Source organism: Haemorhous mexicanus, chromosome 1 (genome assembly GCF_027477595.1).
Source record: "Haemorhous mexicanus isolate bHaeMex1 chromosome 1, bHaeMex1.pri, whole genome shotgun sequence".
Lineage (NCBI taxonomy): Eukaryota > Metazoa > Chordata > Aves > Passeriformes > Fringillidae > Haemorhous > Haemorhous mexicanus.
In genome coordinates, this window is record NC_082341.1 from 143,710,580 (window position 1) to 143,782,668 (window position 72,089).

Genomic DNA, 72,089 nt, shown 5'->3' on the forward strand with positions numbered 1-72,089 from the left:
CTCATACCATTTATTTTTCCAGTAACATACTATTCAATCTCATGATGATTTCTGACTTAATGACTGACAGGTAGAAAAGGTTCAGAAATATGACTTAGGCATGGACAATGACTTAGGCATGGTGTCTTGCTGGTAGATGAATTACCAGGTGTCAGACTATTCAGTAGGGTCTTTAAATAATGGCTTATTTGTACAGTCTGCTCTGCCCTCTGTCACATTTGATAAGGAAATAGTCCACTTAGTTTATTGAGATTTGAACTGCAAGCCTCTGCAGAGAGTAATCATACATTCTTAGGGCATTTTCCATCCCAGCTATCTCATGCTATTATTGAACTTCGCAGTTTGTTGCCCATGTTATTTGTAGCGTGATTGTACCTTTTATTTTTTCTCAGAACACTTTCTGTTCACTGTTGCTCACAGAAATCTCCAAGACTGCTGCCCATGTACAAAGTAAGGCTGCACAGTCCAGACTTCATATCTTAGAGAGGAAGCTCCTACACTTACTGTGTTCACTCAGAAAAAATCTGGTTTTCTCTTTTGGTTTTCCAGGCCCTGTAGGTATCATATTTACATCTGGCACTCTTTTTTATTTGAACCAGAGCCAAAACAACTAACCACAGGCTGAATATTTGTACTTGTAGATGATAAGCCCTATGAGTTGGTTCTGCAGTGTGATTTTCTGAATGAAAAAATGCATAAAAAGAAGGGGGATAAAGGGTCTGTTATTGGCCTAGAAAAAGTAGGATGTCCCTAAATGAAAAGATTGGTTGAAAAGAATCAGAATTTAAGGGAATGTTGATGCATCTCAATTTCAGTCTCCAAAGCTACAAGCAAGAAAATGAACCACATCTCAATGACCTGTAAAAGAAACTGGGGTATTGATTACTATGAGCTTGAAGCTGATCTAATGAAATAATTTCAAGAGATGTGAGCAAACAGCTGGAAGAGGGAAACTGACGGTGAAAAGATCCTGGGATAAACTGTTCATCAAAGTAACAGCAGCTGCAGAAATATGTTAAATTTGTTCAAGTTTCAACAAGAATAGACAACTGCTGACCACTGTGGCGCAAAGGAAAAGGTGGCTGCCAAAAGGTTATTCGTCAAAGGTTATTAGCCATGAAACATCCACAGCATCAACAAAGCAGATCCTCTCTTCTCAGTAGCTCTCACTGGGACTTTTGCCACTTCTGGGAATTTGTGGAACAGAGGAAAACCAGTGACTGGAGGTTTTGCTGATCTGCACATTCACACAGAGGGATCCTCAGCTGTGGACAAGGCTGCTCCAAGTAAGACCCTGCTGGTCCTGTTGTCACAGCTGAGATGCACTGGGGAACTTCTGAGACCGGTTCCAGGACTGCTGGTTCAGTGGATGGTGGGGAAGCGTCACAGTTTAACCCCAGCTGGCAGCTCAGCCCCACACAGCCTCTCAATCAACCCCCTCGGTGGGATGGTGGAAAAAACAGGAAGTGTTAAAGTGATAAATATTGTGAGGATTGAGACAAATACCATTTAATAGGTAAAGCAAAACCGTGCAAACGAGCAAAGCAAAACAAGAAACTGATTCAAGCCTTCCCATGGGCAGGTGGGTGTTCAGATATTTCCAGGAAAGCAGGGCTACGTCCCACATAACAGTGACTTGACAAATGCCACCCCTCTGAATGTTCCCTCCTTCCTTCTTTTTCCCCCAGCTTTATACACTGACGGTGACACCATATGTTACAGAATATTGCTTTGGTCAGTTGGGGTCAGCTGTCCCAGCTTTGTCCCCTCCCAAATTCTTGTGCAACCTCAGCCTCCTTGCTGAGTTTTGTTTTCCTGTCTTTGATGTGTTACTGTAACGTTGTCAATAATTAAGCTAATTTTTGATGCAAAATACGCCCCTACTAATGGAAATACTTCATTTATCATCATTATCATGCTTTTTTCAGTTTTCAAACTTATGCTGCTGAGAGAGCACCGAGGTAATCCTGTGTATCTTGAGAGTGGGACACAGAAAACAGAAAGGCCACAGCAAGGTGCTTGCTCACCTACTCATCCCTCCACAAATCCATGCTTTTCCTGATAAAGTACTTTACAAAGTAATACTTTAGACCAAAAAGATTAAGCTCTTGAAACGAAGGAAGCAGCTGAGTCACAGCTTGGTGGGCAGTGGGTGAACAGTAACTGGGAAAAAAAAAGCCTGTTTAATATCACATACAATACAGGATATTGTAGGATATGCATATTGTTGGTAGTCAATTGTACAATATGTAAAATATGCATATTTTTCATATTGTACAATTGACTACCAACAGCCTATCCACATATACACACCAGTAAATTAGATGATACTTAATTTTCTCTATCCCTCACAGAAGAGTAAGAGGCTGGATCAAGTCACTCAGAAGAAGCATGATTCTCAAGAGTACCCAGAGCTTCAGTTCAAAGCTCAGATCAATAAAGTATTCCTGTGCCCTAGAATAAAGACTTGTAAGTATGTACTTGCCACCTGATTCTCTTTGTAATATAACCAGGGGGTATGTCTCAACAACTGATAATTGGAAAACACCACATGTGAGAAATCACCTTCCTTCAGAAAGGAGACAGCCAAAAATAGAACTGAGCAGATCACAGCCCAGGGCGCTCCAGGATCTTTCCACATGAATGAAAGCCAGTGAAAATGAAATGGCAGAATCAGAGCTGATGACTGCCTGTCTGTCTGCTAGATGTGACCTGAAAATAGATTTTATAACATTTTCATCTACTATCAGAATTCAGGCTGCATATCTTTGTTACCTGCACACAAACATTTTAGAGGGAAATGGGTGGGTCTTTTTCTGGCCGTGCCTCTTAGCAGGTGTGAGATATCCCCAAACCCTTTGGCTTTATCTGCAGTATCTGCTGTGCATCTTTCTGTGCCAAGCACTCCCATTTCACATTGAGCAAATAATTTTAGAAGTAACGAAACTGCCATTTCCATCAGACATGAATGATGTGCTAGCCCTGGCTTGCTGCTGGAAAGCAGAGTCCACTGTGCAGGTTGGAGCTTGGCTGGAAGAGGTGGACACAATGGGTTTCAAGAAAGCAGTGGGGTTTTAAGAGCAGGAGACCAAACCCATTGTGTGGTTTAGTACCCACCTTTTAACAAGCACCAGGGCTGGATGACTGCAGGTTTGGGTTGGACAAAATATGTCAGGAATCTGAGGGTCTTCATCCAGGAATGTGTCTGGACATCAGACTGACACAAGCCTCTGTACTTCAGGGTAATTTATTTCAGTATCAAGAGCATTTTTGTTTTGCTTCTGATAAAGTGTGAGGAGAATCATCAGAGAGGCATCAGAGACCCCCACCATACCTAGTTTACCTGCATATCTGGATGGAAGCATAGTCCAAGGAAACTGCAGTTTGTCTAAGGTTATTTTTAATAACGAACAAAAATCTCTTCCAATCTCCTGCTCTTTGACAGCAGCCAGATCCGTTTCTCACTGGAGTTTTTTCAATGTACCTGTTGAGCAGGACAGCCTGACTAGAAGAAATCTGAGGTGCAGGATTAGAGGACAGGTTTCAGTTACAGCACTTGCCCAACTCACCTGCCTTCACCACAGCAATCATCTTGAGAGGAGGGTGACCATGGAGATTTCAACTGGACATGGAGACAATAGGCAGACAGCAGCTACAATAGGACAACAAAACAGGAAAATAAAATAACAAACCAGTGATCAGTCCTGAACCATGATATTCACCCAGCAGCCGATCTTGTGCCTGTCTTCAGAGAGCAAGTGGCTTCTGACTGCAATAGGCAATTTGCTCTGTCCTTTCTAAACCCTGAGAGCTGCCACTGTTTTTTTCTGTCTTACTCAACATGCAAAAAAATCAAGGGATGGTCTTCCTTCTCTGTACTGGGGGTTTAATTATAATTTGGAATTTGTAGTTCTTGGTAGGTTTGTTTTCCTGGGGAAAGAGATCCCCTTCTGTGCTCCTTTCTCCAGTAGTGATCATGGTGTGGGTGGTGGGTCAGATGAGGAGGTCTCTGCTTTGACTCCCTCCTCCTCTGACAGCTAAAGCAAAACGGCAGCACATAGGTATTAAAAAGGCAGGAGGTCAAAGCTGCACATTAAATTTATCACCAGGCTGTTATTTTTATATAGTTGGGTCATCCATCACAGGGATGTTTTCTCTAAATGAGTGAAGCGTGTGGCAAGCTGCCCTTACAGTTAAGGGCACATATAGAAGTAACACCTTGTCCTAATTTTTGCCAGAAATCTCCAAGTATATTAAGAACAGAAGGAGATGTTTTTCTGACTCCACTTACTGTAGCTCCCTCTGTTTTATAATAACCCTGCATTGAAGGTGGGACATGAATTCGATTCATTGCACGTCATTTATCAAGTTTGCAGTGATTCACAGAAGCCATACCTTTAGGGATGGGAAGTTCTGATACTCAGAGAAATAAAAGTTAATATCTACTTTGCTGGTGTAATGGAAAATGTTATTGCTTTCAGAAACATATTTCAAGTTGGGAGACAAGGGTTTTAGGCAGATCTTTTGGAGAAAATTGTGGTTTATTGAAAATGGATATAAAAGTAGATTAAGCCTCTTCCCATACATTAATGCAACATATTTTGGAGTGTTCCAAGAGGTCTTGCCAGCTTATGAAAAATCTGAGCTTGTATAACTAACAGTCAAATTTACCAGGGGACATCCTACAGATAAGCCCAGTGTTTGCATTAAAGTAGCCTGAACACTGGAAAGTGTCTGTAAAACCAGGCAAAAGAAGATGAAACTAGATAATTTGAAAATGCATTCTGACTAAAAAAAAAAAAAGAAGTATGACAAACACCCTGGCAAAAAATCTCAAATTCTGTAAAATGTTGTAGCTGCAGTAACTTCAGCAGACAAACTGGAACTGATCTTGGAGACATAAGCACAGTTTTGTCTTCTGCTCTTCTGGCAGTGCCTAGATAAGCAGGTAAGATTTGGTACCATTGGCTGATAGTTAGGTAATGTCTCAGAGAAAAACACCATCCTCTGGTGTTAATGCTCTGCTTGCTTGCCAAGGGACTTGCAAAGCAGAGAGGGCAGGACATCACCAGTGAACTTCAGCTGAGGTGAGTCCCCTCCTGAGACAGGATTCTCATCACCAAGAGGGTCTGAGGTATCCTTCTCAGTGCCATGAACAGATGCAAAGGCAGGTCCAGCACAGCTCTGACTTGGGCTGTAGTTGGCACCACTGCTGAGGGGGTTGACTGTCCTGGATGCTGCTCTGGGATGGTGACAAAGTACATCAGACCTGCATGAGCCTCCAGTAATAGACAGGCTGAGAAGTGACAGCTTCCAAAAGGTAAGTAGTGTCTTTCTGAGGAGTATCAGGGAAGGTTGCTGTTTTTAATCTAGTACCATAAAGTCCTTCACTATAGGAAAACTGTTACTTCTCCCCAATGTTATTGTAAACAAATCTCTTCTGACCAATGTTCCTAATGCTCACCAATATGAACTCCTCTACACAATTGTCCCAGCTCCAGTGCACATTAATGCCACTGTCCTTGCCTCCATCCTGCAGGTCAGTCAACATCTTCCTGTATTTCACACATGGCCAATACATGAATGGCTCCCTCCCAGAAGGCTTCCTGACACAGCTGTATTGGAGCTAGATGTTTTCCTCCCTGCTACTCCTAAGAATAAAAGCACCAGGTTCTTCCATGCATCCCCACGTTCCCAGACAACAGATTGCATTTTGTACCAGAGAACAGGCTGTGGAAAGAACACTCATGGAGGCTTTCAGCTTGATGGACAATCAGAAAAACTGGAACACTGCTTCCATTGAATCTAAAAGAGAAAACTAGAGACAGTGTTTTATATAGGAAAAATGCAGGAAAGAATTCTTTTGTGCTACTGGAACTGGACTTGTGATCCTTCTCTAAGCTAAGCAATGCTGTCAATAACAGATCTGGGGCAGAAGTGACTTGGAATGGGAATTTGTGGGTATGGAGAGAGAAAAATTGCCAGAAATGATGGTAATAATAGAATCAGAGTTATAGAATGGTATAAATTGGAAGGGACTGTAAAGATCATCTCATTCCAACTCCCCTGCCATGGGCAGGGACACTTTCCAACTCAATGCCTTGTCTGATTTGGCCTTGAATGCTTCCAAGGATGGGGTCTCAACAACTTCTCTGGGCAACTTGTCTCACCACCCTCACAGTAAAGAAATTATTCCTATTATATAATTCTACCACTCTTAGGAGCACAGCTCCTTCATTAGGAATTTGATGTCTCCTGTCACTGGGAGTTGCCACCACATTCTTAGTGTGTGGATGACCTTGGCCTCTGAGATTTCAAATGAGGACTCCAAAAAAGCTAGTTAACCTAAATCTAAATCAAGCAACTGGACAATTACTTTCAAAGTTTTGGCACATACCTAAATTAAAGGGGAGCATTGTTTAGATGTGGTCTAACTAGCCGGGTAAAGAGACCTGAGAAAACTCTTTTGCCTGGAAGACCTTTCAGATATGAGGAGAGAAGAGAAAGAGAATAGAAAGAGTCTCAAAATCTGTTTTGTATACAACGAAACCCCTCCATGGCAAAGAAAGCATATGGTACGAATGCAGAAACTCATTAGAGCAGACCTTTGGGAGACACTGTGATTAAGCAAAACAGAGCCAGATGAACATTTGAGAGAAACAACAAATTGCCAGTGCTGGAGAAAAATAACTGAAAGCCAAATGACTGCAGTTGCAAACTCACGGAAAGGATATTCAGGAATGTGATTTCTGGGAAAGACTTTTTCTGAGAAAAGTTTCTGGCTTTTTGAGACCAATCCAGACATGGAGGGAGTAGGTTAGCTCAGTCCTTAGTGGTAAAGCAAGGAGATATTTAGGTTGTTAGCAAGGAGCTGATAATATTTTTCTGTGTTTGTTTCCACCTCATAGTACTTGAAATATTTCAAGAATTTAAGAGTCTTCCCTGGGTTGCTCAGCGTCTTGATCCTTCTTTTTACAGTGATATCTTCTAAAATTAAAATATCCTTGCAGAAATGTCATGAAGACAACTATCCTTTCTCTTCCAGAAGGGAATATGGAGTCATGGCAAAAGATTTGACCTCACACACATCCTTCAGGCACCAGGAAATGAACTGCTTGCAATATTTTCTTGACTTTTTGCCCACGGTTACATGGCTTTCATCAAGAACTCATACCTACCAGACAACTAAGTTTCTAAACACTAAACCTGAAAAAGCTCTAATTTAGCTGATTGAAAGAAAAAAATTATGGAGAAAATACAATTTGTAGAGGACTGTTTTAAATGCTAGCTGCTTCTACTACATTTAACAGAATCTATGACCTGGTTATAAGAGGATATGTTTTAAACATGCACAGACTACACTATGGTGGTGATTTATCAAATTATACATTCTGCAATCAAATATGTCCTGCTTGTTTGCTATTTGTACCTTTTGGTTAAACTGGATTTCTCTATCCTGTGTTTGGAACAGAATTCGTTTGAAAAACATTAATTAGAAGCTAAAGCTTTCAAATTGTATATAGTTTTTAAAGTAGGTATGTTCAATGACCTTCAAACACTTTTTTTTCCTTTAATGTCAGACCCAAGTTTACTGTAGCAAGTTATGTTGGTGGATTTAAAACTTGGTGCCGACTTGATACTTCTCCATTGGAGTAGGTGGAAAAGAATAATGGATGAGGATTCATTACTCACATCTGTGTAACATTCAGGTGAAACCAGCTTGATTTTGCTTAGAAGTACCTTGTCCTGGTACTCTAATCTAAGCCTTTCCCAAGTGACGAAGACCTGATTGTGCATCGATGACTTTGGTGCAAGGCCTCTGTCATAGCTGTGAGGCTCCTGGTGAGAGATGATCTCTCCACCCTGCTCCTCACCTCTGCCACTGGCAGGTTTTGCTGTGATGAAGAACAGAGTAGTGGCTTTCCTCTGCAGCTGTGATCTCGGGATGTAGGAGAGCAATGTCAGGCACACAGCTCAGTCATCTTCACAGGGCTCTCTCACATGGCCTTCACCCTCAGCAGGCACAACTGGGCTTTCTTACTAGAAAATTTCCCAGGACAGGCTGGGAAATTCCTCTGCTGGATGGGAAGGAGGAGAGTGGAACTTCATAGTCCAGGTGGCTTGCCAAGTGCCGTTCATGGAGGAGTGTTTACTCCTGTGCCTTGCACAGTCTGCTTCTGTGGAGCTGGCAAACCCTGAGTCCAAGGCTGCCAGGGAGCTCCTGGCAGCTCACAGCTGACTACCAGACTTGGGGCCACTGCATAACAGCATCCATTTTCCCTTTGGGCAAAAGAACACTCAGGACAAGGTTCTCACTTGTGTAGCCAGGAATGGCGTGTTTTATCCAGTCACTACACTACCACAATCCAGCAGCTGTGGTGCCCTTCTCATACAGTGCTGCCTCAACCAGGCACAACCATCCATACCACATCCCATTTTCTTCACAGATCACAAGTACTGCTTTGCCATTTACTCAGGCATTTTGCTGCTTAGCTTCCCTTATCGAAAGGAAGAAAGTGTCAAGTTCAAAAACTTACTGTCGTTTAGTTTTTAACTAAAACCACACACAATAATACAAAAATGAGGAGAATAAGAGCGTGTAACTGTGAAAATCTAGAAAGTGTAGTCTCACCTTTCCTTCCAGTATGGTAAGCTTGTTTTGGTTCTGGTTTTCCAGTGGTGATACCTTATTTTGCATGTGAGGTAAGGATGTGCTTTGCTTTGCAGAAATGTTGTAACAAAATCACAGGATCAGTGAGGTTGGAAAAGACCTCTGAGATCATTGAATCCAACCTATGATCAAATACCACCATGTGAACTAGACCATGGCTCAAAGTGCCACATCCAGTCTTTTCTTAAATACCTCCAGGGACTGTGACTCCATTATTTCCCTGGGCAACCCATTCCAATGTTTAATTATCCTTTCTGTCCTTCAATTGAAAATGTCTTGGCCCTCAAATTAGGCAGAAAACTTTGTTACTGCTGAAAAACTGGGCCTCAGGGATGACAGAAGCAGAGAGGGGTTTTGAGGAAAGACCACAGAGACAGCATGTTCATATTAGAACTCATGATCTATTGAGCAGGTGGGAAACTTTCTCATATCCTTGTCCCAGCAGCCAAACTGCAGGCCCTGTCTCTCATCCTGCTGAATCCATCTCCACAGCTGGCAGACCTTATGTCTCCACCTTGTTTGCCACGAAAACAGTTCTCTCACTTTCAGTCCAGCCTTAGGGATTCAAAGTCCTATTGCTCTATTATATATATGCCCAGCACATCTGGCTGGGTTTGGTACCTGCTGTATTTCCCTCAGGACATGAATGATCTGCATGTCACACTGAGCCAGAAGGGTCCTTTCCTAATCGAAATGGCAGTACTAGGTCATAAGAATAAAGTGCCATAAATGCAGAATAATTTCATGTAAGGCTGTATGTGCACCCCTCTTGCTGAACTTAACATTGTTCTCTGTGGAAGGCTCATCCTCCTCCTCCTCCCCAGCTCTGTCTGTTGAGAGTAACATGCATCAGCCTCCAGGGAACAGCTCTGAGCAATCGGGTCAGGAGTACAAGTAAAGTCTTCCTGCACAGCTGTGTGTGCACTGGGGCCTGAGCTGCTTGCTCAGCTGTGCCTCACTAAAAGCAGCTCGTTGGTGATCAGCAGAACCTGCCCAACACCTGCAACACTCCGATGGTCACATTGCCCTGCCAAGGGAATAGCACAAGAGAGATGGGAATGATGGTGGCTTTGTTGCTGACATGAAGATGATGTAAATATTCCTGATAGATTCCTCTTGCATGTGGTGGGTCTGCTCTTTTGGGGCTTGGTTTTTAAACTTTTTTTTTATCAGAGAGCCTCTGTATGATTCCATAGGCTCAGTGGTGAAGGCAAGAGATCCCAGGGGTCCCAGCCCCAACGCACACCCCAGGGAGCAGCCTGCCACAGTTAATGAACTGGAACTGCTTCTCGCAGATGTGGAGATGAAACTTAGCACTGGAAGCACTGGTGTCTCCTGCACTTATTTCAGTCTCCAGATATGATCAAGCCTGCAGCTTATGTTGCTAAGTAGCTGCCACCATAACAAATCTTTGCGTGCCTTTTCCAGCTCATTGCTGCCCCCCTCAGCATCAGCAGGACTAGGTACAAGTTTGCATTCATGTAATTACAAAATGCAAAATGGTACCATTAGTTTATTTTCAGGGTCTCTCATTAGTTATTTGACCAGAGAAACATTCCTAAGCATCAAATTTGGCTTTGAAATCCAAATACTAAGCTGATTCTCCTTCTATTTTTTCTTAAAACATTGACTGTGGTTTCTTATTCCTTAAACATCAGCATTTCTTTTGTTTTGGAGATTAGTCCCATAGTCAAGAAATATGAGAAGCAGCTTAATTTGTACAAAGACAAATTTAGCTGAACTTTTCTGCAAAAATGCTCAGCAGTGGAACGTTTTATGGTAATCTGATCCCTTCGTTTCAGAGTCGCAATCCAGTGCGATGTGTGGTACACGCTGCTGGTGAATTGACTGCGATTCTGGCTTCCTCTCCAGTAACGTGAGGACTGGATATATTAACTTGCACAAAATGAACAGAAAATTAGTGCAGACACATCTGCTGGCAGAGGCTGGGCTTGGGCTCTGTCATAGAAATACCTGATTTCAGGGAGGACTTCCAACGTCTGCCTTGGAAAAACAAGGAAAAAGAATATTAGTAAGTGGTGTGCAAGTTGATGATGAACAGGCCAGTACACACTTTTAGCCAGGGCTGGGACTCCTGAATTCAAACTGCAACTTTGTGAGTAGTTTTCTTAAACTGATTTAACACACATGCAAAGTTGGCACAGCCATATGAAAAAGAAATCCTTACTCCTTCCCTTCTCTATTCTCCTGCCTGGTGCTTCTTGTGTTATGCTGGCACAAGTTCCTGTGTGGCTGCCCAGTGCACAGGATGTAGAAATTGATCCAGCTGGGGAAAAAAAAAAAAGTGTTTCTTTTGGTGGGTTTTACCCTGAATCAGTTCCCAGTATCCCCAAACCTAGAAAACTAAATGTACACATAATTGCCAGCACTACCTGGGCACTGCAAGGCAGTGAAGGAGAAAGTGTTTTAAGAACATAGCAGGACAGTTTAATTTAGAGAGGAGTCCCTGCATGGAGAACACCACTGGCTTTAAACCCCCATCTGCTCTAGAACGATGCCAAATGTCATGAGCAACTCTCTGTTTCTCATCACATGTATTCTTGATCAGTGTCAAGCATTTATAAACATGCATGATTAAAGGTCAACCGCACATCCTCAATTATTTACTGTTAGTTTCAGGCTATGTTATGATCTTTAATGTTTTTATTGAAAACAAAATTAGGCAAACAAGAAAAGCAGGGGGGCTGGAGAAAGTAGAACATGTAGAGACCCAGCTCATGACAACCAAACTACCTCTTGCATTTTTTTGGCTAATTTGAATATTCTCTCCTGAGATTTTGTAATTTTTTAAAATTCTTCATGAAGATGTTTTAAGCTAAAACAAATATAAAACCAGGTCCTGTTATAAGAACTAGAGAAAATATTCCCTTCTACCTCCTGTTCTTGTCTCTCCCATAGCTTTACTAGACCTTTGGAGGTCAGCAAGAAATGAGGAGAACTGTCCTTTTTCCCTTGTATGTTGGGACAACTTATTTCTTGGTAGTTCAGCTTTTCTATATGTTCATGTTGCAGAAATTCACAGTATATTCACTCCAGCCGCTTCTTGGAGGTGAAATAGAAAAAAGGTCTGAAAAAGCACAAAGATAAACAAAACCACTTGAGCAAAGATACACAATCTATGGACCCAAAAAAAGATTTAGAAACAGAAAAATTGACCTTAACCCCACTTCCCCCAAAAAAGTAATATTAAGTACCATGACACAGACTCAGGTGTAGCAGTGGAACAACAACAGGGAGCGAAAAAAACCCCTTGGAACTTTGACTTCCTTGATTTGCCAGTGTAGGATGTCAGCTAGAAACAGCCGAGCAGAAAATGCAATTTTGTGTCCAGAGAAGATGGGCACAGATCAAGATCCTCAGCACCCTATACCTGACCCTCCAACAAAGTCCCTCAAACAAAATTGCACACAACAGCTGCTAGTTAATTCCTTAATAAGCTGGTTTAAATCATATCTTGTGAATTAGGAAGAATCCTCTACTCATACTCTTCCCAGGAACAGAGCAGTATTTAACCTCCAGCTGTAGATAACATCACCTGCCTTCTTCCCTTCCACCCCAGATGGAAAAAAACAGAGCAGTTTCACTTCAAGGTGATCACACACATAGGGCAGGAATTCATTCAATGACTCCATCTCCTTGAAGAAATACTTCCTTAGAATTCTGAACTGTTCTCCTTTTTACACACCAAGGAGGAGTAGTTTGGAAAGCAGGGCATGCATAGTACCCCCAGTGTGAGCAGATAAACTTTGCAGACAGAACAAAACTGCCACCACCGGGAAGATGGAGCACAGAGAAGCATTCACAGCAGTTCCTTCTCCTCACTGCTGCAGTGCAGCACTACAGCCAAAGGCACTAGAGCCAGTCCAGCCTGACAGCAAAGCAGTGAAGAACACATTCTACAGTAATGCTCTCGATCAAATCTAAATCCTTCCCAAGACAGCTTTCTGGAAAGAGATGTTACTCACTGAGCTGCAACAAAAATGTCTTCTATCTAGTAAACACTAAGTGAATGCTTATGGGTAATTTCTTTAAAACCATTTCAACATTTGTTTGAGGAGGAACGATAATAAAATGCAGATGCTTTACTTCTTTACCAAGATATTGAAGCAGTTAAAAAAAAAAAAACAGCAGCAGTCATAGGGAAAACAATGAATGCTGTGCAACAGAGAGTCCTTCTCCATCTCATCAACACCAGTGCTCTATTACCATTCCTTAGACGTCATTCAACAGCTGATCAGTGCATTACCACAAAGCCCCCTTCCCAAGAAATGCAAGCCTGTTGGTACTACTTGTAGGCCATGGTCAGAACTAGTAACAAATCCTGCACATGATAAAGCAGAGCTTGCATTCAGTGTCCCAGATTAGTGTCACCAGGCATACGTTTGAGCAAAATCAATTTATCATGGGTGTTGATCACAGTGGTATAACAAAGAGCCAAACTGGTGATAAAACTGTACTAGATTATTGATATAATCTCTTGAGATAAGGAAAGCCAGAAGAACTTTCATCCTAGTCCAAATGCCCAGATTCCCACAGTTCTCTCTCAGAGAGCTTGAACCAAAATTATTAGTCACTTTTCCAGTGCTGCACCTGCACACACACACACTTGGGCTGGCTCAGCACAGGCCAGCCTGTACCCCACAGGAATTACACATCCTGCCTACAGGAATTACAGCACACACGGGATGGGTCTGGCTGCCTCCACAGGTCTCTCAAAAGCAGGACAGTCCCTTGTGTGGAGGCCAGACTAAGCCAGCTCACTCGGCCTGTGTCAGTCAGAATTCACTGCCCCTCCATATATAAACTCTAGAGGTAACCAAGTGACTCCATGTGCTGCAGCCACAGGCTTGGATCCAAGAGTCTGGATGTACCAGGAGGAGCATGTAACTTCAGAGGCACTGACATACATGCAGAGGCAATTCCAGAAGCAAGGGAACAGCAGAGCTGAAAGAATCCAAGCTGGAAATGTTCTGGCATTCAGAAGGGACGGGCATGCAGATGAATCACATCTAATAGACAGTCTCCCATAATTTTCCTTTTCCTAAGACACACATGTCTAGCATAGAATCCTTGAACAAAAGCACAGTACAGCCAGTAGAGTAACACTCCTTCCTAATGGTAAGAATTCTATTTACATATTTGAGTTTAATCTTTTAAAGAGCTAAATCTTTCCATATCTAATACCAAAAAAGCCAATTTCTTAGTGCTCAGCCTCTCCTACATAAATGGGAGTTGTTCAAACAAGATACAGAGCTAATACATAACAGCTTATAACACAACTTTTATTAGAAAAGTTATACATAACAGCATCAACTATTTTCAAGAATATTAACTTTGAAAAGCAACAAAAACAGACTAAAAATGTGTAACAAGAAACTAATGACCTTTCTATAATTAAACATTCAAGTTATCTACAATGTCTCTTTTTACAAAGGAGAAAATTATGGTTTTACAGGCACATCATGTTGAAAATAAAGCTGCAGTAACTTTTTACAATTAACTTTTCCAAGGATTAGTAAAACATGGTCATCATGTAGTCTCAGAGTTTTTTAAACATTCACAAAATTTTACAGTTGAGTATACACTGAAATTTAAGAGTCCCAAAATTATTTCACAAAAGTGCCAACATTAAAACCAGAACCTTCACTGTGAATAATTTTGCCCTAAAAAAAGTTAAGACAGGTCTCCATAATCAACATATTCACATAATGTCTGGTGCTACGTGGTCTAACAGTAAAGCTTCATTCTCTAGAAATAAAAATCAAACCGGACTTCTTTCACAAAACTGATAAAATCTTTTGAATATGGGAGTGTACATTATCAGAAAAAATTGACACTAAAACCATAAATATATCCAAAGAGCCATTAATACACTACACAATTAAGTGGAATTGTGCCCATCTGCACTCTATATTCAAAGTCTGATGCCCTTTTGGTACAGGTGGTATCTGAATTTAGCAATTTTTCTTATTCTTACTGTCGGATGCTTGCTTAATAAAAAAATCAGATAATTTACAATCTAGAAGTCTGTTTTAAAAAGTCTGGAGTTTATATACAGCTCTAACAAACCTAAAGCATTATGATTTCTTAAATGGTTAAATGACATAACTAGTTTTCATTTGTCACTTATTAACAGTAATTAGCCATTATCAGTAGTGGACCATAACAAGGTGATAAGTGAAAAGGAATGTTTCATCTAAAACACTTCACATGTTCTGTCCTTTTATGTATCACATAGAGGAAGTGCTTTCCACAGACACTCGTTTCCCCTTAGCATCAAGGGCTACAAAAATCTGACTGCAAAAATGCAGTGACACAGCAAGCTGACATATCAGGCACTACCTTTCATATTGGCAGCTTTAAGAGACCCACGGTATGCACAAAGATATAGAGAAGGGGAGAAAAAACTACTACTATGAGAAGCAGACCGAACGTTTCAGATGAGTTTGGCAAAGTTTTTAATCAGACAAAAGGTTGGCCATTCAGATTTACTTGTATAGGTTAAAAATATCTCTACTGAATCAACTAGTCAAATTATTGAAAGACATTTTCATTGATACTCAACATCACATGCACCAATATTGCACACATCTGCTCTGAGCTGCTAAAACAATCTTTATCTGGGTGCTTGAGATGTCCGGTTTCTGCAGTTGGAACTCAAGTCACCCAACCCAGCCAGCAGTTTCACTAAAAATTTGAGTGGTAAAGTTAAAATACAAACCCCAAAATAATCCCAAGAGAAAACCAAGGACTTTATACAGACAATAAAATCTAAATTTTCTGCAATGGTCTTGTGGGCCCTACGGATGGGGCAATACACGCACGCACTGGTGAGAGGAGCGCTAGCTCTGCTCTAGGGAACCATTCAGATAATGTGAAACCTGGGACCAGGGGTGGCAATGATGTCACTGTAGGGCTCCTCCTGTGTCAGCTCTATAGCTTGCTGCTTTTTCAGTACCAGGAAACTGTAGAACTTTGCAGCTGCTTGTTTTCTATTCGTATTTCTGCACAGCTCAAGCAAACTGATAGATTCTGCTCCAGTCTTAGCAAGAGCTCTCTGAAAAACACAACATTGATACCACAAGTTAAATAGAGAACTACACAGAAACAACAATGTCTCTTGGCAAGATTCTGTTTGTTGTTAACCCCAGGACACAGAGGGATTTAGAAGAATAGGAACATACAACATGTACATGAAAATTTCTTTATGGATCTTAGCTAAATGAAACCTAGTAAGCTTCCCAGGGATGTGTGAAAAATCATTCTTTAATCTGCTGAATGTATTCCAGAAACACTGTTGTATAGCACAAGATTTTATTTCTGCAGCAATAGCTAACCAGTCTTTTTTGACTACAGGACAATTTTTTCTTAATAGGAATAAAATAAAGAAAAATCAAGCTTTATTTCTCAAAATAAATGTAATTCCAAAAATAATAAAGTAAAATTTCAAGAGCTAACATTCTTTAAAAGATGCCTAATTTCCCAAGGTGAAAGCCTGTTTATTTCTAAAACTCCTCTTAATACCCAAAGTCACTTTGAGAAAATCTAAGTCTTGGAAAGATTTAAAAAAAACCCCTAAAAACATCATGCTAATACATCTTTTTGCTGGCCAGGACAACAACTGAAGTGTTCAATTTAAAGCAGATCTGTCCGTCCTGCAATGAATTTCAACAAGATGAAAAGATATTTGGCTGGTAAACCAAATTATTTTATATGAATCAGACCTTAACTCCAAATCTCATTGCAGATTTCATGTTTCAGCCATCCAATGTGATGCTCTTTTGGGTACATGGAAGAAAAAACTGAAAAAAGCTAATTATGGCCAAAGAGAATTCTAAAGCTCTCTTCAGAAACTGTTATAAAACATTCAGAGAGGAAAACATTACACAACACTACCAACTCAACATCTGCATACTTTAAAATTAAAAAAGCTTTAAAATAATTTCTAATCAGGTGTGCTGATTTCGTTTGGGCCAGAGTTAATTTTCTTCACCACAGCTCACATGGTGTTGTTTTGCATCAAGTAGGCTGGAGGTGCACAAGGAGCTGGGAGGGAACACAGCCAGGACAGCTGACCCTAAATGGCCAAAAGGATAATCCATGCCATATGGCATCATGCTCTGCATTTAAAGCTGGGCAAGAGAAGAGGGGGGTGTGTGACCATTTGGGATGTGGCATTCAGTGACAGCCAAATCTCATGAGTTGCCAACATGTTTAAGGGAACAAAGGAGCTACAAACCAGGCTGAAAGGCCAAGGTAGTCCAAGAGTATGTGAAGGACAAACACAGAGACCGATAAGCAAAGGAGCAGTTTGCACTTCACTTCAGAGTGAACACTGTGGTGTTCAGTCATCGTATCAGAAAAAGCCTCTTTAGTTCCAGCAAGCAAGAATCCATCCTACAGACAGGTATGTCTGTGCAGACTGAATCCACATGCTAGACATCAGCCAAAGTCACTTTCCACAGTTGTTAAAGAGATTCAGCTTCTCATAGCATGAAAGTTTTCAAACTAGCCTAGACAGGAAGTAAACATCCTGTACAATGGTGTTATCCCTAGACTCTTATGAGGGTTTGCCTAAAGACACACAGCAAAAAGTCAGAGGCACTATGATTTCATCAAAAATACAGTCAGCTATTTTATAATTTAAATTTCTGGGAATCTTAGTTGCACATGGAGTGTGGACTTAAAGGCTGAAAAACATTTAGGTGAAAAATTTTAATTCAAATATTCTCTAATTAATAAGTGAATTATAAAAGTATAGATTTCATTTTAATACAATTATTTTATACTGATTTAACCAACTTACAGGCATTCTTCCCCCTCTAAGATAACTGGTATTTTAGGCTGTAACACCGACTGCACAGAAAGCTCTTTCTTGACATTTTAACTCAGCTCAAAAGCATCAGTGGACACACTCAAAAGCTACTTTAAGAGAAAGCAAATGATCATGTGTACCTGAAGGCCATGGAGCATTTGTTGAGTCCTCTTGTTCCATCTCCTTTCTTCTTGATCCTGATCACCCCCTGTGCCGTCTTCTTCCTGGAAGCAGGTGTAAAATAAAAGACATCAATGAAGTTTGTTACCATAGGATATTAAATACTGTAGCTAAAAGACAAATTATCCAGTTTGAAGACATGGCTGGTTTTCTTGCAAAAAGCTACTTTCATTAAGTAGCACAAGCTATTTAAAACAGATCACACCACTAAAGTTCAAAAGTTCTTATCTAATGCATCATAAACACATAGTGGTTTAATCCAGCCATGGGTGAGAACAAGGGAACACTAATTCAAAACAGAATGTATATGTAATTTAAAAAATTAAATAATATAAATATTATTAAATGGTTATGAAATAATTTAAGAATCACATTTCCAAGGGCCATTTATAAGGACAGACAAAAGAGTTATTTCTTATGCCTTTTACTGAATCCACAGTCAAACATTCATGCACTTCTGGGAAACACATAATCTGATTATACACAGAACTCTTACTTCTTCCTCCTCCTCTTCCTCTTTCTCCTTTTCCTTCTCCTTCTCTTTTTCTGGCAGAAGTTCTAGCTCTGGTATTAGCTGGCAGATGTTTTGGGGCTCCTCTGGAGGCATTTCTACAGGTGGTATTTCCAGCTGTTGTGATGGTTGATGCTTTAAGAGCACACAATACAGTTAAACAAACAGAATCATTTTGTCAGTTTTTACAATAGAACGATGGTGCTACAGACCAGTTTAATAAAATCCAAGTATATAATCTTAGCCATTTGTCAGGATTTTTCATTTTTGAAAACCAAAAACCAATTTTGTTTTGCTGTCCATATGTGTATTTTCAATCCTTTAGATTCTACTCAAACCAGAAATTATGACACCATTGTAAAGTATAAAGGCTTTCCAGTAACTTCACTTATGCCACTGATCTCAGTCATTGGATCAGCACATGCAAATTTAAAATCCCACATCACCAGATGCAATGCTATATGAACACACTTTAACTCACTGGAACTAGTCATCTTCAAAATATTAAAATGCTGTTCTCATCAATACAAACATGAAGGAATTAAAACACTGGTACCTAGCAATACACTAGACTCCTTGAAGGCTTTTACTGGAGGAAATAGTATAATTTCTGTATCCTACCAGCATTTTAAATGTTTCAGTAAGCTTCTCACCTAACAAAGGCACCAGAATGATACCCAGGGACAAATGTTCTGATACTACTACAGTGAATCTCAAAGGACCATAGAAAGCTAGGGCCTCAAATCTGTGTCATTTCCTACTCAAAGACACTGCTCACTTTTCATTCCCCATAAAAACTAGTAAAAGCTTACTCACAGGTAACACTGGCTCTGGTTCTACTTGCTGCAGTTTGCGTTTGACACCGGTCTGAGCTGGTGGGGGTGGCATAACCGACTCATCCAGGTTGGTTCTGCTGCCTTCCATCATTGACTCTTGCAAACGGCTCGGTTCTTCCAGAATAGGTTCATCTGTATTCCACAACAATCTTCTTTTAGATACTTAAGAATGGATTTTGGTACAGTTTCTAATAACAATCTACTATTATTTTAGAATTGAGCACTCTCTCAACAGCCTGCACTTTTAATCCACTGGTTCAAGCAATTCCTAAGCATCCCCTATTTCTAGGAAAAAAAAGTTATGTCAGAGATTGCATCACATCAAGCTAAACAACCATTACAAAGCTCATTGTTTCATACATAGTCTTTGATGACTTAATACAAAGCACAGATAAAAGAGGAAAAATATGTTCTGAGGGAAAGCAGAGCATCTTTGACAAGACACAAACCAATGACATCTCGTTGCTGCTGTTGCTGTTGCTGCTCCTCTCTGGGAACTTCTGGGTTTTCAAAGTCTTTAAGGAACTCATCAAGATTGTCAGCTTCTCCACCTTTCCTCCTCTTTCTCAGGTCTTCTGGTACCAGAGGTGTAAGACAGCGAGTAAAGAGCTACAAAGGAAACATTACATTATTCACTACTGCAGTTCTCAGTGCTCTTTTATTTCATTTTGGATTAAGTAATTCTGGCCTATCTTTCTTTCTCAGGTTTTAAGCTCCTCTCCAACAGTACTAACTTCTAAAAATTGATTTACCTTTGTAACTGATAACAGTAATGCTCAAAATATTTACCTTAGTCATTTTAACATTAATTACCTTAGTTATATTAATATTAATATAGTTTTTTTCTTCCAATTATGAATATTGCTATCACTATATCACTATTTATATGCTGACATTTGCTATACATGAAGCACAATTCTGAATATAGTCCATTTAAAAATGAACTTGCATAAAAACATTACCTTCAGTAGTCTGTTATTCCACAAAGGCTGTGCAGGCAGAGAGAAAAGCTTTTCAACTCCACCAGTTTCTTTCCACATCATCAATTTTTTAGTAGGAGGTGCCAAATCCAAAGTAGTAACAATATCAGAGTAGTCACTTAATTGGGCTCGAATAGTCTTGCTGTCCAGTTCTTTCACACTGTCCACAATCAGCTTTCTCTTCCTCTTTGCTTTGGTTTCTTTGACTGTTGAGATTTTTAGCAAGCAATGAAGGTTAGCTCAAACAGGTACCAAGCTGTAAAAGAATCCTGCAAGTTCTCTATAGGTCTTACCTGCCCATATATAAAGCTGCCTCAGGAATCTAAGGCAACACTAGCTTTGGGAGAAAGATTAAAAGATATGTACAGCATAAAACGTCAAATACTATGAAGGCTCTCCCATAACCTACAAATTCTTCTGCAAATTTAAATCTACCTAAGCCTCAATGCCCTCAGCTGCACATGCCTCTCTCTCCCATGGCTTGCTTGATAGGCTGGAGCAAACAGTGGCCACCAGGTTGAACAGAAGATTGAGCACCTCTCTTATGAAAAAGGCTAAGAGAATTGGTTTTGCTCAGCCTGGAGAAAAGGGAGCTTTGGGGTGACCTAATTGTGGCCTTCCAGTACCCGAAGGGAGCCTACAAGAAAAACGGAGGAGACTTTTACAAAGACATGTAGTGACAGGGTAAGGGGGATGGCTGCCACTGACAGAGAGTACATTCAGACTAGACATTGGGAAGAAGTTCTCTACTGTGAGTGTGGTGAGGCACTGAAACAGGTTGCTCAGAGGAGCTGTGGATGCCCCATCCCTGTCAGTGTTCAAGGCCAGGCTGTATGGAGCTCTGAGCAACCTGATCTAGTGGTAGGTGTCCCTGCTCATGGCAAGAGAGTTGGAACTAGATTCATGATTCCTTCCAATCCCAGCCATTCTATGACTCTAATCACAGATTTAAAATACCACACCCACTTTTTCCCCTAAGCCCTACCTGAGCTTTGGTAGAGTTAATGTGGGTGGTTATTTTAACTGTAAACTTCTGACCCTGTTCTAGGATAACACGACTGTGCTCACAGCCTGGTACTCTGCAGCAGACCCTGAAGCTCTGGTAAATGCTGTCTTTGCTGGACCAGCAGATGAGCTGGTCCCTGCTGCCAGCCCACCACAAGAGGGCAGTGCCAGGGCTCTCCCACTGGCCAAGCACAGAATCAGGGCCTGGAGTTCAGTCTAAAAGCACAGGACAAGCTACTTTCTTTCCAGATATTATTTTTTTAATAAAGCAGGGGTCAGTATATAATGAGACAAACATAGTATTAGTTAAAATAAGCAAGTTTCTTGCATTAAAGAAAAAGATAAGGAAAATCCCTACTTAGTAGAAATTCAAATACCAAGGTGCACCTCCTGAAATCAGCAATTCATTAAAGTTACAAATCACTAGAACAGCACTGATTCTCAGTGCAAACAGTCAGTCCTGCCCTTCAAACACAGCGTATCAAGAACTGTGCTGCACTACAGATACCATATTAGAATCAAAGACATGCTGAGCTCCATTTCAACTCAGTGCATTTTAACTAGCATGTTTATCTAAAGCTACAGTATCATGCTGTTATGTGCACTGACTGCCGAAACTACAAACTAGTATTCTCTGACACCATCCATGTAAGCTACCTCTGGAAGGTACTGGAGGGCTACTAATAGAATAAATGGAATTCAGTACTTGATCCCTAGTTTCTCTCCCAAGTGAGAAGCAGAGTCAGCAGCAGTGCTAGACATTAATTTCCACTCCATCAAGGTAAGGTGGTCTCTGACAAACTGCACAATACTCCCCAATAGCTCACTCACCAGTTATGTCAATAGGCTCCAGAGCAAAAGCTTCCTCTTCATTGGGAACGAGCGTTGTCTGGTCAGTCATGGTTGGTAAAGGCTCCACTGGATCGACCGAGTCCGGGCTGTCTGGGCCCCCCACTGCCAGTGACAACAAGAACCTTGCACTAGGTCAAAACATTAACAGGCTCTGCTACCCCTCCCATCCCCACCTCCACACCTTCAGGTGGCTTCCCACACTTCATACTTTTGAACTTAAAATGCTTTTAAGGAATTAGAATCCAAACTACATGAGTTGAAAGTAACTCTAGGTCTGGTCCTAGATCATACTCACTTGATACATTATCATCATCATCCATATCATCGTGGGGAGGCTGCTCTGGCATCATTACTCCACTTTCTGAGAGTGCAGGTGGGTCATCAAAAATACCACCATCATTATTACTAAGAAGTTTGTCATCTGAAGAAACCATATGAAACAATCAGTTCTGCATCCACAAATTTATGAAATAAGTACAGACAAATTTACAAAGAAGTACAGACAAGTTTATTACAACACAGATGAAGACAGTGCAAAAGTTAGAAAGTACTTTCAATGCTGACATAGAAGAAAGTAGCTGTGCTCTTTCAAAGAGCATTTCAGCTCTAATTCTGAGCTTACAGATAACATTTATTACAATAGACTTGCCACATATTTGCATCTTACATCTAATTTTTTAAATATGCCAACACTTAATATGCTGCGAGTCATCTAAACTGCTGTAGTACTCACAAACGAGAATATATGCTCAGTGCACATACACACACACATACACACACATATATATATATATACATACACACACACAGTGAGTATAAATACTCACTGTACAAGGCAAAACTTTTACAGGATCTGGCAACAAAGGAAACAACTTATCCAAGAACTAATTAATTAAGGCAGGAAGTAGAATAGAGGAAAACAAATTTCTCAAACTTACCCAATATTCCACCATCATTTCCTTCCCCAAAATTATCATCTTTGTATTGGTCTTCATATTCCAGGTGATTAGATTTCTCATTGAGGTGACTGGTGCTCTGTTCAGGTTCCAGGAGGAGGTTAGAAGCACTAGTGCTCACCAGCATGTCATCCTCAAATGCACTACCTTCTCTCATCATCTCACGATCATCCATCCCAAAGTCACCTGCAAGAATACAATTGCACTGCTCTAAGTGCTAAAAAATTCAAGATGCAAGAGACCTACCTAACTGATCAACAAGGCCCATATGTAAGACCAAACTTCAATTCAATTAATCCTATTTGCAGAGTTAATGACAAGATGTAAGGAATTGTGACCAGCAATACCATAGCAAAAAATACTGTTCAAACAATTATAAAAATAACTATCTCCTTTTCAAGCATTTTATTATACTTATTTGACTTGATATTAGCAAGATCCTACTAAACTTTATCTGCACAGAAACCAAAGAATTCAATGGAATTCAAAGACATTGTGCCTTATGCCTCAAGGCTGGGCTTCAATTACAGGGAACAAACCAATACCCAGTCAACACCATTTTTAGATTATTCTTTCAAAACCATTACTGAATTATGGTTTACAATACTGTAGCTTAGGAACCAGACATTCAAATAAAACTGTCTTTTGGTTTTGATTCAGATGTTAGATTACTGTCCATGAAAAGATATCTAAAGTAGCAAACTTGTCACCAGTGACTGATTCAGCTTTTAAAATGTCCCAATGGTTTCTGACTGAGAATATGCTTATGATTAAAGGAACAGCTCACTTCATATTCACATCACATTTTGAAAATTATAATTGTCACAGTACTTCAATGATTAACTTGACTGAATATTCTTCAGCTTTTCTTTCTGCCTATTCTAGGCAGCTAGAAGTTTGCTGAGCATTAGAGGACAGACTTTCTGGAAAAATTGACATGAACAAGCTAAAAATTAAACATACAAAACCACAGCATGTTTGATCTAATTTGTTTAGAATTCATTGGGCATTCCACAGTAATTGCAAAACCATACCTTACAATAACTGAAATTAGCTAGTAACACATAACAACACATGAGATCTTTACCAAAGTCATTATCCTGAAGGATACTGATGTTGCCTACTTCTTCTCTCATTGTAATTTCTTCCACTCTACTCTGGTTCAAACTGAACTGCTGAGCCACATCAATATCACTTAAACAAACAGAAAGCAATTATTAAAAATCTCATTAAAAAACAAAGAACAGATAAAGCCTGCTGAAATAAACATGACATTATTCAGTAAAAAACAATTTTCCATTCAAGTCCATTATTAAAAAAAAAGGTGAACAATGAATAGAAACTACTACTTAAAACACTGAGACCATTAATGGTTCAAACCTATCATCCAAATTGCATCAGCTTCTGGGAAATGTATCAGTAACCTCTCTTACTCCTTGCTGTGCTGGGATTACTAATTTCAAAGGCCAAATTAACAATTAAGAAAAACCTTCCACCCCTTCAACTTCAAAACCTATTAATATAGTTTATCAAACACTGTATTTTGCACCACTACCAAGTTAACACCCTTTGTGGTGTATTAAGGTACATTTCTTATAAATACACAGAAATCTTTTGTAGTTTCAAATTAGTATATACTTGGAATTTAAACTAAATTGAACACTGAGTAAGCTGGATTCTAAAAACTCTGTTATGAATAACTCAAATTAAAATTAAAAAGACTCATATTAAAAAAATAAAATAATAAAAACCATCAGTTTTTTAAAGATTAAGACCTATTCAGATTGTATATGTGTTATATGTAAAAGTAACCCATAAGTATTAAGATGTTTTAAGAATTAAAAGTGCCACTTTAAAAGGTCACCAACATCCCCATAAAACTGATCTTGTCCATCTTAAGGATGTATGTAATGTAGGGTGCCTTGCACAGAAGAAAAAGAAAGTTTTAATAGGTATCTGAGTTTTTGAAAAGCTCCTGGAAGAACAGATTTAACTTCAGTTAAAGTCAATGCTACTATGAACTTAAAATCAACACAAAAAATGACTGTAAACTTCCTTATCAGTATATAAAAAAGACCTTAGAATAGAAGCTACCTATAGGCTATTTTTTTACACTCAGCAATGAGTTAGCTGTTTAAAATCAGGTTCTCCTCAACTAAAACCAATTCTCATTGTCATGGAAATAGAAAAAAACCCAAGCTTACTCTAGATCAGGGAGTGGTTGGTCAAAATCGTGAAACTCCTCAGGTAAGGTAATAGCATTATAAGCAGCCTCTCTGTTTTCCTCAGGCAAATCAACAACTCCTGCAAGGAAGAACACCCAGACATGAGTTCCCATTCCTTACAAGCACAGCATTTTTCACCGTGCCATTAGTGTTTTCTCTCTGCATGGGCCTACTGTCTTTAAAATTGCTGAAATGAACTGATGCTGAGATACCTACAAAAAACCTTAGATAATGGCAGTAAGTGAAATTCAAACTAAATTCAAAACAAATATCCTCAAGCCTTTGCACTGTCTGTATAAAGTAATGTTTGTGTAGCACTATGTACAGCTGTGCAGCCAACACAGGCATCATATATTTCACAGCACTACAGGTACCTGCTCCAAAATAATTTTACCATGATCCATGGTATGAGCTGCAGGGTTCTACATTGCAGTGGCAGCACAGTGTGACTACTTTGCTACTGGTCCTTTATTCAGTTCCATCAGCTCCAGAAGTCCTGGAACAGATCTGATTGCACTTGGGGCTCACTAACTCATAGGCTTCTGCACATAAAAGAGCTGTATTACCAAAACCACACACATACCTTTTCTTATCCTCCAGAGATGCTTACTCTTATTCAGCAGGCATTCTCAGAGCATGAATATCAGATTGGGCATCACAAAACCAGTGCCAGCAGTTGGTCCCTCTGTTTTATTCAAAGTCTTAAAAGGTCAGGGCACTTGAAAGTGCATGGGAAATGCAGGTTCAATTCCTTCTGTAACTTGCAGAAGATTTGAGCTCTATGCTCTGCCTTCTGACCCAGACATACAACACAGGCAATTCTGAGGTACAGATACTTCAGAAACACTCTGCTCACTGTGCTCCCCTCTGCAATGAATAATCAAAGAACCACTGTCCATAGAGACCAGGAACAAGCATGAGTCTGTAGCTTACTCATCATGGTACTTGACTAGGAATGAAGACATCTAGTCCATCCTTTCAGGGCTGTTCAGTATTTTTACTTGTCTGCTGCTTAAAATGAAACATGTAAATGATTCTCAGAACAGAAAGACTCAATGCCTAAGGCAGAAAGCTGATAAACTGAAAATAAAGACCAGTGAGTGCCTCAGCTTCTGTCAGGCCAGCATGCCACTTTTTGTACACCTTAAGGTGCTTCACCTTTGACATGCACTCTGTTAGAAGAGGGAAAATAGACTGCCTTGTGATATTAAAATTATATTCTTATTATAATCCAGGTAAGTTAAACACAGTAATAAACAAAAAATTAGCAACAATCAACAAATTGCCACTGAAAGCTACGTAAAATTCAGTACTTGAATTCAGTGCCTGAATCACAACCTGTAGATCAGGAAATGAAGATAAAGGCATTACATACCTTAACTTTTCTCAAGTAAATGCCGCACTGGCTTTCAAGAGTTGCCTTTTTAAAAAACTAAAAGTCTCCCTCAAGTCCAGCTTTTAAATCTATTGCACTCACTAACTTAAAAAGGTGGAATATGATTTATCAGCTGGGAGCATCCAGCAGCATCACTGCCACAGCTACACTTCAGCTGAGAAAAAGTTCCCCACTCCAAAATTAAAGAAAACTATCTATAAAGACTTGAAAGAATGAAAGCCAAATAATTATATTAATATGGCACCCCATTTTAATGGAAAATATTTAGGTAAGCAACTACAGAGTGGGAAATTATGTTGCAAAGATACAAAAGGAAAGCTATCTTTGATGCCAACATTACAGTCCACATTATTTTCAGAAACTATAATGTGAAAGTGGTAAAAAACCAGCTTACTTTCACGTTTCTTTTATAACTCATAGCAAAAGAATCCTGATCCTTGATGGAAACCAGTCCCCTTCTGTGCTTCTATTCAGTGGGGCACTGGCCTTTTTCAGACAGAAGGTAAAAACCATGCAGTGTATTTCCATTTAACATCATACACCAGCCACAGCCAAAACTCTAAGTGGGATTTTACTGAATCAGCATTGATAAGAGAAGTTTTTGTTCAGAATTCAGTTAAAAGATGTTTTTCAGCAGACAACTCAGTCAGCCAGCCAGCTGCAATAATTACTTCGCCTATAACCTAGACCTTTATGTAATTATACAGACATAAGAAGGCAGAATTGTATGCCTTCTTAATAAATACATTTATCAATGTAGCTTTTCAGAGAGCACTTAGATAAAGACAGATACCTGGACGAAAAGCCATCTTAATCTTAATGAAAGCCTCATTACAGTCTGCAAGAAGATATTTTGCTTTCCTGTGGTAGATTCTAACAACGCCTAGTAAAAGATGTCCTGAGGTTCGAAGTGCCATCTTCACCTAAAAACACATTGCACAATCAGTGAATTAGATGTATCCTCAGTATTCCCTTAAATGACACCTCAGTCAGCTTTACATGAATTTTCTCAATAAAATCAAATGTCCAAAACAAGTATAAAAATCAGCAGAAATCTGAAGTAACAAAGAATGTAAAGTCCACAGTTTGAGATGATACCCCATTATGTTATTTATGGATGACCTAGCAAATATCACTAAATTAATAGCAGCTCACTCCAGGAATTCCCAACCACTGCTCTGTCAAGTTAAAAAATAAGTGACAAAGCCTACTTTTAGCATATCTTTTCTACACCTTTGCTACTTCAATTGTGGAAAAAGTGAAAAATCCAAAGGTTGGGCAGCGATTTGATTAAGTAAAACCTGGTTAAAAACTATTAGCTACCTCTCTATGTTCTGTCCTGAAGTGAGAAACAGTGGAAGATGTGGAGTGCCCATAAACAAGCACTGCCACAGTAAAACAATTTTAAGTTCCTTTCCTCTTCAATCTCACTGCTTTACTGGGTAATGAAGTATCTACTTTGGGAACATAAAACTGAAAAAAAGTAATTCACAGAAGGATTCTTTTTTAAGTATGTTAGGCTGAAAGAGCATGAAATTTGTGTTGAATGGTACATGGAATAATTATCTCACAGAAAGAGTAAGCTATACAGGATTTAACATCAACCTAAGAATTCAAGATTTTCATTTCCTCCAACATCTTTTTAAAATTTCAGCTAATGAACTGTTACACACAAAGTTAAATATATGAAGTGCCTATTAGTTTCTCCTTTCTCTAAAAGAATGCTCCAGCTCAGTAGTGAGGCTATGAACATTATCTTCTTCCTAAATCCTTCTAGAAGTGATAATGAAACAAATCATTATTCTAGAAGAGTAAGCATCTCTGTGATTGTACAATACACTTTCTGCTTACACTTAGCAGTTCTTCTAAAATTCAGAGTAGCACTATAAAAACTGTTAACATTCGTATCAACCAAAATAAAAGATATAAGTAAGTTTTCTTTTGTTTTCAAGTAGCTGCTTTTTTAATAAGACATTGCCATCTGTAAAGTGACAAAAGTCACAACTTGTACCATCAGTTCTAAGATGAACAATTTCATTGTCATGAGTAGTAGAGGGGAAGAAAAACATGTAAAAACATCTAGCTACTTAAAATTTCCTCCCATTTCACAACAGAGTAATATTTCACATCCAGACAGACCTTTTCACCTTTTAAAATAGCAACATTAAGAACTTTATTTGCTTCAGTGACCCAAACAGTAATTACCACCTGTACAGCCAAGTTCTTTTCACTACAAGGTCACAATGACAGTGTAAACCAGATACCTTTGGGGAAATGATGCTCTCCACGCTGCTCTCCAGATTACATTCAAACACATGGGCTTTGGTCAGCTTCTTATCCCAGTGGGCCGCCAGCCAGATTTTGGCCAGCGGCCCACGTTTGCTCAGGACAAAGTGGGCATAAAACATGGTCCCAGATGTCTAAAACAAAGTGCAAACCTGTAAAGAGAAAGGCAAGTATTTCTTTCCACATCTTTAATTTTATGAGGAACATCCTTGTAAATACCCCCCTTATCCTCAGAAGAAGTACACATTTGATTTTTAACCACTGAGGTCAGACTATTTATTTAATATGTTTAAGAAGCCAACACTTACAAATGGTATCCATGTAATAGCATATTACATGGATAATGTAATGTATTGTAATGGATAATGTAATGTATTTATTACAGAAGAATTACAAAGCAGAAATAACACCCACTAACAGCCACATATACAACTTTTACCATCCCTCAAGAAAACAATCTTGAATCTTTTTAACTTTAAGGTAATAATACCAAACTCTCCTAATGCAAAGAAGCACATCTCAGTTTTCACTCCACAGTAGTTTTCTATGACTTCCACTTCTTTCTGCTTTTAGTTCAGTAGCTACTACTCTACTATACCAGTATATATTGTACATTGTTCCAGCAAAAGATTCACCTATATAAAATATATAGCCCTAAATCTTTTTGTACTTCAGCGTAATTTCCTTCCTAAACAGGAAGCACAATCGTGTCTTCCATTTCTGAACAGACCATTCTCCATTTCATATTTTTTAAATCAAGTGTTGATAAAAGTGGTGAGAAAACTGACTGCATTATTCCAAACTTTAAGATTCCACTTTCTTTCTCCTTCACCAGAAAAAAACCTCCCATTCTTATCTATTTATCTAGTAATTACTTTGTTACAACTAATAAGATACCACCACATCAAACCATGGGGAATCACACCAGCAGGATGCCTTATGATCTAAACATGCCACTTCCATGCATGAGGTAAAGATATGATTCAGTTAACTACAAGTAGAGGAAAAGTAAAGTTTGCTTTAAAAAAGTAGAAGAATCTCCACAAAGAGTTTTTCCAATAGTTTCTAAAACCCAAAAATATGAATCAAAAGAAAAGAACAGAAAAAGCACGAGTGCATTTCAATTTTTACCTCCTCTACACCTACAGAAAAACTGCCAGAAGAAGCACAGCAAGTCACAATTGATACTGTTCAGAATTTAAGTACAAGGGCAAGAGAAGCTCTGACATAACTGATTCAGTGGAAATGAAGCCAACCTCTACACATCTGGATAATAAATGAAAAAATGTACATCTCAAAGTCAAGTCCAAGAACTTTTTTTTTCCATTTTGAGAGCTGCATAACAGAACTGATTATCAAGCTACTCTCTTAATGACAGATTGGCCACGAATTTCATCTATGACCACAACAGTGGAGAGCATTTAAAGGAAATAAAGGCCATGTTCAGCCTAAACTCAAATTAACTCAGTATACAAAATTAAAACTACTCTTAGGAGTGAAGTTAATAGCTTTTAGACATCATAAAGCTGCAAATTGACAAACAAGTTAAAATGCCATTTTTACTTGTTGAGATTGTGTGAGGGCTAAGGACTGCACTACAAAAGATGGGCATGAGCAAGTTTTTCCAGGAAGCACAATGAAATAAATTTTGGATAAACATTATCTAAAGGAAGGTATTATACTTTTTTTCCCCCAGGATATTTTGAAAGACACCACGCTGTCTTAAGGCCAGCAGACAATTTAATCCTTGCATATTTTTGAAGGCCTCAGTATTTTTGTATATGCAGAGACATAACTTTGCAGCACAGCATTTTGACATCTTGAATTGCTACCACAACCATGCAACAGTAAGCTTGTAATTACCCTTGAACATGAGGAATAGGGGAGAACACAAACATAGAGTAAACAAAACCACTTGTATTAATCCATTAAATGCATTCAACAACAGTTGCAAAATAATGTACTTTGATTAGTGGAGTTTGGCACAATTATTAAAACAGATAACATGGATTTCACAAAACTTCAAACATACAGTTAATTGAAAACATACTTAAGTTTCCTGTTAAATGTGAAACTCACTATTTGGACAACTTGGACAAAATCAATTTATCTATCACTCTAAATCTGTTTCTCTTCATCCATCACTGAAGCCTTGCCATACTGAAATATACACGAAGGGAAACAAGTGACAATCAGACTACAGATAGTTTTAAAATGTGTTTCAATCTGAACTGTTATTAACAAATAAGGATTCTCTTGCCTAAAGCAGTAATTTCTTGTCACATGAGTCCCTGCCACTTCCAGATTCCAGCAGATGCTCTGCTCTGCATGGCAATAACTGGGTTACAGCAACTGTACAAAGCCCACCTTTACAGTTCACCTGTTTAGCACCTCAGCTCTTCGAAGCGAGCCCCAAAGGCTGCTCCTGCTTTCTCCAGATTTTGTCTTTCTTTTCAGATACTCCCTTTTCTGCATTTCAGGCTTTTTGTCTGATCTTTAATTCATAGCACAGTATGTTGATGCAGCGGCATAGAGGGAGAAATAGATTTTCTGCCATAATTTGAGACTGGGACGAATGTTAAAGGAACCAAGAGTTTCTACAAGTGGCAGAGTGCTCAGGCAGACACATTGAATATATCATTGGCAAGCAACTCCTAAGAATCCACAAAAGAAAAAGTGTGGCTGATGGCTCTTAAAAAGCTTACAACTGTCAGTTTTTGAAATTGACTGGCTATGAAACAGGACCATAAAACTTGTTCTGAGAACTTTTTGGCATTTTTCTGTTTTGCTTGCATTCCTCTAAGGCAAAAACAGTATAGACACACACAAGGCCAGGTAGGACCAATACCTGATCTTGCCAAATCAACCTTTCAAAATACCTGCAACTTTATTGCCATTAACTTTGAATTTGCTTCAATGTGCCACAACTGTCCTCAGGTTTTCTTTGTCTAACTTGGTCAACAACTGCACAATTTAAAAAATCTCCTTTACTCTATGCTCTTCACTGTACTTCTACACACAAAGCAAGTGAAATGTAAAGCAGAACTAACACAATACTGGCTATACACAGGGTCTGATCCAGAATGTGCCTGTTTCACCCTCTCATCTGAGACTCTGGTATTTGCTCCTTCCAAAGTAACAGTAAGAAAATTTGGTAGATGGTGTAACTATGGGCTTCATCTCAACCCTCAACTCACATATATTTCATTTTAAAATCCTTCTTCTGATTAGAACAGCTAACTGTCTAACCCCTGAAGAGCACACTGGCATAGTTAGTCCTATTCTTCCAAGGCATGCAGAAAGGTGCTTAATGAACTAAGAGCTGACAATAGGCAGAACATTCAGCATATTTTTATTTGACTGTGGTTCACTTTAGCTCTCTAAACCCACTCATCAGCCGCTCTCCCTACGTTAGTTCGTGTACACACACCAGTCCATAACTAAAGTTCAGTCTTCTATTTTTTTACTGTCACCTACTTTTGTTCCTTGTAAAGCTAGTCCAAAACCACAGTCACACATGGATGAGTAGACAAATTCCACACTACAGTTTAAGAAATCAGCCAGTCATTTTAATTAATTTGTCCTTATGCTATCCTTCAATTTCTCTTCTCTGCTGGTTTTTCCCCACCTGCATAATCTCCTCCTAAGCTGTTTCTGCCTTGCTTTGGGGAAGGCTGAGATCACCCTGAGTACCTGCATCAGTCTGAGCTGGGCCTACCAGACTTCAGGAGTTCAGAAGAACTACCCCGACCCTGAAACTGTTCTTTGAATTCTTCAACTAACTCATAACCCTTCCCTCTCCAATCCTTCTTACATCAGTGAACTTCCCATGTGTGGGCACCTACTAATGCTGCCTCCCTGGCAGGTTTTGGTACCACACTGAACATCTGGTGCCACTGAAACAAAAAAAATCATCACAAACTCCACTAACATCACCTTACAGCTCCAGGCCTCTTTTTGCCACCTTATCTGATATCCACCCTTCAACCACCTTTATAATTGTCTGGTTAATCCACATTTATCTGAATTTTAATGTATTTCTTTGTGCCACCTGCAGCTTTACTAAAGCTCACTGTCAAGTCACCTTAATTCCTTATGTCTAAATATTCAGTTATTGAAAAAGATAAAAATGAACTAGTTCAACTTTACATATCTTTGGTAAATATGTACAACATTTTCCCTCTGTCTCTGGGTCTTGTTTCTTGCATCAACAATTTGTCAGAAATTCTATGGCAGAGGTTGCACTACCAGGTCTATTAATTACTCAAACCATACCACTCTGTTAAAGGAACTGCATTTACTGTTCTCCAATTACAATATACTACACACCTACATAATCAGATAGAATCAGCACCCCACTAGGGTTACTAATTCAAAAGGCAGATCACTCACAAGTACCGTACAGAGCTGGAAATTACTGAACCCTCTGAACACCGTCGTCCTCCTCCCTCGATTCCACATTCCCACCTAACCCTGAGCAGGTATCCTGCCCTTGCCCCTAAACTCAGAATGCTCAACCAGTAGAAAATAAATCTTATTAATTTAAGGCTCTGTCTCCATTATCCCAATCTATTTTGTGCAATTCCAGATCTAATTCAAACTAATAACTGCATAAACCATGTACTAACACAATATTTTAAAGGTATGCAAGTTGAACATTGCTTATATTACTTCATCTTTTGCAGTTATTTCTCTGCACTGTTCATCCAAAGAGCCCAAACATAAAAAACTTTTTAACACTTTACGTTTAAGAAGTTAAACTGATGTGGTAACTAAAACAAATTCTCTAATTTCTGTGGGAAATCCCACAGTATAAGCAAGACATGATTAATTTGTGTGGTAATTTAAGTTTATTGTAGGTCTCAGTAGCTTTTTGCTCCTCCTTTTATTACCCCTATCACACCTACTTCCTCTCTAGTTAAAACTTTAGATGAATGGGCCTTGCTTTCCCAAATTTTGTAAAATGTCTAATATTTACAAATGAACCTTCATAAAATAAAACAGAAGCCTGGCCCCAATAATGCTTTGATGTTCCCCGGTTTTAATAATGAGTTTTACTGAGTAGAAGATTAACGAAAGTGTGCTTATCACCCACATTTGCACAATGTGGGCCTAAACGGTAACTCCTCCAAATTTACAGTAGTTTCTTTATGCGTCTGATTTTAAAGAAAATGGCATTTTCATTGAAAATAGTTTAAGTCACAGTGACCCCAAGTTTCCTTTGTTATTGATAAAAAAACCGCCCTGTTATATTTAATAGAAGCGATCAGGATCAGAGAAATCTTAAAAACGAGAGCAAGATTTCTAACAGTGTCCGTAAGAGCAAGATCCTGGTTCTTCAAAAGGTTCTTCATTTTTAAAGGGCCCGTTTATTTGCAGCTAAACAGCCACAGTGTCCAGAAGGTAGCTGACTGCCACTAGAGCGGCTGTGAGAACATTCAGTACCCGGCCCCATCCATGGCAGAAGGAAAACTGCACTCAAAACCAGAAGACTGGCAAATGGAACTTTGCTCCTGTCCCTCTCCCCAGACCGCAGCAGCCTCGCTGTCCGTTTAGCGAGCCACAGCCAGGGCTGTTCCACCGCGGCGGCCCCCGGGCCTCCCCGCGGCTGCCCCGCGACCCGGCTCTCCCCGGGGAAGGTCCCAGGGGCTCCGCGCGTCTGGCCGCTCCAGGAGCACGGACCCCGCTCCCCACGGGCTCTGCCCGTGTCGCCGCCAGGCCGCGCTCAGGGCCCCGCTGCGCCGGCCTCGCCTCAGATCGCCCCGGACACCGGGCCCCGCGCAGGGTCCCGGGGCGGCCCTGCCCTTCCCGGGGAGCCCCAGGTGTTGCGGGGCACCAGGGAGGCCTTCCCCGCCGGGAGGGTTCGGCCGAAAAGCGGCTCCGAGCCCGAGCATGACGGCAGCACCCCGAGAGCGGGGCTGCAGCTGGGCCCCGCCGGGCCCCTTCGGGCGCCGGCAGTGACCGCGGCAGCCGGAGCCACTCCTTACCCTGCTCCGGGCCCGGGGACCGCTCGCTGCTCCTGCCGAGCCGAGCCGAGCCGGGCCGGGCCGAGCCCGCGCCGAGTCAAGCGGTGCCGAACCGAACCGAAGCTGAGCCGAAGCGGAGCCGGGCCGAGCCGAGTGAAGCCGAAGTGGAGCCGAGCGGAGCCGAGCCGCTCGCTCAAGCAAACAAGATGGCGGCCGCGGTCCTTCCTGCGCGCGAACGCGCCGTTCAAACCGCAGGATGTTTACGGTCAAATTCCCCCCCGACAACCGGCCCCGGCCCCGCCACTGCGCCTGCGCGCGGCCCCTGGTGGCGGGGCGGAGCCGCGGGAGTGACGAACGGCCGCTGAGTGACAGCGGCGCGCGGGGGGCGGGGCCTCGGCGGGGGCGCGGCTGGGCTGTGAGGGCGCCCCGCCCCCGCTCGGCCCGACGCCGGCTCTGCGATCCTGGGTCTAAAACGTGTGGAAGAATCGCTCTCTTCTTTCACAGCCCGGCCCCCGGCTTGTTTCTTCCTGGTCCCTGCAGCTCCCCCCTGCTGCCGGGGCGCTGCAGGTGTTTGTGCTGTGGGGTAGTTTGTTGTCAAGGGGAACAACTGCGGGCGTCGCTCACCTTCTTTGTTTATACCAATTTGATTTCGACTGTATATAGAGAGGTTTTATTGGTCCTAATTTACTGATTTATGATGGCCACGTTTAATGTAATGGAGGGGGAAGTATGGCTACAACAGGACTCTAAACAGAAGGAGTCAATCACTATGTAAAAACAATGGAAAGGGAAAACAAGGACTGCTTTGGGAAACAGGGATTTTTCTGGTGTCTCCCAGGCATTACGAAGTCTAATGCTATGAGTACTTACCATACTGGATGAACACCAAACAGCCTTTGGCCCAAAAAGACATTCAAAAGAATGTCAAAGACATTCAAAAGAAATTCAAAAACCTAAAAAAACCCCTTTCAAATAACCTCTTCTAGTGCAATGGATCATCAGTTTACAAAGATAATGTCAGAATACCGAGAAAATCTGCCGACTGAGAGTTTAAGGAGTATTACTGCTATATGTGACATTCAGTTAATATATCTTAAGGGATGATAACACCAGCAAATAATATGTAAAAACATGCACGTTCAGTCTCCTGGTTCTCTTTCCTTAGATTCAATTTTGAAGATTTCAGCATTCATTTACGTTCATAATGTCTCACTAGAATCTTTATTCAGAATAAACATTGATTCTCTGTATGTCCCGCATGGATTTCTGCCAGGTGTAGTAATATGTCAAGGTTTTTCTTCTGCAAGAAAACATTTGCTGTGTCACTACTCTCCTGTTTGTCATGGTCCCTACTGTTTGAGCAAGCAGTTCTTTCTATAAAGGACATCCTTTTTGAGAGCAAAACTGGGAAGTTCTAGTTAAATTTTTGGTAATACCTACCATGTAGTTAAAAGCATTAGGCTTATATATAGGTCCAGTCTTTTCCAGATTACTCTCTGTGGTCGGTTTTCAATTTTTCCAAAGTTTAGTTTCCAGTTTTTCCATTCTTTGTTATTACAGGGCTTTAAATGTACATACTTCAAAGAAGCAAATATATGCAAATCCCAGAGAGTTGATAGTCTAAATTTGGCTCAGTTTAAATCTAAAGGATTTGAATTGTTATCACATCTGTTTCTCATGGCAGTATGTGACTACTGCGAAGATCAGCCAGTAATCTTGTCCTATAATTTATTCTTGAATGTATTTTAAAATAATGCCAGTCTAATTTAATATTATTTATTTTTTCCAAAGTCTATTCAATTTGATATTTTTATGTTTCATCTAAAAGGAATGCTTCCTTCCATCAAAATTTAAAATCAAGACAATTCATTTGCATGGTTTAACATTAAGGTTAATTGCCTGATATTAAAATGTTTCATTTGTACTCTGGACATAAATGCACTTCATGAACAAATTGGTATTTAAACTTCAGGATAATGTTCAGATATTCTGCTAATAATTAAAGCAACTACAGTACAGTAAATAAGGAAAATCAAAATACAGTGTGTGTTAGAACTTCTGTCCATTGAGTTCCATCCACTGACCTATCAATTTTAAAACTCTAGAAATAAGTTTTCTTTATTATTAGTAATACATTAAATTACCACATCGCTCTTTCAAATGTTTGTGATTAAGTCAAATATTTTTCAACCTTTTGCACTTAGGTTCTCATGAAGATCAATTCTTAAAAAAAAAAAAAAATAAAATTCTCCATTACTAACTTTGTTTGCAGTTTTGGGTTTTTTTTTTAACTCAGCTTGGAGAGTGCTCTGAATGCCCTGGCCTGAGACAGACACTGTAACTGATCTTCCTGTCCCCATTTTTTTTCTCAAGAGCTGCCACAGGCGCTGATTTGTATGCGGCACTCTGTACTTTGCTAAATTTCTCCTCAGGCTCTGCTCAGACACGTGCATTCCAGATGGTACTTAAAAAAGCAACTTTGTGACTAGGATGTACACTCTTGCTAACATATAGCAGATCACATTTTGCAGTGACATTTAGGAAGAAACTGAGGCAAGAAGCCTATTTTTGTTTTCAGCTTTGGTCAAGTGCTTCTGTCAGGCAATCATAAATTGGCAAGTGCAGAACAACTTTGTTCATATATAATTTTCTCTTAGGAGAAAGGACAACATGTTTTCATTACTTTGGATTAACTGAACTAATCATTTTTCCCTGACAAACATTCTCCCTTGAAATTTGAGATCCAAATCCGCTCTTGAGTCGCACACCCATCCGCCAGTTCCTTCCAATCTAAGCTGCTTTGCCCAATCACTTCCAAGTATTGGCAACAATAAATTGGTTTTTGAACCATCAAACAAGAAATTCAGAATAGTCACAGTCACACTTCTCCCATGTGAAGTAGAAGGAAAAATACCATAACTTGTGCTTTGATTAGATCCTGTGTACTCTAAAAACTTCAGCATTGCAAGGCAGATAATCCAGTGTTGGTCCAGTATGTTGGGACCTTGTCTGAGGAACAATTTCAGCCTCTGTTTACAGCAAGTCAGCTTTGCTGCAGGTGTACAGAAGAGCCAGGGGTCCTGGAAAGGGACCTGCTATGCAAGTGCATATGGACAGAAGTTTTTAATTGTAAGCCATGACTGCCCTTAGGTCATCCATAGGCGAAATGGTTTCTGAAAGTGGCATTCAAATATACCACAAAATCACCATGGTACTCTGTTCTGAGCATTAGATAGGCATTTAAATACAAATATTTGCACTCTGGCTGGTAGTTTAGACTCTTGATTTCAGTGTGGGCCACCTGCCACAGATCCCATGTGAAGTGCATAAAAACTGAGAATAACTGAAAACACTGATTTCTTACCACTTGGCCCTTAGTTCTCAATACAGCCTTTTACCAAAAGCTACAAGCAAAAAGGGTTTATGCTGACTGGGAATTCTTTACATGGCAAGTCAGAGATGTTTCCTACCAGTGCATTTAATTTGAGGATGTCCTGGTTTTGGCTGGGACAGAGTTAACTTTTTTCCAGTAGCTGGTACAGTGTGATGTTTTGAATTCATTATGAGAATAATGTTGATAACACACTGATGTTTGGTTGTTGCTAAGTAGTGCTTACTTTAAATCAAGGATTTTTAGTTTTCCAAGCTCTGCCAGTAAGCAGTTGCACAAAAAGCTTTGAGGGAGCATGAGCAGGATGGCTGACTGACATATTCTATACCACAGAACATCATGCCCAGTATATAAGGCCAGAGAATTGCCCAAGAGCCAGTGATCACAGGGATGGACTGGGCATCAGTGAGTGTTGTGAGCAACTGTACCATTCATCACTTGTTTTTCATGGGTTTTATTCTTCCCTCTCTCCTTTTCATTACATTATTTATTATTATTACTATTATTATTATTAAGATAAATATTATTTTCTTTTGTTTCCATTATTACATTGTTCTTATCTCAAATTGTAAGTTTTACTTTTTACAGTTTTTCTTCCCACTGGGATGGGGAATGAATGACTGTGTGGTACTTTGTTGCCAGCTCTGATTAGACCATGACAGAAGAACACAAAGGGATATAAATGAGGCAAAGAAAGTTAGGATTTCTGAAATTGCACTGGAAATTCAGCTCTCAGTATTTGCTAATCCTGGATAGATGGAATGCTGTTAGGATCTGACACAGTAAATCATGCATCACATAACCAGTACCAGTTAACTTGTTTGTATTGGGGTTTTCAAGGTTTCTGTGATTTTTGTTTCTTAAAAGGAGGAATATTTTTTTCCCAGCTGAGGAGAAATAGTATAAGAATTTAAAACTATCCATAGACTCATCATTCTTGTACTGGCCTTTTTGATTCCATTATGTATCAGCCCACTTCTGCTTAATAATTTTAAAAATATTTAAGTTTATGGCTATTCAAGAAGAAAACTGAAAACATCCTTCCTTTTTCTTCCTAGCACATTTTGTTTCCAGTAAACTGAAATAAAATAATAAAATATGTGTTTAACCATTTGTAATATTAATTATCTGGAAAGGCTTATTTTAATTTTTTTTTTTTTTTTAATAATTGCAGCTGACCAGGTGGTGGGTTTTTTTCATACTGGAGTTTAATAGGTTTCAGATTTAACACCTATAAACATCTGTAATGCTTCCTTGGGCCTAAAGGTTTCTACTTGCTGTTTAATTGCAGTCTTTCTTCTTTCCTGTCATCAGTTACACTCTTCCCATGCATTCTTAGCTTTCTCCTCCCAACCTGCTAGCCACAGTTTCTGGTCATTTTTAACTTCTAGAGTTGATCAAGTGGTGGAACTAATGAGGAAACTGGCAGGTAGAAAATGGTCCAGGGAAAAGAGCACAAGGACAGCTCTGCAGGGAGAGACTGAAGGCAAGCATCAGAAATACAGAAGACACATTGATTTTTAAATGTATTTTCAATCAAATATGCCAACTTTTTAAATACTTTGAGTGCTGATGCTCTACAGCAGTTTAATTGAGAGCAGTCTTACAGTAATGTAAATTTTGCAGAAATGAAAGTATATCTTAGATCTCCATCAGTGCAGTGGTATTCATGTAGTACTTGCCCTGGGAGCAGTTTGATACTGAAATGCATTTAGGATAGTTTTACCTGATCCATAGAACCAGAAAGGCATGTATTGCTGATGTATATGCAAATTATCTGTTATTGATAATGTCTGAAAACATTCCCAAAATACACTGCACAAGGAGTTTCTTAATTTCCTAACAATTGTAATCCACCATATATTTCACTAAATAGAGAACTTTTTTAAAAAAAGAGTACATAATTAAATTGGTTAAGTAGTCATCAAAACTTCTTTAACTGTGGCTCTGAGGCTAGTACATTTCTGAAAGATAAAATACAAACTAACTAGATTTTGGCACACTAGCAATTAGATGGATCAGAAAATTTTAGAATTCATGGATAGCTCAGAAAATTTTAGAATTAATGAGAGAGTAGAGTGTATATTGTTGGTCCAGTTGTTGTCAGGCAATTCCATTTGACCTCCCTTTCATCTGACTTCTCAGGCTCCTGTGATGTCAATTAATATAATTATTTTTTTGTGTGTTGACATGAAAGCTGATTGAAACTATTGTTTTACTAATCTACTGTACTTGTAGTACTTATAGTACTTGTGCTCTGTTGGTAGGCATGTCTTTTCAGTTAAATTTGTCAAAGACAAATCTGGTTCTTTGGCAAGTTACACTTGTCAGCTTTCCAAATTATACTTTTCTGCATTCCAGCACTTGCTCAAAGTGATAACCACAGTGCAAGCAATAACCATGGAGTGATCTCCCTTCTAGTCACATTGCAGCTCCTGTACTGAATGTACCTGTCAGTGCTTCACAAGTCTGGAAGCAGCTTTGCACAGAATAAATCATCTCCAACAGCAGCTCCCACTGTGGTCCGTCTCTGACACTACAGGGACAGTACAGGTGCTATGGGATATTCTGAGCTGGAAAGGACCCACCGGGATCATCAAGTCCAACTTGTAAGTCAGGCCCATGCAGGGATTACATCCACAGCCTTGGCATTCTTAGCACCATGCTCTATCCAGCTGAGTTAATCCCATGGTTAACACGTAGGTGCTGTTTTGGAAGCCACCGTGGGCAGCTGTGTCTGGCCCCCAGAGGTGCAGTCATGCCCTGGTGACATATCGAAGACAGAAGGTGCAGGTTGTATCTTGGTCTCAGACACTGTTCTTGCAGCACAGAGGACTCTTAAAAGAGTATGAAAAATTATATCAGGATTAGACTTTGATACAATTGTAAGTGATGTCTGGAAACAAATCCTGATTTCATAGTCAGAATTACATTGACTTCCAGCTTAGCTTGTTAAGTGTCCTCTAAGTCTTCATAGAAGCTGTCCTGCAAAAAGTGATGTTTGAAAGGGGAGTGAGGAGACAAGCAATCCTTCCCCAAGCTGAACATGTAATTCAAAATAAATTCCATTCTCTGTATGCAGGGGCATCATGGGCAAATAAAAATCATCACATTGAACATGGATGAAACATCTCCATTAGTGTGACATGAATAAAGTGAATATTCCTACTGTAAAGGTAACCTTGTAGGCAAGGCTGAAGTCTTGAGAAGAATTGTGGAATAGAGATTCTGAGTCAAACTATGTAACATTAATGGATGTTGAACAAGGTTGTCCAGTGGCATAAATCAGCCTGCCATTAAATCAAGTACTGGAAGTTAGTAGAAATACAGTATTTCATATCAAATGACTATCAGGTCTTAAAATCTTTAAGGAGTAAAAAAGCCGTTTCCTGACTAAAATTATCCTTTTTTTTTACCTATGCACTTTTTCTTTGTGTCTTCCTACATTTCACAATTCCTATTTGCAGTTGCTTTACACATCAAAGTTGTAATTTAAATATTTTTCAGTACAAATTTTCTGGGACTATCTGTTGAAATTTTCCCCTGAATATTTAATGTTATATATAGATATGGCTATATTTGTTTCTTTGATCAAGTAGGACAATTAATTACATAATTTAAGTGGGTGACGTGATTGGTAGAGAATTGTGATGGAAGTTATTGTGATATAGTGGATGAAAATAGCTATTAAATAAATAATGAAGCCAAAAGCTATTCAGCCATAAAAACCTATATATTATATATACATTATAATAGTCATACTGCTTAATTTCTAGTACTATTAAACATGTCAGTTTCTCTATCTTCATAATCATGAATTATTTTTACAGGATGTTGTAATTTTATTCTGTTAATAATAAAGATCTGTTTTATATAAGATAACCCCACAAACAATAAATTTTTGTGGATGAATGAATCATACTTTATATGAAGGGTACATTTATAAATACTTAATGTAAAATTAATAGATGATCAATAAATGTTATAAGTGAATTACATGTAAAATAAGCTGAAGGTGCCTGGAAGCATGTAAGTGGAAGATGTTAGAGATTTTCATATACCAAGGTCATAAGGAAGCCATAGACATACTGGCTGTTGTGGCAGTCTTGAAGGGTGACCAAGATATAGTTTATTTAGATTTGCAGACTCATGAACCAGAGCAGTCTCCTCTGGTTGTCATGCTTCTGCATAGAAATGATGTGACCTGGAACAGATCAGCGATGGTAATGACAGTCAAGGCAGAGATGCTCAGGAAATGGAGAATCTCTTGTCATTTGTCCTCTGCTTAACACTGGTGAGGTCACATCTTAAGCACTTCTAAATTCTGGGCCCAGGCCTGTAGCAGGGAGCTGTCAGCAGACTGCAGAGGACTTCGAAACCCTTTGGTGAGGGAGCTGGAGGATGTGGCATATGAGGACAGGCAGAGCAAAGTGGACTTCAGCCAAGGGAATAGCAGGTTCCAGTCGGCTCCAAGAGCAGTCCTACACTGCTGAAAGGGTCTTTGGAAGAGAGGGTAGTAAAAGGACAAGAAGCAGTTGCAGGAAAACAGGATTGGAAGGTGATTTACTTTAAAACATTGCTGATTTCATACATGGACTCTCAGACTTCCACAGACAAGGACCAGGGCATATATACCCAGGTAGTCTGTCCAGCACGCTGGCATCAGGATGCTTGAATACAGGTGTTGAAGGACAGTGACACTGGCTATTGAGGCCTCATCTTCTCTCCTGATCTTTTCTTAGGTTAAGAGCTAAAGTTGATCTTTCCATATGCCTTTCTCTATCCTTAAGAGCATCTAAGCAATGAGTTTTTCAAACCTATCCCACATCTCCCATCTATGAGCTGTCAGCATTTACTCACTCTTTTTTGACTCCGATGTGAGTGTCCTAAGAAGCTGCTATCTGTGTGTTATAATAATGAACTGCTAATCTCTAGATGCCTTCAATACATTCAGCATATTCAATACATTCATACCCTCTGGGGAATGGGCCACTCCTGCCAGCTCAGCAAACTTACAGAGGAGGCTGTTATGTCCCACCTCTGAGGCAGGGTAACTGAGGTTCTTGTTAATAGATTCTTTGGGGTGAAGTAGAGTGAATGACACCAGATTACCAGTGCCTATATAAGGCAGGTTTATTTAAAAACAGTTTGGTTGCAAGAGAAAGGAGATATGTAGTCATTTTGGTTTTCTGTAATTATATAAAAATACCATGAGGAAAAATATAAGGAAAAGAAAAAAAAAGGAAAGGACAAGAGCAGATAGTGGAGACAGAAGATATCACCAGCTGTGGATCCAGTGACAAGACTCAACAGTTGCAATTTCAGTGTTCGTGGTCAGAGTGAGACTTGCAGTCTTGATCTGTTGGGAGTGTGGGACCGTGCAACAAAGAGTTCAATGGGTTACCTATGTTCATATATATATATATATATATATATATATATATATATATATATATATATATATATATATAACTCCCATGTATATATTCCCCATATATGTGGTAATGATCCAATATCTGCCTTGCGGGAGTTTTACACTGTCAGATATTGGGAGGGAAGGGATTGGAATAAAACAATGCTTGTTATATTCCAGTCATGGATGAGTGTATGTCCACTCACCCAGTCCACACTTCCTGAGTTTGCCTGTTAGGACATTGTGAGTGACAGTGTAGAAAGCCTTGCTGAAGTCAAGGGAGACAATATCCACTGATATCCCCTCATCTATCCAGGTAGCTGTTTCATTGTAGAAGGTAAATAATTTCAGTTGTTCCATTGAAGGTAAATCATATTTGAGCAACCTAAGCACCTTCTTGTCATCCATGTGGATAGAGATGGTCTCCAGAATCAGGTGCTACCTTCCTGTTCCTAGGTCATTCCTATTGTTCTTCTCCCACCTTTGATACTTCCTGCTGCTGCTTCCACAGCCTGAGATCTGTCCTTGCTTTGAACAGCATGTCTAGATTTGGTGATCTGGTTGGATGTGATGATCTGCAGTAATTTCTGCAGCTCACCTTTCCTGTAATTGTATGACAGTCACAGGAATTGTCTTCGTAGAAAAACAAAAAGACTTTGGAATATCCGTCTTCTAGAAAACATTTATGCTCAGTACTGAGCACCAGGGATACTTGCCTCTTGGGAGTCTGTTATGTGAGTGATGAAGCGAGAAAATTTGCAAGGAGTGGAGAAGACATCTGGTTTTACCAGAAAGAAAAAAAAAAAAATGATTGAGAAGTACACAGACAAAAAAAAGAATAGGTTAAAGAGTAGGAAAACGTTCATAGCTAGAAGGATGTATTTATATCAATTAAAAGAAGATATAATAAGGACAGTGTTTTGTCTGTCTGAGAATTTTTCTATAAAAAGTAAAAAGCAACTGAAGTATCTATATAGTAATTATAAGAGGTTTGCACTAAAGCAAGAAGAAAGGCAAGAACAACCAATGCAGAATATGAAAAGAGATGTTATAGGAACAACAGGAACATAGTGAATAGCAATAAATAAATAATTTGAAATCACCTTTTCTGAAGAAATGTTAAAGGCAGTTTGGAGTGGAACAGATAGCTAAATGCTTAAGTCCATAAGTGGGTATTCCCTGTAAGAGGGACTTAAAAAATAAGAAATTAGTTTTGCTAATTTACTAATTTACTGTTCCTTTTGATGACTGATTTCTAAAAAGAGCAAGAAAGTTTCCTGAAGGGAGAGGATGAAATTTGCCAGAGATTTCCTCTCAAATTTCAATTTAGACATATATGCAATTCACTATGTGTCTATCATTCTGGTATAGACTGGAGAACAAATGTTAAAATCTAGATGTTTCTGATCCTGATATTATAAAGAACATGCATCAAACATTTAGAGAACCTATCAGAAATGGTATAAGACTGATTTTGTGTTGTGATGTTATTGAAAAGGTGGGTGATTGAAAAATACTTTGAAATGAGTGATCAGAAATTAGTTGAGCTATAGTTAAGTTGAAGTGTAAGCCAAAGAAGCTTCTAAGGGCCACAACTGCAAAAGGTCAGTTGATGTGGTATCATACATGTGGCATGTTCATGAAAACAGAAAGTGCAATCATCAACTGAATCAGAGTATCTCCCACATCTAAATGAAGTATCAATAATGTCTGAAATGTTGTGGCTATGCCTTCATATGAAAGTAAATATCTCATAAGGCTAAAATGCATCACCTCTTCCCAGGTGCCACACCTAAAAGAGAAGTCCAGGATCCATCCCAAAGCATCTCCTGGAAGTGCCCATGACCTGCTCTGTCCCTTGAGCCATGCATTGTCTAGAGGAAAACTGGATGGCATGGGCTGAAGTTGTGCCAGGAACAGGTTAGCAGTTCAGCCTGGGAGCTGGGAGTACTGAGAGAGTCAGGAGAACAGGGAACCTGTTCATGTCAAGAGACTAAAAAGGATTGTTGTATTTAAGTTCATGAAACAAAAGCAGAGAGGTATACAAAGCAGTTGGGTTTTTGCACGAGAGGCACAGGCTAGTGAAGGGGAAAATTCACTTCAGCCAACTAGCAGCAATGACTCAGGGACAAACATGGATAACTTTTTACAAGAAAACTGAGGCTAGAAAATAAAATTTCCAAAGGTGAGAAAACTGTGATTCTAGGATAGGAAATTTAAGAGTAAAAAGAACTCTGGAACTGTTTTTCATACACAAATTGGTTAGTTTGTAAAGGAGGTAATATAACATGACTGGCAGATTGTTTCCTATTTGAAAATCCTAAAACCTGTGATTTTATTTCCTAAATCTTTACAGATAATTCAGGAAGAGCATTCAAATTTCAAATACAGATATCTGAAAAGTGCATAAGCTGTTTTGGTATCATTTCAGCTAAAAAAAAACCATTAGTAATTTTTCTGTATTGAAACTTTTTCATATTGTAATTTCCGTATTGTAATTTTTTTCTACACTCATTCTGTGATGGAGATTATTATATTTGTTCCTAAATTATACTCTGATAGGCCTAGTCCTGAACTGCTTTCTCAATCACAGCTCCCTGTAAGCTGCTCCTAGTCAGTAAAGGAGCAAAGCAATCAAACTGTGATCAGAAACTGAGAGGTTGGGCCTGAGTGGTGGTTAAGAAAGGAGTACTGTAAGACAAGTGATACAAGAGGAAAATATACACCATTAGCCAAGTGCAGACCCAGGGTGCCAGGAAACAGAAAGGTTTTTATGTCTCCAGCTGCTATCCCAAAAGATCAATGGAAAATTCTTATTTATATCTTTGGGATTTCAAGTGTCTGGTAGAATTTATCTACCATAAGTTGTCCTAGACTAAGTTTGTAAACTTGGCCTTCTAGCCTTGAATAAGCTCCACAAAGGGACAAGACTGAGAAGGAGATGAGAGTGCAGCTTGCCTCTAGTCTGTAATAGGCTGCCAAATTTAGCCACTAGCAAAAGCTTGCAATGGAACCTTCCATACAATTAGAAGGCAATATTTATAAAATTAATTAAAGAAAACATGAAGCATGTAATGCAAGGGCTGACACAGGGAATTCATTATCAGACTTGGATCAAGGGCTGAGTAAGGTATGTAAAAATATGGGTTTTATGTATATAATATCCACACATTTAGACAGATTTTTCTGCAGTATTATAAACCCCATAAAACATTACATAAAACCACTACTCCTTTGTTAGGAAAACAAGAGAACATTTTCTCCTATATGCAGGTTCCTCGCCAAACTGTCTGCCCCACAATTCTTTACTTCAGGGCTTCCAGCATCTTCTATGGATAACTATTACTAGTCAGAGTTTTATTCTGTGATGCTATGATAACAAATTTTATTATAAAAAACAAATTTTGATATAGAATATACATTGTCTAGTACAAATAGCAGCAACATGAAAGCAATAGCAGAAAGTAAAATATGATGCACAGCAATAAAAAATGCAGTAAAATAAATTGGCATACTATCATACTGTTCTCCCTTTCTTGTAGGTCTGCAAACTCATCTGTTACATTGCAAAACATTTTTCAGGCTTGCTTTCTTTTTAAGGTGATGCAAAACATAAAGGAGTTCCTGACTCTGGTGATCCTGAAGATATTTTAGAATCAGTTGTAATTTGATGGAGGAGCTTTCATGCTCACTGTAATAGTTATATGAAAAAAACTGCAAGCAGTAGTTTCAAATTCAAATACTGCAACTCCAAATTTCATCTTACAGTTAGGAGAGAAAAAGAGAATTTTCAATTTCTACCTCTTGTTCTTCCTTCCCCTAGAGTGCCCTTTGTGTTATTACTAGAAATAATGTTATGTGCCTGATGTTGAGATAAAGAGGGGCTAATCAGATCTAAATGTGTACATGTATAGATGATTTATATATAGATGTATTTGTATATTTGCAAAAGCTCAGGTCAGTGAAAATGCTTACGTATGGTACTATGATGATTACGTTTAATAAGCAGGAAGTCACATTAAAAATGCACATGCAGAAATACTTTAAATCTCCTTTCCTATCAATTTGTGTCTCTGTTACTACATATTCCCTCTACCCTCACCTGGGAGAGCACTAGCTTCCCTCACAGCCCCTTTTCTCAAAATGCTTCTCCCTCATTTCCTAAAAACCTTTTTTTTTTTTTTTTGGACCCAGTTTGTCCTCAGTTTTCTCCCTTGGGCAGGGGAAGAGGAAACATGTACTGTGGCTGGTTCTGTGCTGCCAGGATGCTGGTTCCTTAGATGTACTGGGATACTATTCCATGGATCATAGTGAAGGTATTTTAAAATCAGTTTTCATTTGCTGGAAGAGTTTTCATGCTCCCTGTAATAGTTATATCCAAAAAAGCTGCATGCAGTAATTTCAAATCTAAATATTGCTGCTGAGTGGCTGCCAAACACAACTGGTACCTTGAGCTCACTTGTCTTCTCCACTGGCCATGCCATATTTAATCCTTCCTTCCTTCTGCATTTTCGGCTTTTCCAAAATCTTGCAGGAGCTTCCAGCTGCAGAGACTTCAATCCCATTTACCTTTCTTTTTTTTTTTTTTTCAACTGGCCATCTGCTTCAAAACTTAATAGGGAAGGATTGACAGAGAACTTAATTAAATAATCCTCATTTCCTTTTAAATTCAGGCTATCAGCTTGCTCTGCTGCAGGCAGCATTTCACAGAGAAAGCCAAACACAGATCAGTAGGATCATGCGTATATTATGCCAGACTCCAAATTCCTCCTTCAAGTCATTGGAAAACTAAAGCTGCTAAAGACATCCAAATTGCTTAACATGTGATAAATCAGTATTTTTCCTATCTTGTGACTCCCTCTATTGCAAGAAAGAGATAAATTGACTTTGCTTGAAATCACCTGCCTACATACCCATGCATGTTCTAGTTTCAGTCTAAAAACTCCTGCTTATCTCCAACTCATACATAACAATCTCAACATTGAGAGCTATTTTTCCAGTTAGTAACTATATCTATTAGTGTGAACATTTAACAAGCTAACTGGAGCACAGCAATCCCACTGTTTTTCTTGCCATTATCACTGTAATGTTTTGAGAATGAAAGCCATACATGTATACACACCCCCTCACATCCTATTCTGAGGTCTCTATGTATACCCAGAATAAGGTTTTGCATAAACCTTGCACAGCACAGAAGTTCACCAAGTCAGCACATTATTTCTGATAAAAATTATGTCCTTCTTATATAGGAACAAACCAGTATCATTTGCCTTTATTGTGATAATATTCCTTTGGAGATAAAATTGATGTCACAAAAACCCAACTGAGTTCTAATTCAAAATCTAAATATTCCTAGAGATGTCATAACTAATATGTAGAAATCCCAGAGCTCTGAGCTTTCCAGTAAACTTTCTGTATATAATATCCTCTGTTTCCAGCAGTTAAACACCACATGCTGCTATGGATTTGGTTTCAATGTTCTTTCTAAGTAAGTTAAGTTTAGCTTAGCACAGAAAAGAAAATCAGACTGTAGGAAAGCACTTGCAAATCAGTGGTGATGGGAAAATGTCCAAAATGACCCAGAGAAAGTCCTGAAGTCAATTTCTATGAGACCTAATTATAGTAATATTAGGAGTAATTATAGTAACATTATTTAGAAGCACAGAAATCTCCACCATGGGTGGGGAGGGAGAAAAGTAGCTATGAGTCCTATTCACTTGCATGAATTGCACTACTTCATATTCATCATTTATCCTTATGTATTATTTGTTTATGTTTTCCTCAAATATCAGTGGGATGCTGTTGTTTTCTTAGTAATGAATGACAATGAATGAATAGGTAAATGGCATTAAGCATCTCCTGCATGACTGGATGGACAGTTTGTAAGAAGGAGGAGGTGGATATCTGGTTTTAACTAAGGAGGTTTGCAGAGTTAAGCTGAAGGAGTGGACTAAACTGGCCTTGAGTCTTTGCACACTGGAGTCCAGCCTAGGTTAGCAGCAGCATTGACTTTACTTTTATGATCCAACAGGACTGAGGTAACAGCAGTTAAAACAGTAAACAGAAATAACCAAGAAGCTGCACTTCAGAGTAGGGCTTGGACCTGGGAAGACTGGAGAAAAAAAGGTATTTTTTGCATTCAGCTGAGAGTGGTAGTACAGCTGAGCAGAGTGTGTGGGGTGGACAAGAATGCTAAACCATAGCAACTGGACTTCATGGGTTAGCCAGACTCCTGCTGTGCTACTTTGGATACTCATTTGGACTCTAGACTTTGATGCTTTGGAACAGAAGCACTTCAGTAACTTTGGCCTGACACACAAGCTCTGTGCATATCTTCATGCACCACACTAGTGTGAGCAGAGCTATCAGGGAATATGGTGCATAGATCTGAATGTCAAAAACCAAAGCTAAATGGCTTTGTACTGAAATTAATTGACAAACATAGCAGGTGACCACTTGGATCCAATACTTCATGCTGACTGATGTTTTTAAGTTGCCAGTTAAAAATAAGCAGAAACATGGTCATTAAGGGCAGATTTTCTCCTTGGACATAGACAGATCACTTAGCAGAATCTGTCTGAACAGCTGAAATCCTATTATCCTATAGTTTTTTAAACAGTTTATTTCTTCCATAAAATCAACATCTGGTTTCCTCTGCTATAAAAAAAAGTCTCTAAGAGGTACCATTTCAGGCAATTATGAACTTGCCTTATACTTAGGTATTGTTTATCTTATGTCAAGCTATGACAATATATTTAGTGCTGTACATTACACGTGAAAATCCAGTTTAATGGAGTTTAGGCTGGGATTTATCACACATGCTAACCCTTTGTCCTGCTTGCCTGAAATGGAACAGGGTCATACGTGGTTTGGCTGTGGTCTCCCAGCAGGTGTTTGGTGGCCTGGATAGAATTTGAGTGTTTTTCTCACAATCTTTTGTGCAGTGCTGTGATATGGCTCACTCTCAGGATGTGCCTGTCATTCTTCAGTCTTTATAGAAAGTCTCTTTGGGAAATTACTTCTCCCATAGGTACCTCGGACGTTTACCTAGATAAAGACAGAGTGAATCTGAGCCTTACAGCAGCCCCAGTGCAACATTACATTTGTGGTGAGCTTTATCCCACCCATGTTCTGGCATGTAGGGGCTGAGCTTGTCTCACCTAGCTGTCTCCACATTTGGTGAGCTGACACAGGTTCATCCAGAAGGCAGTTCCTCTTATTGGTGCCAAACACCCTTCTTGAGGCGTGTATCTCTGCCTTGTGGGGACACTTGTCTCCTTCCACTGACTGGAGAAGTTCTCTGGACAGCTGGTTTGGACTAGATGGCCAACTTTTAGATTAAAAAATGTGAAGATAAATGCCCCATGATGACCACATAAAGGTCCATTTAGAAAATTGAGAGAGACATTACCAGTGATAGTGCTGGGTGCAGATGTACGTCTTAGGAGGAGATCTGTGTGACAGCACTGAAAATGAAGGTGAGCATGATAGCTCAATCTAGAAAAAAGATTGTTATCGTAGCAGCTGTATTTTCCACAAGTAGATCTTGATTTGAACATCTATCAGAAAAGACATATGAGTCAGAAGAGAACTTCCATATTTTTGGGCCCTTTAGCATGTTTTTTAGTGTATCTTTATGAAGGAGTATATGTCTCTACAGTTTACTTCCCATGGCATTTTTTTGTATCTTGTTTTTTCCCCTCATTTTCCCAAAAGAGTGTAACACATTTTTTAAGATGATAATTGAATATAAACTAATATCTGACTTCAGCCCAGATGACTCTTAAAACTGTGCTGAAGTAGTATGCCACATCACATCCCTGACATATTACATTGCTATCACACCTTTCCCCACCTAGCAGAAACAGAGAACTGAGAAGGTCTGAGATATAAGGGATTTAATGGTAAAAAATATGCAGCAGAATTCTTTTACAGAAAATAGCAGGTTTTAAAGGTGACTGGCAAAGAATCTCTTAAATGTTGTTTGCAATCTAACCATTGTTGTTTGTGCTCCCTTAAAATGTGCAAAGAAAGCTTGAAATGTGTTATTTTTTTCTCAAAGCTAACAACAATTTCAACAAAGGAAGTGTCTTTTCAAACAGTAAATTTCATGTTTGCTAGGTAACAGCTGTGAGGAACACATGCCTGGCCCTGAACCCCTTTGTGCCAGCAGTTTGTACCTGCAGCTCACTCATCAGTTTAACCACAGCCGCTGGAGTGGCAGCGAATGTTTGCTCAGAGGGAAGGAGGGCGGCCCTTGTCGTTGTGTGTGCTGTTATTTTGCAACGTGAATAGGAATGAAGAGAAATAATGTTTTCACTAAGCATCTGACTGTTTTTCATAGAGCTTAGATTTGGGAAACAAGTTCTTATCCAAGATTATACTTGCCTATCCTTTTAGAAACCAGGAGAAAACGGTGAAGTTTGGGGCTGGAGGGAGGCACCCAGTCAGCTTCACGAGCCTTTATTTGGGCAAAGAGACGTGATGATGGGAGAGCAGAGGGCAGAGCAGCACTTCAGCACCCTCCTGGGCTGTGCTGCTGAAGGCTGCATGTGTGCAGTGCCTGCTCCCTGGGAACTGTGGACCACTGCTGTAGCCTTTTTGACAGGACCTTTGCTAGTGATTGAGATAAAGTCCTATCAGAGATGTTTAACATGCTTTCTTCAGTAGTGCTGCTCCCAGTCACAAGTCAAATAACCTTAAGAATTACATCCAAATTAACCTCTCTATCACCTCCTAATTCATTGCAAAGTCTTCACTGAAGATGTTTTTTCTTCAGACAGCTATAACATTTGGATATTATTATTGTTTGGGTTTTTTGTGGGTTTTTTTGGGGGGGAGGGCATTGATTACTGTGCAATCTTCTGATCCAATAAGCAACAAATATCACAAAAGCTGAAAACACATGGACTTTCTGCTCCTTAGGGCAACTATCCAAAATTATTTTGCCTCTGAAGATAAGAGAGACAAGAAATATTTAACAGATACACTGATTTTTTTTTTTTTTTTTTTCTATACTCAAGCTAAGGTCTGGTGACTCAAACACAGAGGCTGGAGACTTATGACTCTATTATATCAGTTTTATACCAGAATAAATCTGAGTGAGTAAAGAAGAAGTCCCAGTATAGGCTACATATGCCAGACTGATGCCAGGGGTATCTGAACTGTTTTAGCCATTCCTGATGAAAGAAATTCAGAGAATCCATGTAGAGTTGAAATAAAATGGCAGCTATTTAATTGAAGATTAGGATAATGTTTGGGATTAATGTCAGAGCTTATGCTTTAAATCCTTGCATAGCAGGACAAAGTTGGTTTTAAAACTTATTTGGTCAGTGAGGAGGGGCTCTACAGCATGACAGATCTTCAACTTGTGGTGTCCTTACATGCCAACTCCCCCTGCTGCTGACAGCTTGGCAAACTTCACCCATATCCTGCCATACCGTTCTGTGCACACACCCGTGCTTTGCCCATTGCACTCTTCCTGTCCTTTCTTGGGAATAAATCACCTTGCTCCCAGCCCTGCAATGCCAATAACCCAGTGCAGCCATTCTCCCTAATGAACCTCAGTTCCCTGAACCCCCAGACCCCAAGCTTGGCCAGTACAGTATTTCTGTGTGGTGTCTGTGACCAGCCAGGGGTGGAGGGAAAAGCCCACACCACTGGTCAGCAGGGTCAGCTGTACAACCCTGGGGGTGAGCTCTGTGGAAAGTCACTTGAACTGGCTTTGCAGAAAATGTTGGTCTGGTGTTTGCTGTCCTCCCACTGGAGGGCTCTGTCAGCAGAACAGAACAGAACAAGTGGCCTGGCTGTGATGGGCAGCAAAACCAAATACAGGGGGACAAGTGATACTGAGTTTATCCACTAAGCAACAGCATCAGGATCCTTAGATGGCAGTACCCATGTGATATCCACACTCCTGGTCCTTTGCCCACCTCTGCAGTGTCCTTGAGGCATGTGAGGAGTACTGTAGTTCCTGTCTGTCTGTGGCACTCAAGCTATGCTCTCTTTGTCCTCTCTCCTCAGAGAGGGGATGATTGCACTGGGGCCACATCTCCAGTACTCAGGTGGGGGTGTGGAGGGGACCTCCAATGCCACCTTACAGACTGAAACCTCCATGGGGTTTAAGATAGCTCCATAGCTCTTAAACCCAGCCAGGTCAGGTCAGGCTGAAGAAAGGGTTAGTAATTGGAAAGAAATAATATGCACAAAGTAAAAATTTGTAGGTTCCACAAAGATTATTATGTTAAAAATAGGTATATCCTAATTTTTTAAGGCGTATAAGTAGAGTTTTAGCAGTTTTAAAATAAATGAAATGTAAATCTCAGAATCCTGAGTTCCATTTGTTCTCCCTAGATTTAATTCTCCTCATTTGCATGATCATGTACAGAGCTTTCTCACTTAGCTGGTACCTGAAGGTGCCATCATAAGGAAGTTGAGCAAAATCCTATGATGATTCATAGAACAAATAGAATGAAAATTTTAAAACTGTAAGTTACCATGTGCCATCAGTACAGGTGCCCTAGTAACATCATGTGGGAGAAAACCTTGCAGATTTGTACCTGTGTGGTTCTTAGCTCCTGGAGATCCACCATCAATCACCATTGGTCAAATGCTGCGCTGGCTTTTCCATGCAGGAATGAACTCACAGGGACTTGCAATTGGATCACAGCTGGGTTTTTTTACCAGCCAGCCATTATTAATGAATTTCAGTTATTAAAATCCAACCTGAATTTGTCCCAAGTTTGTGGTGCCCAGGATATTTTTCAGCTGAGATGACTGGTTTTTGAGTCATGGGAAAAACTGCAGGTTTGTGAGGAGTATGCAGAGCATCCTCTCTAAATTTCAGATGGATCTCAGGATGACCTGCCTTTTCATCAATCATGCATGCTTCTGGCTTTCAAGCATTTTGTGGCAAATCTCATCTGACAGATTTTGTCATCCTCTTGTATTTCCTTTACACTTCTCAGAGTGAGGATTTCAAAAGCAAAGTAGAAGGTCTACGAACATCTATATGAGAGTCAAGAATAGGGAAATTATATCTTTCTGTATTTCCCTCTAGGACAGATTGGTGCAATTGAGGGAAACTGCACTTTTTCTGGAAAGAGATTCTGGGTCTTCTTCTGACTAGAAGTTTTGCAAAAGTTTTTGCCTCTTAATAGATATAAGTTGACCTGAGTTGTGAGAAATTCACACACTATTAATCATCAGATGTATTAATACATAGATTTGTATAGAGTCTCTGAAGTTTTTGTCAACCCAACTTCCTAACAAGGCTAGGCTGTTTCTCTACTTAAACCATAACAAATATTTAATTTTTGCAAAACAAACAAAAACCAAAAAACAAAAAAAAAACCAAAACAAACAAAAAACCAACAACCTGAAAGCATCCTCCTATCATGCTGTTTAAAAATGGAAAGCTAACTACTATGTTGCTGATTTTGTATTTCTAAAAAATATTAATTTTCAAAGCAGATAAAATTCAATCTATTTGAGTGATTTGAAGAGTGATTGCTTCTCAAAAATGTATTGTTTAACATTTTCAACAAGATCAGTCTGCAAGAAGCTAGGTAGAAGAGGCAAGTCATTGCCCTGGTAAATGAACTTAATTATGCTATAGCATACTTAAGCAGGTAGAATTTTTTAAAAAGCATTTTTTATTCTCATGTGATTTATTATTTGGTACTCTTCAACCCAAACAAAAGAGAACAATATACTTAGAAAGCTCATTTTACAATTTCTTCGTCTCGTCCTGCGGCAGGGGAGTTAGGTGCCATTTGCAAGGATATGTTTCTGGTTGGTTATAGGGAGAGCGCTCTCACATTTTCTATGCTGGATGCATAAACTCACTTTTCTACTTCAGATAAAGACATAACAGCCTCAGTTAGTGGCTTACTGTGGGCCAACTTCTGTGCTCATGGGAAGCAATGCTGTTAGCCCTGCTAACACTCCCCTGCCTACCATGGGAGGTGTGGCCAACAGCAGCTGCTGGCACTGCAGTGGTGGATATTTGAGGCAAACTCACTGTGATGCCTTAAGTTTTTAGCTTTGACAGTTTTCAGATTCTGTACTGCATTAATGTATAACTCTGAACTCCAGATAGAATGCTAGTTAGCTTTCTTCACATTTTGGTCAGACTAAACAATCCTTCTGGGCCTGGGAACCAAGGTCACACCATCAGCCTGAGGCCCCAAGAAGTTTAAACAAAAGTGAATTGGGGGGGAAGCAAACCAGGGAAATATGACTTCATTACCTGAAGCTATAATTAATTGGACAATTAACCTCTTATATGCAAATAGACCAAACTTATATCTGTCTGAGAAACTTGTGACTCTTGTCCATCTTGGGTATAGCCTCTGCAAAGCTTTGCACTGCACAAGCTGTACCTTTGAAGGCCTTTTAATAAATATCTACTTTATTCTTTTAACTTTGTCTAGCCTCTCCAAGGCATCAGCTGTATCTGTCAGGGGCCTGTAGCCTCCATGGCAGTACAGGCATAGCACTCAAGTACAAGCACAGCACATTACATCATCATCACCTTGCCATGGAACCAGGGCTTAAAATAGTTGGTGCCAATGTGCTAGTGGAGCTTGTCTCATCAGCAGCCCTTCTAAGCAACATCAACTGTTTGGTAAGCCACAAGTAGCTTGGAAATTGGGAGTTAGGCTTCTTTGTCATGATCATTTAATAACTGAAAAACCATGAAAGATCTGAGCTAACTTCCTAAACTAATAATCTAGGCACAAGTTCTCCATCCAGCCCATGCCAGGTAAGTCAGGCTTCTAGTTACTGAGCAAAACCAGCCTGCATTGATACTTGGCTGCTATGCTCCCAGTAATTCTGTACTCTCCTCAGAAAAAGAAAGCCTGAAAATGGGGGTTCCCATAGAGTTTTATTCTGCAATTCCTGCGGCTATAAATCTATTCAACCCTAATAATTCTCCAAAATGTTTTCACCCCAGTGCTAATGACTAGATTGCCCCATAACTGAGGCAGATTTTATGATATTTTGTCTAGTTCAATTGTGCTTTTAGTGGCTGGAAGGCTTCCATATAAATTAATCTCTTGTCTCTCCTTCCGAAAACAAGGTCAGCTATAGCATCAGTTTAATATATGGGTCTACAGGTCTACATCTATCAAGACTTCTGGATCTTGCAGTTTTAAGTGACAATTTCAAAGTGTGCAATCCTTTGCTAGTATTAAAAAGCAAAATCTGCTTTTAGACAATTAAAATACTTTGATTTTCCTACCTCCTCTGTTTACTTTCAATTAAATCCCAACTCATCTTGCTTTTTCTGCCTTGGAGGGTAAGATTTCTTTGGTGTTTCCTCTCTACTTCTTGTTTGACACAGTCCAATCAATGCCCTTTGTTCTTTTATTCCTCAACTGTTCCTCTGCTGCCCTGCCTCCCTTCTCCAGCTTTTTTCAGGCAGCTTGGAACCATGGTTGCACTTCCCCACTGAGCTTTTCTCACACCCAATTCATCCCTGACTTGTATTTGTCAGACTCTCTGTTTTGTCTCGTTTCAGTGTCTGTGGAGACCCCCTTCACCTATGTTCTTTCCTAGCCAAGCTGGAGGGCTTCTTTCAGTTCGGATGCCCTTAATGCGGTCTCCAGGACCACTGGCACTTCCCCACATCTTCTTCCTTTCCATCTTATCTTTTGGAGAGCCTCTGCTCTCTGCTTTCTCCTTTAATATCAAACACTGTTCTCTTCAGCACCTCCTCTGGTAGATCCCCATCCACTATCTGTTCAAGTTTTCACCCTCAGCCCTCCTCCTTTTATCTTTATAGTTTCTATTTTGACTACCTCATCCTCCCCAACCATTTCTGTTGCTTACAACTATTTTTTTCTCCTGTTGTGAATTTTTGTCTCTGACATACCTTCTTTGGTTTTACCTTGCCATTCCAAACTCTCTCCACATGAGACGTTTTTTAGCTGTCCCCAGGATGTTCTTTTGTCCCTTTTCTGTTTGTTCAGAATTTTACTGTCCTCCTTTTCTTGTAGCCTTACTGTTATGTTTGATTTCTCATAATCTCTGTCTCTCCATCTACTCACCTATTTAATAGAATTATTTTATTCTGTGTAGCATTATCAAGCCTATTCATGACAATTTATCTTTGCTGCCAAAATACTTACCTTTTTCTGAAACAAATTTGCTAAACTCATCTTCACCTTCTCTTCTAACCATGTCTTCATCCAATCTGAATCATTTCACCTTCTTCATGAGTCCAAATCTGTATCCCTTCTGAATGCCTTGGATAATCTGTCCCTCCAAGAACCTCTCAGAATTTACCTTAAGCCACAGCACATTCTTCATCCCTCTCCTCCCCCCACCCCCTTTTTTTTTTTTTTTTTTTTTTTTTTTTTTTTTTTTTTTTTTTGACTCCCAAGCTCTTCATTTCATTGTCCTTTCTTTCCAGGTCTCATTTAGGGAGCAATAAATATTCTGGGCTCTGTTTCTTCATTCTATCTCTGATATGAGCAGGCAGATGAATGCCTTTAATGCTGTTGTGATGGTCATACTAGACATCCTATAGACTAGAGAGACCATGGAGAGATCAAATGGAGTGAGGCTTCTCAACTGAATTTATTACATCCCTTTGATCAAACATTGGTTTATTTACAGTGTTTTCCATAAATTCTCATATCACTGCTAGTGATCTGCAATTAGTATACCTTTGTCTCACCATCCAGGGAGATGGGGAGCAAAAAGGTAACAGGGAGATGGTTTTTCTGTGTTCCCTAATGAATTGTATTAGATGAAGGTATAGTCTCATTCCTTCATGAGAAAAAGTAAGCATTTCCCTGCAGAAGCCAGCTGGGAACATTAAAACAGGGCAATAGTAACTTGTAGGCAGCATTTTAGCCCTGAAATAAGCAGTGTTACAAGTAGTGTCTTTGTCTTTTTATGTATTGTTTATAGGACTGTCCTTCACTTTATCTTACAGCAATCATGTTCATGGCATTCCAGCAAAAATGGCTTTTTCAGTTATTAAAATGCTGAGGTGTTTATTTTCAAATTATCTGTTACAGCATTTTTTCTTTCTATTGGGCACCAATCTTTAAAGAGACACATCAACAAAATTCAGTAGTGCTGACTTAATTCTGTCTCTTTCTAAACCTCATTGCTCAGATTGGTATAATGTCCTCCTGGAGACTAAGCCTCCACTGCATTTGAGCACCTTTCTTAGGCATCACCCTGCCATCCTCAGAGAAGTTCAGGTTACTACCCCAGAACATGCACAGTGCAGGTTTCCTGGTGCTGTGTTGCTCACTCTGACCTGCAAATGCTGGCACCAGGGGCTAATGCAGTAGTTATTGGATTTGCTGGTGAGTTTGCCAGCCAGGCTGTCACCTGTGATACACGGTTTTGTGCTGCAGATACCACAATGCTTTAATCTAGACAATGCTAAAACCTCCGGACTCCTTGTAGGACAACTGTAAAATGATATTTTCTGTTAACAATTAGTCTGTTCTGCAATTTAACAGGGTACTTCAGAGGAAGAACACTGTCATGTGAGATCCCTGGCTGCCTGATCTCTCCATTCTCCACTGCATTAATTTTGTTGTACTTTCAGATGTTGCCAAGATCATATTTGATTTGCTTATGGAGTGGTGTTAAGTTGGCATAGCAGAAGTGGATTATTCACACATTTTCATAGCTTGTGACTAAATGACTGTATAAAATGGAAGTGAAAGAAAAAAGAATTAGCAATATGTAATATTAGCAAGATGCCTCCCACTTAGCAGCCTGCAATAATTTAAATTATTTTCTTTCACTTTTGGAGGGAAAATACCTTTTATTTTAAACTGAACATTTAAATGGTTGCTTCATGTTCTGTGTCTGTAAAATCACAGAATTATTTAGGTTGGAAAAGACCTCTGAGATTATGGAGTCCAAACTTTGAACAATCACCACCTTGTCAACTACACCATGGCACTAAATGTCACAGCCAGTCATTTCTTGAACACCGCCAAGGATGGTGAATCCACCACCTCCCAGGGCATCCCATTCCAATGTTTAAAAACCTGTTTCATTAAGAAATTCACCCTCATATCCAGCCTGTATCTCCCCTGGCACAGTTTGAGACTGTATCCTCTCACCCTGTCACTTGCTGCCTGGCAGAAGAGACCAACCCCACCTGGCTGCAGTCTCCTCTCAGGGAGTTGGAGAGAGTGACAAGGTCTCCCCTGAGCATCATTTTCTCCAGGCTAAACACTCCCAGCTCCCTCAGCTGCTCCTCATCTGACTTGTGCTCCAGACCCTTCCCCAGCTCTGTTCCCTTCTCTGGACACACTCCAGCCCCTCAATGTCCTTCTTGTAGTGAGGGGCCCAGAACTGGACACAGGATTTGGGTTGTGGCCTCACCAGTGCTGAGTACAGGGGGACAACCCCTGCCCTGGTCCTGCTGGCCACACTGTTTCTGATCCAGGCCAGGATGCCATCGACCTTCTTGGCCATCTGGGCACACAGTGGCTCATGTTCAGCCGCTCTCAATCTGCACCCCCAGGTCCTTTCCCAAGGGCAGCTTTCCAGCCACTGTTCCCAGCCTGTAGTGCTGCAGGGGGTTGTTGTGACCCAAGTGCAGGACCCAGCACTTGTTGAACCTCATGCAGTTGGTCTTGGCCCACGAATCCAGTCTGTTTGGATTCCTCTGCAATGCCTTCCTGCCTTCCAGCTGATCAACACTCCCACCCAACTTGGCATAGTCTGCTTAGTACAACCTATCAGCATTATAGCCTGATAAAAATCTGTAGAGCAAAAATTACCAGCCATTGAAATTTACTGGTAACAGGCAATGGAAACTGTTAACATTCAAGTGTGAAAATTTCACCCATTTTTAAAATTTATTATATACACAAATGTTAATTACATTTTTAAATGCCTGAAGCCTACAAATTTTGAGAGCACAAAAGAAACTATAGTAACCTGTTAGACGCTTGTCCTTTTCTTTTAATTTTCCTTGGCACCCTCAAGAAGTGAGTGCTAATAGAGGGGCTGACAACACAAGTGCATTTATGATGCAGAACACCAAGGACAGGGTTAAAGGCCAAACCTTGAAGAAAAGAATGGAGCCTTTTTGTTGTGGAAATAAAACTGTGATAATGTTCCCAGAATATAAACTGGGAACTATTTATAGTTTGGCCTGGCGTGGCCAAAACCATAGGAGCTTTTCCAAAATCCTAATCAATGTTAGCAGATTTTTTTTCTTCCTGTTGGGGTTTTAGTGAAGAAAAATGTGAAATTTTATATGAACAGTTTGTAACTCATATAGCTCGTAGCAATGGGGCTTGACAATATAAAGGCAGAGATTTTACTGTCCATTCAGGAGCCTTTTAGATCTATTAAGTGAGATAAAAATTCTGTGGACTGAAGTGTTCTGTTTCCAAAAATTAAACACTATCTAAAAATCAGTCTCTGAAAAAAGTCAGCTGTGAACAGGAATTCTTAGCAATCTTTACATGACTATCCACTTATGTGTGCTTAAAACACCAAATGAAAGAGGCAGAACAGCCTGTAGTACCATCTGTCTAAGGAGTTTGGTAATTTAATGCCACCATTATTGTTCATGGATGTATTATATCTCTATCAGTACCTAGATGTTATGAGTCACCTCTAGGTCAAGTCAGTGGGCTCATACCTGGGGTATGTTTCTGGCCTCTCCTTCTCTGCCCCTGTAAAAGCTTTCCTCTCTCATGTCTCCTGCTCCAGAGTGTCACCCCTGCCTTCCCAATTCCCTTCAAGGACAGAATGGAATCTTCTTTTCACTGTCTGCTTGTCTACAGCTATAGGGGAGAAGGAGGTAAATTTTCCAGACAAGGGAGCCAGTCAGGGGAAAATACAGATTACCACCAACATTTATTGGAACACATTTTATGAGTTATGCAATTATTAGTAAGAGAATAAAGCAGTCACTGTTAACAGCAGGTAATTGTTGGTACAGTCCACTCAGTTACCCCTCTCAGTCATTCATTCTACCCAGCTAGAGCAGCAGTGGGGAGGCCACTTTGGATATTCACTGGGAAACAGAGGCTCATAGTAATGCACCAGTAGCTTTTAAGAAGGTGTTTAGAAGTCCCTTCCTTTTTTGTATCAACCCTGTGGACTGTGCTCTGCCTACATATGGCAGCCACCAACTCCCTGACTATGGTGTGAGTTACAAAGCACTGTGCTGATGCTCTTGCCATGCCAAGGTGATGGCCTTGGACAATCTGCAAGGCTCTTGCCATGCTGAGTTTATCAACTGCCTCAGATTCAAGAGTAACATAATATGCCTCCAGAGCTCATAACCTTTTGTGAGACTTCCACATGCACTCCCTCTCCAAACCCTTCCTCTTGCTGTTTTCTGGTGACAATGCCTGTGAGCACACGTGTGCATCTACAGAGCCCATTCCCCAGATTCACCAAGAGGAGCAGGTTGTGACAAGGATCAGTAAAGTGTAAGCAGCCCTTCCTGTGTCCCCCTGGAGAATGGAGTGCTCTGTTTACACCATCCTACAGAAAATTCCCACATCTATGCTGAATATTGCATCATGGCTCTGAGCTAACTCAAGCATTAAAAGTGTCTCCACCAGTTCAGCATGGCCCTTCAGCATCTCAGAGAAGCCTGGTGTCTTTGCCTGCAGGAGTGCCTGCTGCAATGAGACATGCACTCTAAAGATAGCACAGATGTCTCTGTCCTGCATGGCTACTTTCCTGTAGCCATAGAGCCAGAGAGAGCATTTGCCCTGAAGAAAACAGATTTAAGGCCAGTACATAATAAAGAAAAAAGGCAAAATAGATACAGATAAGGACTGAAATATATTGAAGGTCTCTTAACCCAGCCTGCAACATGACCCTGCAGATCACACTGCAGTGAATCAAACCTCTCCTTTTTCTTAACATTTGCATTACTGAAATATTTTTTTTTACCTTCCAAACATAAAAAACACCCACAAGATATAATCAAGAAGTCAATGACAGATCTGGGCAAAAAGCCCAGAAATGCCTTGTGCCCTATTGCCTGTCCTGTGCATTAAAAGTTGGTTCTTGTTTTTCATTTCTTTTTACTGAAATAAAAACTACTCCTAAATTCAACATAAAAGAAACTTCACTGCTAAAAATTTCTGCCTTGATTCAGCTGAAACAAGGCACAGTCCCTACACAGAAGGTCTGAATTTGGTCTTTCCCCTTTGCTTTGATGAATTCTTTTTCCAGAAAATTCAACATACATCTACCCCATTTAAGAGGAAACATGATCTTCAGATTTTTCAGCACTAATTACCCAACCAGACTTATCAGGTCTATTGAGGCCCTTCCATCCCTGCAAGTATTTGAAGACAAGATCAAACCCCTTAGCAGACAATAAGATAGAAATATGACTCATTTGCATTTGTCTAATACTGCCAGTTGAAGTAAGAGGTAGCTATTCAGGCATTTTTTGCACTGGAGGTGGCCATGAATTGATAAAATATGGATTTTGCTAGTAATTTTACACAAGGTTAGAAGGTATGGCAAGGCAAAAGATTGAAAACACCTGTAAGAGACAGAAAGCTGCTCTCCCTAGCAATGCACAAGCATTCTCTGAATCTGTTGTTCAGGGACTCAAATGAGCAGTATAATCCTCTCGTTTCCCTATCTCTAACTATGCGTAGTCATATTTTTCACTTGCAACTGTATTTGTAACATTTTTGACCTAATCATCAAGCAATATATATGCAGGGAAGATAAAATACAATTTTTTCTCACTGACCTTTCAGTCCTGTAACATATAAATTGTTTAAGAAAGCCTGCTGAATATTTTCTTATCTTGTGTCACTGGAAACTTCACGCTCGCTGTGAGACTCGGTAGGATGTTTAATATAGACACTGCATGGTATGCTGATAGATGGGACACACTGCAACCCCGACAGCTTTCTGTGACTTTAAACATTAAAAACCACAAAAAAAACCAACAAGCACACAACATTTCAGAAGTTTCATCCCCATGATGGCCTGGCCTGCCCTGGGGCTGGTTTCAGGGTAGGGCTCTTCCTCAGTCACCCAGCAGCAAGTCCCCACCTCTGTCCCTAGAGCCATAGGTCCAGCCCATTAATACATCCTTCACACCTAGGATAGAGAGCAAGAGATGGTGCCCCGTAAATGTGGGTCCCCAGGGCCATATTCTTGTGTGACAAAAAAGCCATCAAAGGCAAGCTGTAAATGAGAGGGGCTGAGTCCTGGAAGCAAACTGGTTGCAGTAGTGCTGTGTTACATCAGTAGTCTTGAGTAAAATTAATGTGGAACACTCTTATAAAGCAGTAGTGTGGTTTCTCCAACCTATATTTTTATTTAAAAGTAGCTCAGGTACTGGTGTGTCCCTGCCATGGGCAGTGCTGACATGTGCTGTGAAGCCACTCGAGGTCCATGCAGCTGCCTCAGTTAATACAGGGAAAGGGCTGGACTCAGCAGCAGGTAAAGTGTGACTTGAACAGTGGCATCCTGCTGTGTTGTTCGTTTTACCTGTAACTTTAATTTTGTCCATCTCCTACTGGAAAAATCATTATCAGCTGATGTTTTGACTTCAAGGAAGCCAAGCTGTGAAGAAAAGCTCAATCCTAGCCAGCAGCTGCGGTGAGAAAATGAGATTACAAGACGTTACTAATTATTGAGATTACAAGAAGTTACTAATGCTCAATCCAAGAGTTCTGTTTGTTACTTCACCCGTTTAAACTAACTGATGAGTTTATCTTGGTACTTGTGAGCTTGCCAGAGGCCAGCTAGGGTAAGAAGCTACTGTGCAGGTGCATAAGAAAGGTTTGATTAAAGTGGAAGCAGCTGATAAAGGAGCTCCTGTGCTAGCTCTGCTCCCCAGGCTTCAGCCCGTCAGAGGGAGCAAGAATCCCAGCCTTCCCCAGCACAGACATCTCAAGATGAAATGCCAGAGCTCGGCACAGGGCACACACCTCAGCAGCAAAGTCTGGCACAGTGTATGGGCAGGCAGGGCCCTGTGAGCAGCTCTGAACAAGCCACATGCCAGTGCTCCTCTTCCAGTGCTGTTTCCTTTCCATCTGCCTGGGGCAGCCTGCCTTTGGAGACTTGTGGTGTGAGAAGGTTGCCTCTACACTGATGGTGTTCAGAACTAGAATTCTCCACCAGGCAACATGCTAAATATGATGTGTGTACTTCAGGTGTGTGCTGAAGTAATTTATTCTGTATTTGCTGGGTAGTTTGCTTTGTTTTCTTTTTATTTTTTTTTCTTTTCTGTTTAAGAATCTGTTCCATATGAAATATAGAAAGGCACTAACACTGACTCTTTGAAAACCAAGTTTCTTCGGTGATGCTCCCACTCTGTCAGCTAATACTAAATCTGCAGTATATCTTTCTGCTCTTAATTTCCCTTTCAAGAACATTCTGAGAAATGTAAATGTCGGTAATATTGTCGTATTAAAAAAAAAAAAAATTCAATTTAATTTGAAGCAATTATTCAAAGAAAAGTTCTAATAAAAAATTTATAGACACTAGTTAAACATTAATAATATTCAATATATTTAAATACTGACAATGATTTATACTTCATCATAAAAGAGAAAGAAGAGTCAAGTAGCATCCCTATCCCTTTTTGCAGCCAATTTCATAAATCTACATCAGAGAAAAGCACATTCCTAGTCCAATTAAATATGTGTAATGAAATATTTACATGTACTTTATGACTTTGGGTTATTGAATTTTTAAGAGTTAAATCCAAAACTGCGATTGTATTTCCAGTACATATATTTTATTAATTGTGCCTACAAATACAATGTACTTTCAGAAAGATACTTTCAAAGTTTTGATGGGAAAAGGAAGAATAGGGATTATAGGAAAAAGCAAAACTGGGACTATAGCCTGGAAGTCCGAGACATCATTTGCACACCCTGATGATGACATGTGATACAATCTCAAAATTAATCTTCTCAGTGTTGCCAGAAAGTTGAGGGTGTCGTCCACCCTGGTGAGGCCTCACATGGAGTGTGCTGGACTCCCCAGTACCAGCATGGACATCCTGGAGGAGTCCAATGGATGGCCATGGAGATGGTGAATGGTCTGGAGCATTCTTCCTGTGGGGAAAGCTTGAGAGAGCTGGGACTGTTCAGCTTGGAGAATAGAAGGCCTGGAGAAGAGATCAGGCGGTTCTTATGAATGCGTCTAAGTCCCTGAACAGAGGGCATGCAGGGAACAGAGCTGGGTTCATTCCAGTGGTGCCCAGTGACAGGACTGGAGGCAAGGGGCACAAGCCCAGAGGTGAGAAGTTCCCTCTGAACAGAGAGAAACATTTCTGCACTGTGAGGGAAACCAAGCAGGGACACAGTTTGCCTAGGGAGGGTGGAGTCTCTAACTTGGAGACATTAAAAAAACATCTGGACATAGTTCAAGGCAACTATCTCTGGGTGCCTTGCTTGAGTAGAGAGCTTGGGCTCCTTCTGACCTGTCACTTCCAACCTCACCTATGACTCCTTGAAAGGGATGTGAGCTGAATCTTCCCAGAGACCTAAATTGAATCAGTTTCCTCTGTTCTGGTTGCAGCCATGTGCTATCTCCAGTGATTTTTCCCCATAAGTGGTGATTGGTTGAGACAACCATCATGTGTTCATGCAGTTACAGGCTTTCAGGTGGTTACTGTTGCTGTCCTCCACATCAAACCCATTTGCAGGGAGATTCTTCAAAATAACAGGCATAACACAGAGCTCACCAGTCCAGCACATCGTTTCCCAAGTGACAGTTTATAAGGAAACACCTTAATTTTAATATTTCCTATCTTGGAATATTCAGTCTTACAGACAATACAGTCTTCTAATATTTTCAGAATTTCTTAGAAAAAGGTAATTATTTTACCACATCAATTGCCATTTAGTAGATCCACAAAGGACAGTCAGTAGATGTTTAGTTACACAGCCCAGGATCCACCAGATGAATTCAAGAAGCAGCTGGTAACACTTACACAAAGCAGCTGCCCTGTGAAGGTTTGATTGCTGAGGTAGGTGTGTCAGTCATAGGCAGAAACATATATAACATCAACTGTGGGTTCAGTCCGTGGTTCTTGAGGTGAATCTTACTCTGATTTTTTCAGAGAACTGTGTAGTGTACTTGGGGTGTTAAGTTAGTTAAGCAATGTGGACGGATTTCTGTTGGAATCATTTGGTGCCGAGTCCCCTCTTTCCAAGAGAGGAACAATGAAATCAGCTTTTGCAGTTGTGCAGTGGCCCTCTGTGCTGTGGGCTGGCAAAATCCAGCAGGTCAGGACAACAGGAGTGGGATCCAGGTGAGAATGCTCGAGGATGTGCACTGTGCACCGGAGCAGAAGGGACTCAGGGAAGCTGATTCCTTGAAGCTAAGAAGGTTTTCCTTCTTACCCCAGTATAATTGTTTGTTTTTCCTGGTCAAGAGTGATTTCTGAAGTGAAAATTCACCCAGAGTTATGAAACTTTTCCCAATGGTATGCTTGCTATAACTGGTATTTATAAGTCTTTTCAGAGGAGATGAAGCATGCCCAGTGCAGATGGGCCCCCAGTGATATTTTCAGCAAATATCTTTTAATTCTGAGATATATTATATATAGATATACACACACAAATTGTATTTTTATATATAATGAATATATAGAAAATGTGAATAGAAAATATACAGCATATAGATTTAAAAATATGTATATTTTAGAAACTTGTCATTTGCCCAAAGCAGAGGTTTTTCATGGGCACAGCACCCATTTTGCTAAGTTGTATTTCCTTATTGCTATGTGTAAACATAAAGAGCATGTAAAATGTCAGTTCAAGCTCTTGCAGCCTTATTGACTCTTTTCCCCAGTTCTTCTCAGAAACAGCTGAACTGGCTGTTCAAAATCTAAGAACCAAAACAAAAACATAACCACCTAGAGCAAAGAAAGAAAACTTACTCCAACGGGTTGTGTTTGGCAGAATATAAGCCACTGAAAGCAAGAACTTCATAGCAAAACATCAGACAGCTAGAATTATCAGGATCACCTATCATCATCCGGTGATGATTTAGCAGAGTTAAAGTGGAAATTGGTGTTGACTATATAGAAGTCACATTATGGTTTCACTTTGCATTTATAAGAAACATCTGGTAATGCTGGAACTTATTCCTGCTTTAGGTCTCCTAAATCTCATACCTCATCCCTGAAATTTCTGAGACACTCATATTAGTTGGCAGCTTTCATCCTTGCAACAGAACTCTTGCCCACACCTAAGTCAACATAAATTCAGTAAGAAATTAAAGGCATGCAATAAGCATTAGAAAATGTGCAGCATTTTCTGTGGCATTTAATTTTACTTTCAAGACTTTGCATGATAAGCAACGTGTGGTAGTTATTGCTACAAAAAAAAATTAAAGAAAATAGAGAATTATGGAAAAAGTACCTCCTCAGGGAAAAAAAGACTTACAATGAAGCTGAAGAATTAATTTTCAAAGGATTTATGACTTGATGTGGGAGCTGGAGGTGATCTTAATGAAAAACATTAAATTTTAACTTAAACTCTGTAAGTTGGGGCTATACAAACATTGCAATTACAATAGCCATTATATAATAGAGGAGCAGACTTCTGGATCTGCAAGCTTGTGTCTCTCTTCCTGCAGTTATTGTGTATTTGGAAAGTATGTGCAGTTAGAGCTTACACTCCAGGACATAGAAAATGGGCATGAAGGGTACAGTCCTGCAAGATGCTGGTGCTGTGTCTCTATTCACTGCCACTAAAATGGCTCTCCAGTCACACCCCAATGGGTCTCGTGGGATGTGTTTTGTTAGGAAACGTGCTGAAGGGGTTTGCTGGGCTTGGTTCAGGAACCAACACTTTACAGCATTAAGTCTGTATTAATTCACACACTTGCATTTAATTCTATATTTCTGCTTTCAGATTGTTAACTTTTTGATTCTGATTATTTTTGCTTCCTTTTCAGATTATTTAGGTATCTGATAAATATACATCCAGTGGTTGGTTCTCCAGTGAGGGATTCTTTTGGCTGCCCTGTAGCTATCAGGAATGCTGTATCACTTGAAGTGAAAAGTGTCTATTTTTCTAATGAGTTTTATGGCAATTACTTTTATGTTTCCACCCAAATGTATCTGTCTGTCCTAAAAGAGTCATGGTGTAATTTAGTTTGATGGTTATCTTCTGCTAATAAAAATCTTTTCCTGGTGTCTTTAGCTGAAGGTGCACTTGCTGAGTCGTCAGCTTGCCAGGACTTGGCTGAATTTGAACCCAGAAATGCAAAGAGTGAGCAATGGAAATGAACTGTCAGCAGCTTTTGAATCCAAAGTGCTGAATGTTGCTGTGAGCCCAGAATAATAAACTGTGATTCAAGATGTAGACCCTGTGGATGAAATATATGTTCCATAAATGGTTCTGAGAACAATATTGTGGATAAGCTCCACAGGCTTTTTGATCCAGTTTAGTAGCAGAACACATGGCATTGTTTGGAAATTACAGAACTGTTTCAGTGAGGCTGCAGGGGACAGTGATGTTTGTATCAGAGTTTGCAGGTTTGCTTTTCTTTTGTGGAGAAGAGTTTGCTTTTTAAAAAAGTACGTAAGAAGTATGCATGTGTAGGAAAAGGCCTTTGCTTCATTCTTAGTTATTCTTAATATATTTTGTTTTGTACAGTTTTTAGTTCTTTAAATGTCTATGCTGATTTCTTCAAGATACATGTCACTTCAGGTGTTGATTAGTTTGAACTTTCTTTCCTGAAAATAAATATTTTAACTGTGCCTCATAAGTTGATTTAAAAAACCCAAAACCAACAAGGTTAATACCAAGCAGCATTTTAACTTTCTTTCCTAGATTCAAGTAGCTAAAGGATCTGAAGGTGATTCATAAATGCAGAACTGGCTAAGCAATAAAAATCAGTGCATATAAAATATATGTAACTGTAAAATTTAACATTTAGTCATAAAAAGTAATGTCTACACAAGAAGATGAGTTATTAACCCTTTTACTGCATGCAGGGCTTTTTAAGAGGTTTGTGGAATGGACAAATTTTCTATTCATTTTGGTAAACATGTTGAGGAAATACAACATCATATTGTATTCTACAGCAACAATATCTATTAGAAACTGTTTATTGTCTTCCCAGTTATTTCTCAGAGAGGACAACAAGAACAAGGCAGCCTGGCACCTGGAATTCATACCTAATCCCAGAATTCAGAGATTCTCTGTCAGGTCTCTGGACTTATGTAGTGCTCCAAAAAAGCTGCACCTTATGATCCAATAATTGGATTGTGTGTCAGAAAAACACCCTGAGTAAGAGAAAACATAAAAACCAAGTAAAAACAAAGCTCCAGGCAGGGCAAGACAAATTTAGGCAGAGTAAGTCTTGCAAGCCTCTGCTCTGAGACACTGTAATTTTGGTTCATGTCCAGCAATGGCAACGCTGGGCTGCCAGAGACCACGACTTCATGTCAGCCAGAGCTGTGTGCTGGCTGGTTTTGCCTTGCCTTGCCTGCCTTTCCCTCTCTTTCCCTAAGGAAACAGAAAAGACAAAGCAATTCATATTCTGCAACTGTTGTCTGTCTAAATGAATGTGGGTTTTATCTCTGCCTGGCTATGGCAGGCTCAACTGCAGATTTGATGGCAGAAGCTAACAAGCAATTTACTTAAATGGGTACATATTCAAGGCCCAATTTGCTTCTGACTGATGGCAGTAGCTGTCTACCACTGGCTTCAAAGAAAACTAGATGATTATTGCTCAGTAACAGTAATATTGCATCTCCTTCTGTATGCTGCAATTAAAGTCTCTGTAAATGCTTAACAGTGTAATGCAGCTTTTGTCTTTGCAGAAGATTTCACCTGAAAATAAACTGGAAAGTGTTTTCCACTTTATATATAGGAAAAAACCCTACTACTTTGATCATATATCCTTAGAACTTCTCTGTATGTCTTTTGCCAAATGCTGTAGTCTTTAAATACATTTAATTCTCCTACATCATCAATACCACATTCAATACCTGTCCCAGTGAAGGCATCTCCTCTTCCTCTCTCTCTCTCCTCAGAGGGTTCCCTCAGCCCATGTGGGCTTTGTTCAGTCCTGAAAGCTCTGCCTTTGAGAGATATGACTGCCACATGCACCAAGTCACCTTCCTATCTGTGCTACTGGCTATCAGCATCCATCCTGAGCTTTACAGAAGGCAAAAAAAATTTGCACAGACCTTTGTGAGGTGCACAGACCTCTCCCAGAATGTTAAAAACTTAGGTTGCCTGTCTGTGTGTGTAGGACTGGGCCTGCTGGCAGTGCACCCCACAGCTCTGAGCCCTCTGCACAGGAGCAGTGCCACTGTCCTGCCCTGACATTTCCCCAGCTATTGCCAGCCCGGGGTTCTCTGTACAAAACCACAAATGGGACAGGACAGGATGGGACTGCTGGGGAACGCATCTTGAGCTGTTTATATTCCAGCATCAGTCTCATTACGTGGTTAGGACAAAGGGAAGGTGACAGCAGCTCACATCCCAGGCAGCAGCCAAAGAACTCAATGTTACAACTAACTTTAAGTTTTTTGACCAATCACACAAAGCAAAAGCACATTGACTGATCTACTGATCATGGGCTGATCTACTGATTTATCCAACCACTATAAGCACATATACCTTTGGTTAAAAGAATGCCTGCTTATTTTGAATACATTACCTCCTTGTAGGCCTTAAAACACAATGCACAGAGCTCCATTATTAAGCTTAGAACTTCTTAATATCTTGCTAGATGTACTTTTCTGTAGCTTAGGGAGTTATTCTAGCCAAGTGTTCACACACAGACCATTGTTCTATTTGTCCTTACTTTCTACTGCTTACGAAACTTTTCTGCTGACAAATCTTATGGCTACTGCTTAGCTCTAACCACAGCTCTGCTGTCTCTGATGGCTGCCTTTTGCAGCTTTCCCAAAACTCTCTGATTTTAAGGATTCCCACACTCAGTTGATATATTACCATGACACGTTTATTTGCACAAGATGATGCTTAATTATGTCCATGTATAAAGGCAATAAAGTACTTGAGTACACTAGAGGACATTTTCCTAAGACCACATGGTGTGTTCATGATGTGCAGGCATTTTTAGAGCAATAGCGTGGCTGAAAGATCATCAGAACATTGCAGAGATATGCAGGGATGTTGGGTTGGTGGCAGAGAAAAAGCAGAGAGAGTTATGAAAGACAATGGATATTGTGGTTGATACCCTATTTTCATGCTTCCTGTTAACCTTTCTGGAACAGTACCAGTGTGATACAGCTGAGATCCTGTACCTCTGTGGAGAGGAGAGGTACAGCAATAGCTCCAGAACTTCTCCATAAAGAAATTACTTAGAAATGACTGAAGAGAGCTTGCCCCAAGCACACCTGGTACCACAGGGCCTCCTCCCAGTGGTACTGCTCTTCACAGTCCCTCATTTGTTTGGACAGGACAACTTTCCACAGATCAGGATGTCCATCTCACCCTTTAGAAATTCTCTGCCACTTTCAGCACTTGCAGATTTTGGAGCCATCTAAGAAACAGGGTGATCAGCTTCTCAAATTTGTTTGAATGCAGATTTTGAAGGTGTAGTATAGAGGATGCAGTTTGCTGGAATCCCCTGACACTGCACAGCT

At 39.9% G+C, this 72,089-nt stretch overlaps 1 protein-coding gene across 1 annotated transcript; it reads right to left on the reverse strand.

Moving 5' to 3' along the window:
- Positions 1-13,953: 13,953 nt before the first annotated feature.
- RAD21 (RAD21 cohesin complex component) lies at positions 13,954-34,865 on the reverse strand. Its single transcript, XM_059865643.1, has 14 exons — positions 34,722-34,865; positions 28,713-28,886; positions 27,242-27,371; positions 25,032-25,131; positions 23,915-24,021; positions 22,810-23,013; positions 22,167-22,292; positions 21,851-21,973; positions 19,997-20,220; positions 19,484-19,643; positions 19,015-19,166; positions 18,184-18,333; positions 17,648-17,731; positions 13,954-15,749 (listed from the first exon to the last, which is right to left on the reverse strand). The coding sequence occupies exons 2-14, from the start codon at positions 28,854-28,856 to the stop codon at positions 15,558-15,560; spliced, it is 1,896 nt and encodes a 631-aa protein (XP_059721626.1). The 5' UTR covers positions 28,857-28,886; positions 34,722-34,865; the 3' UTR covers positions 13,954-15,557.
- Between the last annotated feature and the right edge of the window lie 37,224 nt (positions 34,866-72,089).

Coding starts and splice junctions, on each gene's coding strand:
- RAD21 (XM_059865643.1), bottom strand. CDS start 28,856: ATGTTTTATGCCCACTTTGTCCTGAGCAAACGTGGGCCGCTGGCCAAA. Junction 25,132..27,241: donor TAAGATGGCTTTTCGTCCAG/GTATCTGTCTTT, acceptor TCTTCCTTGCAG/GAGTTGTTGATTTGCCTGAG. Junction 18,334..19,014: donor AACCAGAGCCAGTGTTACCT/GTGAGTAAGCTT, acceptor GTGCTCTTAAAG/CATCAACCATCACAACAGCT.